This window comes from Xiphophorus couchianus, chromosome 8 (genome assembly GCF_001444195.1).
Source record: "Xiphophorus couchianus chromosome 8, X_couchianus-1.0, whole genome shotgun sequence".
In the NCBI taxonomy this organism is placed as follows: Eukaryota; Metazoa; Chordata; class Actinopteri; order Cyprinodontiformes; family Poeciliidae; genus Xiphophorus; species Xiphophorus couchianus.
In genome coordinates, this window is record NC_040235.1 from 13,191,196 (window position 1) to 13,247,165 (window position 55,970).

At 36.8% G+C, this 55,970-nt stretch overlaps 1 protein-coding gene across 2 annotated transcripts; it reads left to right on the forward strand.

Moving 5' to 3' along the window:
- Positions 1-17,745: 17,745 nt before the first annotated feature.
- phf24 (PHD finger protein 24) lies at positions 17,746-50,874 on the forward strand. 2 transcript variants are annotated; one of them, XM_028025605.1, is made up of 9 exons: positions 17,746-18,209; positions 36,246-36,667; positions 39,679-39,864; positions 44,151-44,229; positions 44,989-45,191; positions 45,609-45,772; positions 47,580-47,612; positions 48,334-48,411; positions 49,593-50,874. In XM_028025605.1, the coding sequence occupies exons 2-9, from the start codon at positions 36,248-36,250 to the stop codon at positions 49,687-49,689; spliced, it is 1,260 nt and encodes a 419-aa protein (XP_027881406.1). In that variant the 5' UTR covers positions 17,746-18,209; positions 36,246-36,247; the 3' UTR covers positions 49,690-50,874. The 2 variants fall into 2 exon arrangements, with proteins under 2 accessions (XP_027881406.1, XP_027881407.1); XM_028025606.1 differs by lacking the exon at positions 47,580-47,612 and having other exon boundaries at positions 17,750-18,209.
- The last annotated feature ends 5,096 nt before the right edge of the window (positions 50,875-55,970 follow it).

Here is a 55,970-nt window from a genome sequence, read left to right on the forward strand (position 1 = left end):
ATTTACCATATTACCTTCAAAGGCAGTGTCTTCAAAGATGCCACACATTTCCCCCTTTGGGAGTACCAAACGTGTGTCATTACAACGTCTAGTAGGTTTTTTGTTTTTTCTTACAAAGGACAAACATGTGTTTGGACAGTCCTAATGGCTCCCATTATAACCAACATAGTAATATACAATATTACATATGTTTCAGTGTAATTTGATATGAATTGGAAGTTCTTGAGATGACTTGTTGACATCAAAAGTCTCAAATAAAACAGTTATTTGAATCAAAACTCCCTGGCTTTGGGCAAAAATAGTATTTAATGTCTGCATTTGCATTACTTACAGTATAATGCATGCAATATTGTATAATGTGACTGTTTATTACACAACCTCCTGATAGTTGTCAGTTTTCTCTGGTAGCTGCAGAGTCAGTGACGTTTACTTTTATCACATGTGGCTTAGAAAAGAAAATTAGACTTCAAATAAGAGTCATTAAAGTAAAAGCTGTCTTATTTTGCAACTAACGGGGCATCAACTCCTGTGAAATAAATGAGCTCACACTCCACAAAAACATGAAAGTGGATTGGAAATGTAACTAATGGGAAAGTAAAACTCTGGGGTTATTAAGTATGTTCCCGTTTCCCCAGCTGCGAGGTAATCTGACAAACTGGCCTCAGCTGTTGTGTCTTCTTCTCTGGGGGGAAATGTTAATTCTCCAAGCCTTCCTAGTCAAGATTCAGAGACTCTGCACGGCACAGATGTCTGTTGCCTTCAGCAAATCTAGCACAGATACTTCTAATTAGTTCATTAAATAGTATTTGCTTGTTTAGAAATAAAAAATGAAGCTACTAAAGCAGTTCCATTTTGCAGACCATGCTCAGGCATTTACTGTGTCCGCTCTGTCTTTTCAAACCTCCAGTCGGTTGTGGCAGAAGGACATTCTCATTAAGCCAGGATCTACTGTAGGTTTCCTTCTTTTAATGGGGAGCTTTGCTTTTCTCTTTTTTGCACAGAGTAAAGGATTGCTACACAGTTAGCAGCAATGCACAGCCAATGGTCTAATGTAGCTACATGCTTGGTACAGAGAAGCGATTAACACAAAGTCAGTGGCAATGCAACCAGTAGGGTTCCCTTCTTCAGAAAACTTTCTAACAACTGGCAAAATAAACAGAGCTAGACTGTAGTGGTTTATATCAGAATGAATGTAATGGATTTTATATGTGTATATATTTCAAACTGTCCATTACTGCTCCATATAACCACTAAAACTCTGAAGTTGAATGATCAGAGTTTGTTATTTGTCCATGAATCAAGGTTAAAAGCTGAAGCCTGACAAAACCTTAATAGTCGTAAAATTATATTTCTTTAATTTTGGCTTATAACATTAGTAAGTATTAGTAACACTAGCTGTTATTGCTGGGTCTTCCCAGTCTTTCTTCACACCGGAAACATTTTGCTAGGTTTTTATCTATTACTTAAGGTAAAAACATACCTGTAGGCAAACATTACCATTAAAGTAAAACAAAGAAAAACAAACACACATAGGAATGCATCATCTAACTTGATCTGGTGCCACGGATGAAAAATAAAAGTTATCTAAGGGAAGTTCCTGTCTTGCTTGCCTATCCATCCCATCTTTGCATATTTATGATGAGAAGCACTAAGAGCTGGCCACACAGCTGCACCAACATCTGTGAAGCATATGCTACTGCAGCCACTGCGCATGGGGAGACTCTCAGGCTGTCATATTGTATGAACAAAAGTGGAATTCCTTATTAATAATTTAGGGAGTTATTTGTGTAGAAGACGTAAGTAAAAATCTGCCCAACTTTAAAGAAGCAGAAGAGTTACTATAATATCTATAAAAAGAAAGCAGATTTTACATTTGAGAAAAGTTTATGAAATAGTAGATTGTTTGTAACAGACCACCTCAAAGTAGTGTGTACTCTGAAGTGTAAGAAATATGATAAATGGTTTTAATTTTTTTAAAAAATAAACTTCTGAAATGTGCGAAAAATATTCAGAAAGAAATAAAATCGCTCTTAGCAACACAGCATCAACATACAATCATCTTAAAGGATGCTTAGTAACAATATGCAACCAGAAGCAAATGTGCAAGAATGTTTTTTTTTTCTATTTTTCCTTATGAAAGTGGACAGAGACAGTGACAGTAACAGTGAAGTGAATGCTACCAGCGGTTGCCTGGGAAAATACAGAATGCCAGTGTTGCCAAAGAGCTTTAGGCAATGTGTTGGTTGATGAGGATAGTAGAACATGGCCTTGTTATATGTTTGTTCTTCAAAATTAAATACATAAATATCTCTCGCAACTCCCCATCTTATGAAGCAGGTGGGTGACTCACATAGCATTTGTTCTTTGACTTTATTGTTTGTTGTTGCATTCATTTGTCAACAAATCCAATATTTTTAGCCATGCAATTATATAGGGTTGATTACTCTTCAGCTGAAAATCGCTGTGACTTTGGGAATTGTGCAGTTTTTCAAAAAGGGGAAGAAATGGAACAAATCTTTAGAATTACCTTTGTTCTCATGCAAAAAGTCAAGATGTGTGCTGAAACAAAATACAGGCGTTTATTTAGAAGTTCTAAAATGTTTTACAAAGTAGCACTGATACATATATGTTTGTATTGTCGCTGGTTAACATAATCCAAATAATAATAATAATAATTTTTAAATGCTATGAAATATTAATTATTATTCTGTGTTCAGATTACATTTTTAGTCAAATAGCTTGTTTACTCAAAATTTACAGTTTAGGACTTGGGCTTTACTCGACGTCTTGACTTTGAATTCAGTTTGGAGTCACGTTGGTACATGACTTGAGACTGTAGTAAAAATATTTAAGATTTAGTTGTGACTTTTCTACCAGCTTTATAAATCTAGACACAGAATTTCTCACAATGTATCTTTGCAAAATAACTCCACCTCAAAATGCCCCTACTTAAATACTTTCAAGTTTCTGTGTGCTATTGCAAAGTTGAGGAAGCATTTGGAGCATATGAATATTAACTTTTGTTGACTGAAGAGGCATAGCTCCGTTTTACGATATAATGTTTGTTGTTTTTTTAAATTTTATATCCGTAAGCAAAACAGGAAAGTGAAGGGAGATGAGCACAGGATAAAGCAGACCTTCCAGCATTGAGAGGATTGGGTACTGAGTGGAAAAAAATACATTAGGCTAATGGATGATGTCAATGGACTGGTTGTCAGCCCCCACAGTCTCCAAACTCCATCTCCAACCTCTGCACACTAATACGCCTACCTTCCAAGGCAAGCCGGACAATTGCTAACCTTCCTTTGAGAATACACTATATGAGATGCTTTTATGGGCGCCGCTTTGAAGAGTATCTTCTCCTGATCTGGAGAAGGTTTATATCATGCCATAGATATTGTCAAATAGCTTTAACCAAGCTCAGCAAACAATTTCAAATAACCGATTTGTCATTTGTCTGCTTAGGCTGTAGTTTCATCTTTAGTAACAGTGGCACAAACAACTTATTTCAAAAGCTTTAATTAAATATCAAGGTTTTGTTTGCCTCATTTTCCAGATTTTGTTTTGCCCACATTTTGCTTCTAGCAGCAGTTGCAGAAAGCAACATTAGTGTCAGTTTTACTCATTGTGAAGTTTGGATGATGAGAGCTTCATTAATGCTTTATGGTTCCAGTTGAATAATAAATGTCAAAGCCAGAAAAATACAGAAAAGTCAGTTTTTACTACACTTTATGATAAAAAAACCCCAATGACATAAGTTTTGAACTTATGTCAAAACTTATGTCATTGTTGAACTTAGATGACATATTTTTAACCACTCAGGCCTGTCTTTACTTATCAAAACATTTTTATACGCTGATTTCCCAGCTCATTGCTCTACCATAGGTATGCATGAGTAACGTGAAACTTCCCTAAGAATACATGAGGTTTCTACTCCTTAATGCTGAGTGCTAACCAACATCAATACCTAATCATCAATATAACAGAATAAATGATGAGGTTGTCTGTCCACAGTGCTGAACATTGCTGAGTGGGCCACACTGTGTTACAATTTTAACTTGACGATGCGGAGCACTGTGCTCATAATCTTTGCAAATTCAGTCAAACTAAACCCAGAATGTGGTTGTTTTTCACAACAAGGCTCTTAATCTGAACATGTTTCTCCAGAAAACAAAAACAACAACAACAAAAAAAACTTGTTCATTTATTTTCTTGCCTTCATTGTTCTCCTTATGGCTAAACACAATGCCAGTATTTGTCTGGTAGCTCATTGAGACATCTAAACTTCAGCCTGAATAACAAAAAAATTATTCAGGCTCAGCAAATAAACTATGCACAATTTGGAGGTGTGTGCAGGTATTCTGTTGTTGAAGTCTTTTTCCTTTTTTGGCAGCCTGGCAAGATCCTTTTAATGCCTAGCAAGTTTAAATGTCTTTCCCATTGAAGCTTCACTATTGCATCTAATATTGATTAGGAGAGCTATATTTAAATAGACAAGATAGTGTTTATTTTCCTTTTTTGATGAAAACAAAACAAACTTCAGTTCTTTTTAATTCCAGCTTTTATCACTCAGTGAGGCGTTAATGTCAGAGATGTTAACCTTTTATACACCACTTAATGCAGTCACTCTTCTTAGGAGTCACATGTTACAGGACCAATGGCACATAACAGATTTTGTGTTTTTGTCAGGCAGTAAAACACAAGTCTAGTTAAAAATAATAATCTACAGACTCGGTCACTTATTTCCGCCTTCTTCCTGTAAGTGCTGATGGGAAGTCATAACATGACATTCACATAGCCGATCCCAATCTCACACAGCCTTGGGGAGCTATAATCACAACAAAGTCCAAGCGTTGGGGAAATGGGGACACTACTGAGCTGTCTGCCACATTCATATTATCACTGCAGTGGTTGGCAGCTGACAGCAACACACACAGCTCTGTGAGAAAAACAGCAGAGAGGAGGATCTCTCACCATAGCCAGTTAGTTTCCATAGAGAGAGGATCGATAAAGTTAGTGAGATTTACTAAAATGAGAGGAATGATCCATCACACGGAAATCTGCTCTGTTTCTTCTTTCAGTCTTGTTTTTTTTTCTGTCTTTGAAACTAGGAAATTGTTTTCTGTGCTATTGATTTCACAAGTGAGAATGCTATGTTTATACTTTTTCACCTCCACCCACTGTAAAAAAGCAAAAGTGCCATATATCTGTTACAAAGCCGCTCAGCTCCATCCCTCATGCTTCTTCATGTTACATCTGAACCATTTTAGTTGCACAGCATGTTGTCGACTCAACTATGCAAATAAAATTATTCCTGTGAGCGAGGCAAAACTGATTTCTGTGGTATCTAATGGCATTCACATGACACTTCTACCTCTTGCAATTTATCCTCCTACTTTGTTTTTGGTTATCTGTTTTAAACAAGCCTTAAAAATGCTTTAAACATACTGAACTTTTTTTGATTTTGTCATGTCACATCCTCAGTTCCACAAATTATTATTGAACAAAAGTAGGGCACAATTTTAAAACAATAAAGAAATGTAGAGAGTGAAAAATGTGCCTTTTTAAAATAGTTCAAAACGAGTGATATTTGACGAAGAACACCAATTTGGAAGCTAATTCTCAATTGAATTTAGGTCGGAACTTTTAATTGTGTCTTTCTAGCAAATGAGTGTTTCAGTCTAAACTATTTCATTGCAGTTCTCACTGTATATTTATGGTCATTTTCCTTTTGGAAAGTGAACTGTTCTTCCAATAGAAACCCTACACACAGTATGATGCTGCTACTATGTTTTAAAAGAGCGGGTTGAATGTAGTGTTTTTCTTCACATAAACCAGAGCATCTTTATCCTCATGTTTGCTGTGTCTTCATTATATCTGCAGTTTTTGCAAAATGACCATGAGTCTCTGATCAATGCTTTTCTTGTCCTATCAGCTTAGACTAGTGGTCCACATCTTGGTAGCTACATGTGGTATACACCTATCATTTTCAGATGGTTGAGAGAATAAACTTAATAAAAAAAGAAACTTTTCAGATCTTTATTTGGCATAAAGTTTAAAAACAATTTCCGTCCACTTCACAGCACTGCTTTGGTTTTATACACCTCTCAAAATGTGACAGCTTTGACGTTGCTTTTCTAAAGTACAGACTGTAAATCTATAGAGTCCCAGATTACGACCTGAAGAAAATGTGTGGCTTTCATTATGTGCAAAGCTGAGCCCTTGAGATCTGAAAGGAAAATTACTAATTATTTTTTGGTTATTCACGCAGATTGGATTTTCTTTTTAATTAAGAAAGTGAAAGAGATTTCTGTTTATGCATTAATTCTGAATAACAGCTAAGTTACGATTTTAAAAATTGGCTGTTTAATGTTAATGTTAAGATTAAAATGATTAAAGTATTTTAAAGTGTATGATTGTTTAAGGACAACAGAGTTTTTTGTGAGGCTTGTATTGAAATGTCTCCTTCATTTTTAAAGGTTATGCTGAGGGCTGTCAATCAAGGCTTAAAATTCCTCTGCCAACACGTCAATGTCTACTGGTGTCTCATCACCTTCCACCATCCATACATTTTTGTGCTCATATGCCCTCAAAATTATGCCCATTAATTTTGTAATGTGGTGAAATTTGTGAAACAAAAAGATGATAGAAATGAATCATTTCACAATCCCTGACAATGCATCATAGTTCATTGTTTTCTCAAGTTCTGCATTTCCCAAGTTCAGAATTAAGAAAATGTTTCTATGATGAGCATCCTCTGTTTGCTTGATTTCTACCCTCATCCAGTCATTTAGGTGTTCTAGTGACCTAATGTTTAAAAGTCTCTACATTATGTGTTGCGTAAAAATGTCCAAATGGACTGAAATCAATATGGCAATCATCTGTCTGACATCCTCTGAGTCATCTGCAATATGGAGCTTCACCCAGCTTCCATTGAAAATAAACTGAGCACATATTTTTAGCCCAGTTGAGAGCAACAAAAAGCTTCTTGGATGCCTCTGAAAATGTACCACGGCTTCCCTGAGGGAATCACAGGCGCTGCTTCAATAGGTCACAGACATTTCTGGTGGCCTGGTCACAGATAAAACACTTTTTTCTTTTTTCTCCGTTTGGTGGAATCCAGCATTTATACATTACAGGCTGACTGCTTGTGTGGATATTCTCAGCAATGTGGATGGCATGCTAATTTGTTTTGGAGGGAAGTGACATTTTTCTAAAAAAATATTTTGAAGAGTGTGTCTAATTGCTTACCTGAAAATATCCCACTACCAGCAAGGGTTTGCATCCCAGCAGCTTCTGCTCAGCTGAAAATGATAACCCCAATAAAAGTTGTAATCTCAGTAGAGCTTAGGCTATATTTTTGAGGCAAAGCACAAGGACAAAAGTTTTTCTTATTGGACCTTATTGTAGAGACAGCAAAAACTCACAAAAATCTCTTGTAGACATGAACTAGAGAAACAACGTGTTTAATGACAACGTACATAGCTGCTTGAATCCTAGTGGATGGATTAAACCTTTCCAAATATTAATGCATAGAATTTAGAGTAAGGATGTTTGACAGAACATAGGTTATTAAATTTATAATGTTTCTTTGTCAAATATGGTTTGATCTTGCAGCACAAAATCATCAAATTCATTTCCATTTCAGAAAGTGTAGAAAACGTATGGAGGTAAAAAGCACACAGAACCCAAACACAGCTAAAACTAACTGAAGATCTACTGAAAATATTTTTTTTCCTTTTTTTTTTTTTTGCAATGCCAAAATCAGGAATCCAAAACTAAACTCAAATTTAAATCAGTTAAGTAAATATGTATTTGGCACTTTCTCTAATGAGGATGTTAGAAAGTAAGGAGATTTGTCACTGAAAAGTGCTTTTAAGACCTACCAAACTGGCATAGTGTGCAGGGAATTAAAAGCACTCTGTTATGAGTCATGAGGGCTTGTATTCCACTCAGTGGGAAATAATCACAGAAACTAATTCAAAATACAACATTTTTGCCCATATTCATATTGATGTTAGATGTCTGCACTGATTCTATTTAATAATACATATCTACTGTGTGTGCCTTTTTGAAATGAGCAACCTCTAGTTAATTTAGGATCAGTTTGACAGAAAATTTTATGACAGTGCAGTTTTAGTGGTGATTAATCCAAAGTAAGGCCATCACACGTGTCACCTCTAAACTAAGCAAAGTGTAGGGTAATAAAAAAGGAACCTAACCTTTTATGGAATAACTCTACGTTTAAGTACTTGAGCACATAAAGTAAAATGTGTCATCAATTTTCTAGGTTGAAATCCGGAGAATTTATCATATCAAGGTCAGAAACAATCTGTCAGCAATAATGGTTTCCATTATCTCACCTGTTTCATATTTCCAGGCAGAGCCAAAGCAAACGGCAAACCAGACACAAATTGATGGTTTTGATGATGTAAATTTTCAGCTTTATTCAATTTATTTGATTTAAAGGCCTCACCACACATACAGATAGCGGAGCTGAAGGAGTTCACAGACAAATTGCATTTGCCCAGAAGCCACTACACTGGTGAATTTGTCTTTTTGTCACAATATGATGAGTGGAAAGTGCAGTCAGTAGCTGCAGAACTACCCTGAGCTATAAATAAAGGCAGACATTCTCCATTTATCAAGGGAAAAATATTATTCCTCACATTTATTACTCTAATCTAATTTATTCTAATCTGATTACTGTAATCTACAAATTATTTTTAAATGAAGAAGAAAACATTAATTTGCCAATTTTGTTCTTTTTATTTTTGTTTTCCTGCAACAATATGCCAAATGTTGGAAAATAAACTTTTTAGACCATTATTCAAGCACTTTTATCTCCCACATACCATCTAAATTCCCTATAAGGCATAATATCAACAAAAACATATAGAGTTAGTGGGCATAAGAAGGACAGGTTGCACAGAACTGGACAAAAGCACATTCATTATAGTACTGTGATGATGGATGAGAAACAGTTCTGGAAATTCTAGCTGAAAAAAAAAAAAAAACACATTTATGCTTTCATGGATTTTCCTGGAAATTTTGTCACAAAGCAAACCTAATGGATGGAAAAAATTCAAACATCTGTCTCATGGGAATTTGGTAACTGTAAACAGCAAAGTCACGCAGTGAATAACATTAAACTCTAAAAGTCCCATAAGAATGTAAGTAAAGCTCTTCTTTGCACTTCAGTAATGTACAACTTTGCTTCAGTGTGTCAAATATAATCCATCTAAAATATATCAGAATGTTTGTGGTTGAATAAACTTTTGCAAGTTATTTTTTAATTTTTTGTGTTGTTATTGAATGATAGCATCATTGTACAACAACACCCAACATGCAGCAGGATTTAACCTCAGGATGCTCTGAAAACACGGAACCCTCCGATTCAGAACTTCCTGCATCTGCTGTTGTAAACAACAGTCTTAATTAAATAAGTGCTTAGATCTCCTACGTCAGGTTTTGTAGAGAGCTCCATTTAGAAACCCTATTGACCATTTCACCAGTGCGTAGCCATTTTGGCGACAGAAAAAGCAACACAACATCCTTCACACTGTTACTGCCATAAGTGGGTGTCCATTTCCTTTCACATTAAGACGTGGTATAAAGGAAAGTGTTTTCATCTGCCTCCTCACTTTGCACAAAAGCATATCCGTCTTTTATCTAACCCGGTGACTTGATCAATTATGCATGCAGGCTAAGCGCGCTTTTCTTACTCGAGCATACACAAGTACCGCGGCCTGTTGCCATAATGTGGAGCCAATATTTTTGGATTTTAATATCAAGGTGTCTTCTAATTGGTACTGAAGTCATCGTGGCAGCTTTGAGTCTAATCAGTAATGACAACATGTTTAAAAGCTTCACTGTGGGTGAAATCTATATTTTAATTATACCTTCTGCTCGACACATGCTCATTGCAGTCACAATGTTGTGAACTGCAAAAATTTTACCACCGATTCAACTTTTTTAGATTTTCTCTCATTATATATACGTATATCTATCTTTTTTTTTTTTGTCATATTTCAGCTCAGATCTTCAAACGAGCATACTACTGCTGCTATAAAGTTCAGATTATTACAACTATATTTTTGGATTGCATTCCATCCATCCATCCATTTTCTGTGCACCCTTGTCCCTAATGGGGTCGGGAGGGTTGCTGGTGCCTATCTCCAGCTACGTTCCAGGCGAGAGGCGGGGTTCACCCTGGACAGGTCGCCAGTCTGTCGCAGGGCAACACAAAGACATACAGGACAAACAACCATTCACACACAAACACACACCTAGGGAGAATTTAGATAGACCAATTAACCTAACAGACATGTTTCTGGACTGTGGGAGGAAGCCGGAGTACCCGGAGAGAACCCACGCATGCACAGGGAGAACATGCAAACTCCATGCAGAAAGACCCCGGCCGGGAATCGAACCCAGGACCTTCTTGCTGCAAGGCAACAGTGCTACCAACTGCGCCACTGTGCAGCCCTGGATTGCATTCAAAAATGTATTTGTTACCTTACTTTCAGCCACAACCTAAGTTTCTAATTTTAACAACCAGGTCAGATCCATCCGGATATCAAATATTATCATGACTTTAGGAAAAAACTGTGTTTCAGAGTCAAGAGATATGACAGCTGATGCTTCTGAGCAGATGACAGCATCAGAACCAAGCAGCCGCCAGCGTGATCTCTGACTTTTAATATCCTTTGGGCTCCTCATGTGCTTCCTAATTAAGACTCCACCATAGTTGTTCGGTTGCTAACAGTGCAAGGCAGATTTATTTTGCCTGTTTGCCATTTCTATGGCTTAACTGTTAAAAAATTATGAATATGTTGATTAACCCAGCTTACAGAAAGAGGGGGAAACGAGTTTCAGTTCAAACTTCTTTAACACTTCTGTGTTAAAAGTCTACAAAGGCACAAGCCACACAGGAAGTTCTTTCTGAAATATCATCCATTATGATATTATTATGTGTTAATAACTTATTAACTTATTAACACATAAGTTAATAAGTTAACTGGATATTTAAATCAAAAATGTTGATAAGTACGTGCAGGATAAACTTTTGGGTATAAGAGGAAAAACATTGATTTTCTGGGCTGAATGGATCATGACCAAGGTTTTATAGATGAAATAACTTTTTACTCTGTCAGTTGAAATTTTGTCGAGTAATTTTGAGTAATTTTAATCATTTGTCTACAACATAGCATCAGTTTACCATTTCAATGCAGTTCTCTTAGATCAGTTTGAGGTTTGGCTGTGACTATAGGCCACAACAACATCTTGATACTGAAATTTTTTTTAGTCATTTAAATTGTTTTGGTGATCTGAAACATTGAAGTGTGACAAAAATTTTTAAAAAAAATCTGAAATAGAAGAATTGTGGAAGGAGGCAAACCGTTTTTACAGCATGGTATATGAAAAGGTAGTGAAAGTACAATATAAAATCTTACCTGATATGTATTTTTTAATTATAAAATATCATAATTAAAGCAGGTATTTGGGAGTTCACTTTTTTGTACTGTTGTAAAATTTGTAACATGAGTTACGGTACTTGCTAACGTGCAGTGATTTGGGAGGCAGCTGTACTGTAATTGTGGAGGATGTGCGTAAGAAAATAATTAGATCATTGAGACATTGTGTTTTGCCTCCAGCTGTCTGGTTTTCATTACTTTCTTCTAAATGGGTGTGTCAGGCCACTGTTTGTTCATCTGCACAGAGGTTCAATTATGTATTTATTTGTGACTGATAATTAACTCAGCACTGGGTGATTTCCATTCATTAGGTATTGGATGTGATTTTATTCAGTACTCGTAGGAATTGCCTCTCACTGGGGTACATGCAAAATAAAGCAAAAAGTAATTTAATTTAGATGGAGATTCTGAATAGTTTGATGCTTTTCATTAGCTTCTGGGATAAAGATGAGAAAATCAATACTTATGCCACATTGCTGGATTTTACTTTTCATCTTTGCTTCTTGTCTTCAAACTCTATGAAATGTGTGACACCATGAGATGGCAGCGGCCCAGTCTGCCCAGTTACAGTCTTCTCCAAACAGTTGGATCCAAAGTGTGATGTTTCCATTACAAAAGGAGCCTTATCAAATATTAAATTATGCTAAAATGCTCTGTTGGGCAGCTGCCATGGAAATATGGACTGCAAACATTATCTCTGTCTGATTTCAGACTGATTATCTACTCATGAAATAAACAGGGAGGTGGTTCTTATGCACACAGCTAATGGCTTTTCCTTTCATTACTGTCTTCCTAGTAGGGCTCTGAAATAAGCCATAGTATGAAGAGTCTTCATAAACAAGGTACAAAAACCCCCAAAACAGATTAAACCTTTCCCCCACGCCTATTCTTCTGGTTTCTGGCAGTAAAAAGAAAAGAGAATTTCCACCTGACTCTGCTGGCTATAGCCGTCCCGTTTCTGTCACTTCATGCCTTATTAATTATTATTAATTAACCCTGTCTGGTCCTTTACAGTCCTCAGTGGTAGAATCGCAGGATCCGGTTGGGGCTGCAAATCTCAAAGCACTCCTGTCTGTGGTGATGAAAACACACAAAAGGAATGTATTCCCCTGTCATCTCTTTCACCATTTTCTACTCTTTTATTCTATATATAGATACATATATGTTAGTGGAAAATGTGTAGAGATGCTTAAAGCAGGTTGTGAACCAATACCCCAAGCTTTCTCACAGGCCACATTCCATCATCTGAAAATAGAAATAGTATGCCCTAAATGCAATACTACAAAGGAGGCATTAATCAGAGGAGCAACCCAGAGATTGCAGATATCCACAAATCTCTTTTCTACTGGAAGGAAGGAAAAAGAAAGCTACTGTAAAAAAAAAAACAACAACAACAAAAAAAAAGAACAAAATCTTAAAAAGTTACATTGCATTTTGGAGACACCCAAAATATGTGAACGAATGTGCTCTGATTAGACAAAACCCGATTTTGACTTTCAGGTCTGACAGCAAATTACAGTACTATCTGCAGAGGAAAACTAATATTGCACATTGCAATGAGCCCATTGAGAAGCATGGGAGTGGCAGCATCATGGTGTGAGGATTAGTGAGGGGAAGTGAAAAATACACCCCTTCTGACTCAGTTAACTTAGCAGAGGCAGCTCTCGTGGCTCCCAATAGTCTAAGTCTCTAAGAGTCTTATTTTTAAGTTACATTTAGTCAGTTTGAATAATGTATTTGTTGGCAAGAATTTTCTAATCAAGTGTTGATAAAAATACTAAGATTGTTTCAGAATAACTACTTTTGTGGGCAATATCTGCAAACCTTGAAGTTTATGTATGTCCAGCTATCAAAATTCAGTAACTTGCACACATAAAGGAAATGCATATCCAAGCAGCACTAAGGTTTGCTTTAGTCCAGGAGCCAACATCCTCATAAATCTGGACCTACTGGCTGTAGGCACTTATTGGAAAACACAATCTCTGCTGCTTGGTGCTGGATGACTTCTCACTCAAATACACAGTGCAATTTTTGCATTTGAAGTGTGTGGTTCACAGCCACCAAAGAAACTGTGATACATATTAAAAGTTGAGCCACAGATGGTCATTTTAATTTTGGGTCGAGACTTTGAATCGTTTTTACGTACCCATTTTAGCGCCATCATTATTTCCCATCAGCTTTTTTCCTTTACCTGCAAAGATTCAAGACAAAAAAAAATACAAAACATAAAGCCCAGAGAAACTTAAGTTCCAAGTGTATTGTCGGTAAACATATCACCATGAAAAATGCATTTTATCCTCCCCCTATGTTTTCTTATTATGCAAACAAGTTCTCTTTTCAGTTCTGCATTTCAAGCATTCAATTTTTCCAAAGGGTTTGCCGCACGGTGGGAACTAAATTAAGTAAATTTACTTGCTGTGCTGGCGAGAGTCACAGGCTGCCCCTACTGCTTCTCCCAGGCCATAAATAGGCAGAAACCTGTGACACATTTAATTAGATTCAAAGCTCAAGCTGTCAGTTGTTGTGTTTTGCCATCCCTTCTCGTAATCCTAATGGATCCTTGTGGTTCGTAATGGCTTGACGTCAAACACGTTGTGTCAGCTCTTAGGAACAATGCTGAATAATTGGCCACTGTCAACACTCATAATGAATCTGCTCCGCTAGAAGAAGATGGCAAATTGTCTGAGAAACAGAAATATTTAACTGACGTCAGGATTTGATGAAGTGACCATGAGCTTGCATACTATATTTTCAATTTAGAAACAGCCGAGGTGTCATTTTCTAAAGCAAAAAAAAAAAAAAAAGTAAACAATGGTCCTCTGTCACAGCAAATCCCCAGATTGCCCCTGATAAGTAGCAGAAGAAAGGACAGAATTCCTGTCAAATAATTGATTTACTGAGAAAGCTGAGGCAACATCATTTACCAGGAGCATCTGGATAAAATCCCTCCAACTGCGCTTAGTAAAAGAGTAAGTCACATGTCACTGAATTAGCACAACTGTGGGACAAAAAGCAGCTGCGCTCGAGTGTCAGACCTACAGCCAGATGAGTCTGTGGTCTTCGTTATTAGTTTTCCAGAGATGGGCTGGTGGATAGTATATTAGAATTTGACAGTAGTGTATCGGATTTTGACACTGAGATTAAAATCCAATTACTATTTCATTTCAATGTGTAATGAAACCACGACAGCAGGATAAGCTCAAAGATATTGGTAGTCTTAAAAAAAAAACACAATAATTACACAGTACACAATCATTTCCTCATCTGAATGAACCGGACCTTCTCTGAGAACTTAATGACATGAGGAGATCATCATTTAAAAATTGCTTGAATATCTCTACAAAGAAATTTGGAGCTTTTTACATATGCTATCAAGTTATGTACTTCTAAATTTTTTACTAACAAATGTGCAGTATATCGAGAAGTTATTCACAGCGCTTCACTTTTCCCACACTTGGTTATGTCTCCACCTTATTCCAAGCTCTTTTAAATTAATCTCTTTCCTCAAATTCTACACTTAAATACTAACTTACGTAAATGTGTTTTATTTATTTTTTATTGTTAATAAATATCCAAAAAACTCAACAAAAAAAAATTCCACATCATAATAAAGGAATATTTGTGTGCAAAGTTTAATGAAATTTGAAATAAGACTTTAACAGCAAAGTGTGGAAAAGTGAAGTGCTGTAAATACTTTCTGGATGCACTGTATGGCCATGTCTCCATAAGTAGTTCATAACATCATATTGTATTGCATTAACTAATTGGTTCCCTGTGCCTCATAAATAGAAAAAATGACTGGCTCTCCTTAAAAAGACACATTTCTTCTCACTTTAGTTGCAAAATGAGATGCGATCAGGTTTCTTCTTGTTGCTGAAGAGAAAATAACCGCTCTGAAAAGACTTTGATTGCAGCGTCCAAAAATCTATCTCCATCTGGAATGCTATCAAGCTCCATCTACACTGTGAATGGACTGTTAATGCTGACAGACCGGCCAACTGAGACTATTACGGCACTTCTGCCAGAGGAACTGAGACCATTATAGTTTGGATTCCTAGCTTTTGCCATTCAGGAAATCAAGGTTCCAAGACTGATGCCACAACTGACATTTGTCTTCATTAAGGGGCCATTTGTTAAAAGCCTTTTCAAAGAGTTTAGAGAATTCAGTTTTTGCTCCGTGAAGTACCCAAGATTTGTGTTAATGATCAAAACTCAAGGAAAAAGTCTTATGGCTAAAAGATAAACTTCTATGATTCTACATGGATCTACTTCTGTTTCGAGACAAACTATTGCAATGCATCATGTTTTATGGTGCAACCCCACCATAAAACATGATACAAGTTGTGTCATGTTGGGGGGGGGATACTTTTCTTCAGCAGGAATGGAGCAGGCAAACACATACACATGTAACATGATAAACTGTCCATGCCACATCTTAAAAACTGATGTTCCTTGACTCTAGCAAATCTGGTGTCGCTTGAGCTATTTTGCAAAGACAAAAACTTTAGTCTCCACATATGATGGGGTAGAGACATACCCCAAAAGACTTACAGTTGTAAATGCAATGAAAGATGATTCGAGAATTGATCAAGTCAGAAGAGATGAATGCATGCCACCGTTTTCAGATCGTTCTCTCTAAACACTTTTGAAAACCTTGCATCCTGTTCCTCCACCTCATATTCTGCATGCACTATTTTGTTTTAGTTTGTCACATACATTCTGAATTTGCCCTAACCTGCAGTCCATCTTTACATTTATTTAGCATGTTCTTATTATGTCTGCTCATTTGCCCCATCTGTAAATGTCTATGAAGGTTTTGCAAGGCTGTCGGATCACATGGCTCATATTTGTTTAGCTCTAGCTGTTCTCTTCAAAAGATTTTTAATATACTTCTAATTTTTTCCATTTTCAAAGACTCTGTCAGGCTGTACTTTTACATGTTCTACAAATCACTTCAAAGACCGTTTCTACAATAACTTTTTCAAGCACTGTGAAGATTTTTTCAAGCCTTAATGTCTTTTCTTAGCGTCTGTCCATTCTTTGTTCCTAATTATGACAGCATATTGTGCAATGCAGGTCTTAGAAAACAAGAAAGTGTAAATTTAGAGATGTCAGAATTTAAAATAAATATCTACAGCAAAGGAACAGAATCAGAATCATGCAGTGCAGGAAAAGTGACCAATTACACTAAAATCCATGGGTCAGTCTGCACTCAAGGCTTTATTAATAATGTATGTCTCTACATTTAAGGCAAGAGGATATGGAACAACAAAGTGCAGCACAGTGTATTCAGATGTGCATACATTAGCCACATATTGTTCTTGAACTGGCGCAGGAAGACAGGCTTTTTAAGTGGCTCTAATGACACTGACCCAGCCTTCATCATTCTGAGCCGTCCACAGTATGTGTGTTTTATATGTGTATGCATTGTAGAAGTTTAAGCAAATAATTTAAACTTATTCTAAGTGTTGCGAAGACTTACTGAAAGCAGAGTAGGAGCTTCTTAAAGAGACAGAGGTATATTTCAAGGCATTAAGTAAGGTAAGGTAATTTTATTCATATAGCACATTTTCAGCAACAAAGCAATTCAAATTGTGAAGTCAACTTTCTTTTGTTATTTTTGATATGCACAGGATTTTTTATAAAAACTGAAGGTGACATAGTTGCTTGATTTAGCTATAAAATGGCACAGTGCGTGGAAAATACATAATGCATTCCCTTTAAGCATGTCAAGTATAAAAATCTGGAAAGGATTAAGGACATTTTAGGATGTAACATGTGCTTTTGCACAGGAGGATTTTTGTTTCTTTGACGTTTTGAGTGAGAATGACAACACATGGGGCTGTTCTGATGTACCAGACACAAAAGAGAATCGCTAAAGAATAAAAACATTCTGTTTCTGAAAGCAGCAATGTTCCAGAAGATTGATCAGTTATGTGCATGATGCCTCTCTGTTCTAAATTATCTCCACAGGGTTCCAAAAACGCTGCAGCCCACTCTCTGATCCATCTATGCATAAAACGTGACTAAAATGAGATCCAAACCTTTAAGCTGCACACTCATTCTTAAACTGACTCTCTGTACTAAGCTTCCCGTGTATGTGTGTGATAATTGGCTGGTCCGGAAGCCCCTGGCCCGACGTCATGCCCCCCAGAGGTTCCGACCAATCAAGAATATCCGGCCCAAAACCTGACGAACCCTCACACAAGTTATTAACCTGACTGATAGCCACTAATTCACATCAGGATCTCTCTGTGGAAACTGGAGGAAGTGTAAATATGAAGGTCATAAATCTGGCATTTAACTGCGAGTCTGAACTAAGCACTCTTCAAGCCTGACCTGAACGGCAGCTGCTGTCCGTCTCCTCTTAGATGGTGAGGGAGTAGCTTAGGAAGGAGGGCGGAGAAGAAAAGAGAAGAGAGGAGAGAAGAGAAGGTGGTGGTGGTGGGGGGGGGGGTGAGGAGAAGATTTCAGCACCGGAGCTGTTCACGGCTGGCTTGGACAAGACTGTTCTTTCTGCTTCCCACCGTGTGCGCTCTCTTTGCGCGACTCGGGATAATAAACCGCGGCGCTCGTTCATCTCCCCCTGCGGGGCGAACGGCGGCGGGCGACGGAGAGACGCACGTACTTCATTCGAGCCAAGTCTTTGCCATGCTGAGCGGCCGGGATTGAGACAGGGAAGGTTAAAGTCTCCAATAAGTCACGGTGAAGAGCGACACATCCCGTTTACTGGTGAGTTACCGTCACTAAACCCAGCCTCGGTGCAGGCGTCGTGTTATTTCTAATTTTGCATGATGTAAATAAACAGCGAAATTGTTGTCCGCGCTCAGTTTATGTCGCCTACTCTTGCATAGGTGGATTTGCAGGGAAACCTCATCAAATATGCGTGCAGGCAAAGAATATTTAGGTCAGCATCATTATGGGTGTGGATGAATGCGATTGCTGTTAAACTACTATTCCCCTCGCAGCTGCTTGTGTTTCTCTGTAGTAGCACAACAATGGACACAAACTTGATTTTAAAAAAGAAGAAGAGTATATAGATGCCATTAAAGGAAGTAAATATTAAAACACCTAAGGTTTTCAACTACTCTGTATAATATGTAGAATCCATTCAGGGGTTCTGCAACTACTGGCATGCTTGGATGATCTTCCCTGCTGCAGACACCAGTTTAGGCTGCTTTGTCTACTTTTCCCATGACTGTTGCACGGGAGAGTGCTGCTCCCCATTAAGCTCTCCATCAGTCTTGACCACTGGCCCCTCAAAAGTCCACAAACAAGCCGAATGTGTTGTTAACCTTGGAGCAAGTCCTACTTCTCAGCCTGTGACAGATCCCTGCAGCCTGAGCTGCCTCGCTGCTCCATGCTTTTTGTAAAAACTCTCTCAGCCCCTTCGACTGGCACAGGCTCTGTGCCTCGCAGTGTCTGAATGCCAACATGGTGTCTCCTGCTTAACGACGCATTGAGATTTAAATTCCTCCTCCATTCATCCCGTTCTCTCCCTCTCTCTCTCTCTTTTTTTGCTCTGTTGAAAAGCTGAGTTTAAAGCCCCCATATGCATTTGCTGAGCTATGAGCATTTCCTTAGAGTGTCACAGTGGAATGGTGGGATAAGTGGCAGTGAGATGCAGGAAGGGAAGAGTTCCTAAGGTTCTCACGCAAATCAGTATGTTTGCTCTTGGAGCAATCAGGAGTCAGTCGTATTTAGGGAAAAGCAGGAAACCCATACTCATCCATTTGGATCTTAATGTTAAATATTTCTTGCAACAATGCAATTTTTGTCATTCACTATTACAATCCACTTTAAAATCAAGTAGAATCCACCTGTTTAATGCAATCACAATATAAATACAAGTGTTCTGTGAAGACCTCGGAGGTTTGTTAGAGCAGTGGTCCCCAACCCCCAGGCCGCGGACCGGTTCCGGTCCGTGGACATTTGGTACCGGGCATGAAATAATTAAATATTTCCGCTTTATGTATTATTTGAGTCTGGAGGTTCTTTTATTTTGAAAATCCTTTAACCGGATTCTCTCGGTTACGTCTTGCGCGCCAACATTGAGCCCACAAGCAGCAAAATGAGTAAGAAACAGATCAGATGTCTTGACAGGAGAATGGATTTATCCCGGTAGGTGATTCCCACATTCCAAGCCCGCTCTGCATGATATGGCGACCGGCTCGTTAATGAGGCAATGAAGCTTCAAACTGCTTCGCCACGTAGAGACCAAGCGCCCTGTGCATAAGCAACACTTCGGATGTCATTGTCTCCCAGGTGGGTCCGTCTCGTTGCGGAGAAACAAGCTCAGGGCTCCCATTAGTCCTTATCGTGAGTAAAAATGTTCACAAAAGTAAAATGTTCGTTTTTGTGGCGCATTTGTATCTTATTTTGAAGGGATATGTAAAAGTTACCATAGCGACCAGAGTCAGAGAGCGTTAGGGCAGTGGTCGAGACGAGATGAGAGGAGTAGAGCTTGTGAGTCTTAAGTCTGGTTCACACGGCACGATTTAAGGCTTGTCGGCCGATTTTCCAAACTTCTGTGACCACACACGACACCAGCTGATAAAAGTACAACAGGTTCGATTGGTACACACAGCAGGAGCAACACACCACACAAGAACCGATTCCACTCACGAACATCCCGATTCCAGAAGAAAATCCAGTAAAACCCCCAACATACCGTACGTGAATTTAGAATAATCAAACACGGATGACGATGTAGAAGCAATAGTGATAGTTTGTGGTCTCATTTTAAGCGATAAAAGACGTAACAAAAAGAAAAGCCGTTTGATAAAAGACGGCGGGAGCAGCCGCTCTATTTGCTGCACTATGATTTGGAGGTGAGTTATGTTTTTTCATAGTTAACATTTTTAACTGAATAAAATAACCGCATATAATTAACATGTATAAAAATTACCTTTACATATAGTAATAAGCATTTCCACATGTCACCTCTGATGTCCACCGGACTCTCAGTTCCGCCAGGTCAACTGTTTGGGATTCCTCTCAGTTCTTACGTCACTGCGCTTTCTGATTGGCTACCTGTGACATTCAACAATCTGCGATAATCGGACCAAGACAATGTTGAATAGGCCCGGTTTTAGATCGGGCATATTCAACACACCACCACGTAACACACCACACACTGCAGGACGTTGTAGGATTGTCGTAAAAGGAAAATCGGGGCAAAAGAAAAAAAAAAAGGCTTTAGCGGGAACACCAACATGCAGAAGCATAAACTGACGGTTTCTCCCCCCTTCCTCCTCCGGGTCGCAGCAAAATTGCCAAGTCTTGACCTGTCCGTGGTAATAAAAAGGTTGGGGACCACTGTGTTAGAGGACATTAGTAAAGAAATGGCATCATGAAGACCAAGGCTGTGTTTAAATTTAATGCAGCGTTAGCTTATGAATCAATACTAGTGGCCAGATGCCCTAACCCAAATCTTTATTATGTTTTCCACAATGGAAAAGAGTTTCAAGAAGTAATCCATGGTTAAAAGAAAGCCACGAGAAATCTTGCTTAAACCAGAACATTTTGACTCGAGTGCAAAATTTTATGTTGCTACTATGTAACTATGCAACACAAATCTGTAATCAACTTCCAAAAACTGCAAAACAGATGAAATTCTGAGTTTCTTTAAACCGAGGCTAACTAACCTATTTAGAGTTTCATTTAATTAGTAGTAAGTGGAACCTAGATCAACATATTTAATGTATATTTGCTTGATGATGTTAATGATGACGTTTGACAAAATGTAATGCTTATTGCTTGTTTCATAATTGATGAGTTTATGATGTTTTTTATGATCTAAAACACTTTGAGCTGCCTTGTGGCTGAACTATACAAACAAACAAACAAACTTGACTTATGTGCAACATAAAACCCAATGCTACTCCTTCTCCTGGATTGGCTGCCGTTTGCAAAACAGCCAATCATTGCCATTTGTTTTCCTTGCTGCTGATTGGCTGTACCCCCAAGAGTGGAAATAAGGAAGACTGTTTATGCTAGCTTCTGTGATAGCGTCAAGACCATTTCCACTGTATGCATTAATGTATGTTATTTGTGTTTGAACTATCAAAATAGGCAGAAATGTGCTTCTCATGTATTTATAGATTTTAGCTATTTGTGCTCCTAAGACCAAATACTGGACATTCACTGTATATCAAGAAATGGTCATTTGTTAGAACATACTAAGACTAAATCTAATGTAAAATGTATGGCCAAACTTGCACAGTGATGTTAACAGATCCTCTCCATCAAACTGATGGAGTTTGAGGTATTTTGATGGTTATATAAATATTACAATCTCTCAATACTTATAGCTCCAACTACAGTGAAAGGTGGTTCGGCAAATATTGACTCAGGGGGGCTGAAGCGACAAAAAAGTGAAAAAGATCAAGAGGTATGATTACCTTAGCTGGGAACTGTATTTGTGTTTGATGATTGTAGCTGGCTCAGATCTGGGTGAACTCGTTAGAGTAATTAGTTCCAGTTCTTTGCTTGCCTGGTTTCTGAGTGAGATCCTCAGCAAGAGGCAGACTCATTCCCACGAAAAAGCATGCACAGTGGTCCGCTCATTTAAAAACTTCCCTGCCTTCTCCAGGACACGGAATGAAAAGGAGGACTGGTTAGGATTCAAATCAGCACATGCCAGTGAGAAACCAGCTTCGGGAACGGAATCATACAGTCAGACAAATGCATACAAACTCCCTCCCCCACAGTATTAGAGAGAGCCAGGTACAGCTTAGCATCCTCTGTACAGTGAAAAATTTATGAAAAGGGAACCAGCATGTAGACTCATGCCAGCCTAATGTAGCTTGAACACAGAGATGCTTTTACTGGAATTTAAATTAAAGACACATAGCTCTATTTATATTTAGCATCCCAAGCTTTAAGAAATTCTCACATGAGCCAAGTAGAGTAGAAAAAAAATAAATAATTTGTTGAGTTCCTAACACGATATTTTCTCAGTGCAGCCAGCTGTAAAGTGTGAACAATAGAACAGTTGTTATTATGAAGGAGTGATAAAGCTAAGAAAATATAGAACTGGAAATAAAAACAGAGATACAAAGTTTATATAAAACTGGCCTACGCATGAGCAAACAAACCAATTGCCTAAATGCCAACAGTTTAATAGGCCTTTATTGTACTTTTGTAAAATTTATCAAAGTGTTTTAGATACAGTACCATCCACTCTTTGACTCAAATAAAAAAAGTAAAAGTAAATCTGTATTTTATTGCAGTAGCTTAATGTCTCTGTAAAAAAGTGAAGCATCAGACATCAAATTTTAAAAAATCCTTTTAAAAAAAAAAGAAAACATGTCTTTTCAAAATAAAAAATAAAAATCTGATCATGATCAATTTCAACAATTCAATAGAAAAAAACTTCATGTTTTTATAAATGTCTTTAGTTAGCACATCTTTGGTCTGAGGCTGAGCTGACCACTGGATAATGGTGTTGCATCTTTTAGATAGATGGGACTCTGCAGTGACCAGTACAGACCCTTTTTTACTTTAGGATCAGAATAGTTATTAAACAGAAACTTATATTGTTGAAGTAATCCCAGTTTGGTACCTAACTCTACAATTTTGGATTTCAGTTTGATTGTTCAACTCTGAGATTCTGTCTGCATTTTTCCTGTTGCGGAAATCCTAGTGCCATATCCTGAAGAATTCTGCAATGACTGTCTTGGATCTTCTGCTTAGTAACACAAAGTTTTCTCTTTACCTTGGTTTTATTCAGTTTTATGAAGGACTTTACATAGAGATCAATTTCTCTTTGTCATTCCTCAAAATTGAAAACACATGAGAACATACCAGTAAACTATGGGATGGTAAGAAACCTAGGAAAGTCTCCAAACTGAACTCCAACAAACTGCAGTAAAACTTTGTTTAGCTCTGTCCTGTTTCCAGCTTCTCTGTCTGTGACGAAAAAAGCATCTCCCCAGCATGATTGTGCCACCGCCATAATTCACTGTGGGGATAATATGTTTCGAGGTGATGTGTAGAGGACAGCAGAGGAGGGAATACTAATGCTGACTTTGGAGTGCCCTTTTTTGTCCTTAACTTAGAAAAAAAGAGCAATATCATTCTGCAAAAAATAGCCTGAGGTAGAATTCAAAATTATTAGAGCCTCAATGTCATTGAACCCTCAGTCAATTTACTGTTGGTGCTGTTAACTGTCACAGCATGAGACAAGTGTGCTTGTCTGAGATAATTTCGATGAAGTCACCAGATTATGAAAGAAAGCATTCAAAAACGCAAAAAGCACTTCCAGAGATTTGAAGAAGAATGCTGTGGAACCAACTTCTTAAATTGTTCCTATTTATATGAATGCCCTCATGAGAGTCATCAGCTTTCAAGCGCCAGCAGACAGTCTCGGACGTCTGCTGATTTTAATAAAGAGCATTTATAGACGGTAAAATTTCAATAATCCTCCAGTGTCTTCTGTAGAAAAACATAAGGTTTCAGTGAAAAGGGTAAAAAAAAAGGAAAAATGTTTTCTCAAAATGCATAAGAACATGCTGAACAGGTTGTGAAAAATAAGTCAACTGTAGATTTCCCTCAACATTTTCAGAATACTCAGCTGAATTGCACGATAGCAGTAGAAAAAACATTTCTTCAGCCATGTATGTCAGGTTGTGCCCCAAGCAGCGGCCCAGTTTTCCCTCTCTTTATCCAGATCTTTTTTTATCCGGGGGCATTTAAATCATTCACGTTGGTCTTGGAGGGAAAGCAAAGATGGCAGAGGCAGCTGTTTCTGCAGGAGCCTGGTGATCGCCGTGCCTCGAGGATCTTTATCCCTTCCTTCTCTGCTCGCATCGCCCATCGGATGTAATGCAGAAGCTAAATCAGAGAGACTGCTGAAACTGCTAGAATACTTTCTGAAACAGGTACTACATAAAGTGAAACGGGGGGGGGGAAGACAATCTGTGCAAAACTGTTGTGATAGGTAAGCAAGTTTTGGCAGATGGAGAAACAAATTGGCTGTAAATAAGAGGCTGTAAAAGCAATGCTACTAAAACTGTAATTTTAGGTGGAGTCATAGCAAGCTAGAAATCTTTCAAATAAAAGTTTATTTCTTATTCCTAATTTAGTCTTCTTGTGTTTCAAGCATTGGACACATACAGTATACATGAGAAAAAAACTCTGCATACTGATCCAGAAATACTCGATATAATGGTTTTATTAAATTAAATCTTTAGTGAATATCATCACTGGGAACATTATTATTGTTACTGATCACATTATTTAAAACAACAGAAGCAATTCAATTAGAGCGTTAGAAAGAACCAAAGGTTCTGCTGCAAGTTATGGATGAGCTTTTCTTTTTTCACTTCTTTGATCGACTACGGCACATCTGAACCTGTCAGCCATCACCAATTTCTCACACTGCTCTGGTTTGATATTGCTCTTTTCTTATAGTCTGTTTCATATTTTCAACTCCACTGAGGGTTTTAAACCCATCTCTTTCTTCACCAGAAATCTTCCAGAGGAGCGGGTCAAATCAGGACTCGATGCTTGTCATTTCATTACTTCAGTAAAATGGCTTTGAGGCTGGACACTGATCAGTTCTGCAGTGTGACACAGAATGCTGGCCACCATTAAAAATTGGTTAATTAGGAAACAGTTTCCACAAGGGAACAGAATGTTACTAAGATTTTTTGAGTTTTGTTTTTTTTCTTCATTCTGCTGTGTAAATAATAACACATGGCTTTGCACATGGTCTGGTTTCAGTCTCATCCCACTTCGAAACTAAGCTAGAGAAAAGGGCTTGATAGTTTTGTTTTAGCTGATAGCATATAAATGAAAATGTTATCTTTTCTAATAATTTAGGATGTGGTAAAAGTATTCTCACATATTTCCAGATTTTGACAATCACAAACTGATCTATTTGAAAATTGTTTACACCAATACCCCTAAATAAAATCCAGTGCAACCAGCTAGCCTAAAAAGTTGCATCATTTTTACATGGAAGATTAACCAAGAAACACCAAGAAGACCAAAGAACACAGTCACTAACAAGAAAGGATGAATCGTAAAATTTGACAACAGGCCTATGGCAACTGTAAGAACTTCAGAAATCCATGGCTGAGGTGGAAAAGTATTTTGACAAAACAGATACTAGTTGAACACTTCTCAAATCTAACAGAATGACAGAAAAAGGTAAGAAAAAAGGCAAAGGTGTTATTGGCGTTTCCTATAAGGACTAGTAATCATGTAGAAGAAAAGTCTCTGGTAAGAGGGGACTAAAGTGGAATTTTTTGGTCAATAAGCAAACTGCTGTTTGTGGATGGAAACTAATAATGCACTTAGCCATGAAGACATAATTTACACCTTGAAAGGTGCTGGAAGCATCTGCTCTAAGGATAATCATGAGACTGGAAATCTGAAACGGGGAAGTTGAAAGAGACAGGATGGATGAAGCTAGGAAAATCAGAGGTTCACCTTGCAGGAAGACAAATATGCAACTAGAACTACAGTGGTGGGGTCTAAATGCAAACACAACACACACAAAACATAAATAAACATAAAACACGTATCTCTCTTCTCCATATCGATACAATATTTTGTGTTACTACATCACATAAAATCCTAAAAAGATGCCAACTTTGTAAGTCAATACTGTTTTGAGAGCAGAAAATGTATTACACACTGACAGAGATGGAGCCTGAAAACATGACTCATGTGTTTCATGACATTGTTACATTAAGAGTGATGCTGGAAGTCTTTTACCACTTACTCATTCTGCACTTCTATACCTCTATATTTCCAGAAGCTTCGAAAGACAGAAGCCTAGAAATTTTGCTCGATCCATTTTTTTTATTTCCAGAGGCAAAAAAGCGTGGAATGATACTGAGATATTACATCTTCATAAGCACAAAATGCTTTGAGAGAGGGGGCTTTCAGAGTTATAAGAAATGTATGCAGGCAGCGCAGCATTGATGAGCATGTTCATGTAACCTCTTGTTCTTATTGTCTGACTTGAAATGTCACGCACATGAGCGATATTCCCTGGAGACGTGGATGTCCTGAGAAATGTTCTCCCAAACAGAAATTACAGGAACATGTCTGTTACTCAAGCTCAAGTTGTCTGAGAGCTTGTCCGTAACTGAGAATGCTCAGCCTCCTAATCAGTCTGGAGCAGACGTTCAGACTCCCCTAAGACACTGTAAACCAAGTTATACCCTTTACCCTATGAGCAAAATCTAAATATTTCTGCCAGCGAAACTGTGCTTCAGCCTTATCTCTGTGAAACCATTTTTTTTGTCTGAACTTGATGTAATTTATGTAAAAAGGATGGTATCATCTTTACAAAATGAAGAACCAATATATCTTGAAAAGATGAAAAGGAGTACTTTTTTTATTATTAAAGTTTAACTCATATTTCCATCCAAATTTAATATACACAAAGACTGAATAAGTCAAAGACACCCTTTACATTTTCATTTAAAAAAAACAAAAAAACAGTGAATTATTTAGAGTACATCCACACAGATCAACTAAACTATAACTTCACTAGGTGAAATGCATGAAATTGATTATTTCTATGTTATGGCGCCTATTTTATGTGTGTGTGTGTGTGTGTCTGGCTTGCCAGATTAATGCTCTCCTTATGTGTTTCCATTTTTCAAATATTGATTGAACGATGCTGCTTGAGATGTTAAAAACATGGGCTGTTGTTACAAACCTAATAACTGCGAAATAATTTCCTTGCTGGGATGAATAAAGTAATTCTATTCTATTCTATTCTATTCTATTCTAATCTAATCCTTCCTTGAACATCTCGTAACTTTAACCCTGGCTTCCCTGGTTTGTTGTTTGTTGGTTTACAATGATGTCTGTTCAGTAGTTTTCTCTCAAACACCTTTAAGGCTGTCTTCATAGAACATCTCTATAAATACTGAGATTCTAATTACAGGGAGAGAAAAGAGGTATATTTTTTTCAGAACTAAATGAATTAAATCAATGCTTTCCTCTAAACAAGTCATGTTGACTTTACATTGATGCCCAACTCAAATTTTTATCTCAAGTATATTTTTAGAGTATTTTTACAGAAAAAGAAGCCAGATCTATATTTATTTGTTCTTCAAAAGCTTTTCAGTTTAGTAACCCAATGTCAAGCTGTCAGTGATGAGAAAAAAACAAAAAAACATCACATGTCTCTCTGGAGAGTGTGACGTTTCATGCAGGTACTGAGCAGCACAAACGTTGACAGTAAGGCGCAAACGAAAAAAAAACAAACTATTTTGATCAGTTTGACAGGCTGGTGGTCAGAAGCTTTGGTATCTGAAGTTGCAAATGGCAGGTTGTGCAGCGCCATCTGATGCATTTAGGTATCACAGTCAGGTACTGACCCACTTATGTCAGCTACAGCTTGTACACTGCGTTGAAAGGAAGCCCGAAAACAAAGGGACAATATTTAAAATTCATAAGTCAAACTAAAAAATGACAAGGTCCTGTGGAGAGTTTATTTTCTTTTCCCATGGCATCTTATAACTGCTCAGTAAAGGCAATACAGAAGCAGATTTTTAAAGGGTCCTGTCTTCTTTCATCTGTCTGCTTTTAATTTTAAAATACCAATATTTTTGTTGTTAAAAATAATAATATGAACATTAAAATTACATTTTTGACAATATTTAGGGACAGCCTAATGTTCCTTGAGAACCCTTCTTGCACTTAGAACTGGTTAGTTTAAAACCACAGTACTGTGTCACGTTGGGGTTTTATGTCACAGATAATGTAGGGAATACTTTTAAAATGGGAGGGGAATAACACGATTTGTAACATTTTGCCATAAAAAATATGAATATTGTGGGATGTATATTTACAACCCCTTTACTCTGAAAATACTAAATGAAAATCAGTCCATCCAGTAAATTGAGTTCAAAATAAAGGTGTCAGAGGTTTGTTGGGGAATATTAGAATAGAATCGAAAATATGAATATTTATTCATGTTCTGTCTATTGAGAGCATGTGCAATCACACAAAGGTAAAACAAATGATGAAAATACAAATACGTTACTGTACAGTACAGTAAGGGCAGGTTTACAACATAAGAAAAAAAACAAAAATGCAGCTGAGTAGGTTAATTCAGAGAAGAAAATTTATATAAAATGTCCTTCTTAGACAATATCCTGAATTCTAAACTTCTCATGGAGCAGTGTTCAATCCATCATCTAAAATAACTGGATCGACTATGTAATAAGTGTTGCCCTACAATGACATGCCCATCTGAACCAGTAAACTTTAGGAATTTCACAATTTTATATGATTATATTTCAGAAATCAAAATGGTAATTAATTTCACATATGTTGTATATGGAGTGGTATTTGTCCAAGTATTATTTTCCTTGGTTCAAAGGGTACCAGGTGTCGTGGATTTAACCTCTTTTGTTAAATCCGCAGATGATGTGCCACACTTAATGTATTCTGTTCTATCTTTTACTCAAAATAGAATAATGAAATAACTTTATGGTAACAGAGTGTTGATTTTTGTTAGTTGAGTCAGAATTGTCCATTTGAGTTTGTGGGCTGAGGCAGGAGATGATCCATTTGGCCCTCATGCAAAACACCATGTATCTTAGAAAAATAACACCTCACACGTTTCCCTAAACACACCATTCTTAGAATGAATGGTGGCAGTGGAAGCATCATGCTTTTTTGTCAGTAGGTTCTTGGTTTCTAGTAACCAACAGGAAACTGAATAAAGGGCGAACAGAAAATCTGTTGAGTGTTGCTAAAGAGCTGACACAATGGAATTCAAAACACAAACAGAGCTACAATGGAACTGCTCATTCATCACAGCATATTCAGGTATTAGAACAGCCTAGCTAAAGGCAAGTCACAAAATTGATTGGAATCTTTGACAGACTTTGATGTTCAAAGATATTCTCCATCCATTTTATTTGAAGTCAAATGGTTTTTTTGTTTGTTTGTTTTTTTGCAAAAATAGTCAAAAGTTATAATTATCTGCTATTCTGTGTTAGTCAATTGCATAGAATTTAAATAGCATGTTGGTTTTTGTGATTGTATTGTGATAAATGTGTAAAAGTTCATGATGTGTGTATATTTTTTCAAGGCACTGTATGAACCCGATCAAACAGATTCTGTTTTCTATTGGCTCTGATGTTGGGTGCCTTAGGGGGTGTAATAGCACTGGATTTATTATTATTGTTCCTTATTCCTCCCTCATTGCATGTGAGCCCTATTGACTTTGCTGGCTATTAAGGAACAATTTGTTTTCTGTTTATTATCTCATTTAAAATGGAGCAGCCCATTAGCTGCACTGAACAATAACAGAGGATCCAGCTGAGGATCCAGCTGTGGTAGCAGCGTTAGTGTGATATATCAGCCTTGGCTTGCTCGTTTTAGGCCTCACCCTCTAGCATCTCTCAGCTTTTAAGCTTGTTGTTTTGGTACTGGGCGGTAACAGCAGCAATTCAAAGCCTTCCTTTTTTATCCCTGGTGTCTAATGACTGTCTCTGTTCGATGCCTATGTGAGCACTTCACTGAACTAAAGTGCGAGGGCCAGGTCAGTGAATAATTAAGTTCCTGTAATAGTCACCTGTGCCATTATGTGCTGCGAATGCCGCAACATCTCTTTTTCAAGTTCAGCTATGAACCTTTGCAGTGAAATCTTTAAGTATTCATGTGTTAATTTGTGTCTTTACCTATTGGTTGTCCTATTGAGGATTATTTGTGATAGAGAACTGTGTGGAAACGTGATGGTAGACATTGCTTAGAAAGGAAAATAAAATTGTAAAGAGGCTTGAAATAATCGTTTATACTGAAACCTCTTCATGAGTCATCATTGTTTACTCTCATCACACATAAGACCCACTCATAGCTGAGGGCTTTTGGTTCAAACCACTTGGGAATGGTCCCAAGCAACTTTCCCAGGAATAAATTTTAAGTGTTAAAATATTATATTTTTACAATCTCTTATATGCAGTGTTACACCTTTGAGTTTATTTATACACATTCTTACAAAAGTACTGATATTCCTTGAACTTTTTCATTACATCACAGTAGAACCACAAAACAGAGCATTTCATGTCTTTTTGTTCTTGTGGTGTATGTCTCTATCAGCTTTGCTCATCTAATCACTGCATATTTCTTTATTAGAAAATAACTCAACACTTGCCACAAATTCTCATTCCTGGCACTGGCTGGTCTATTACAACATCGATATGAACCATTCAGCACAGGTTGAATGCTTAGGGTCATTCTCCTGCTGGAACAGGAGGAAATCATGAATTCGTGTTAGTTTTCTGCTATAAGTAGGGTTTCACATATATACATAAAAGTTGAATTTTGAACTCATCTGACCAGAGAGCCTTCTTCTACTGTGACATTGGTTCTTGGCTTCATCTTGGAGTCATGCTCTCAGAGAAATATAAGTTGATAGGCCTCAGCTGAAATTAATGACATGTGAAATTCAAAATATGGAACATGCCATTGTAGTAAATCAGAATGGTGTTGATTTTAACTGTGAATGGGGAGCATCTTTGGCTCTAACATCACCATAGCAACTATTTGACACTATCTACACACTAGTAAAAAGCTTTTTCTGTTTAGGTATCACACGCATTGGGACTTTCTCAATAGTTCCCTTTATTCTGATCAGACTAAGATTTAGTTTTTTAACAAGAAACTCTGATGCATGGACTCGTGGTATATTTAAAACAACCAGACTTTAAGATTAAAAACTATAAGATCCATTCACAGAAAATGAACTATTAATGTTTCTTCAACAGGATAACATCCCCAAAATATGAGGCTAAATCAACAGATTTTACCAATTTCAGTAATAAAAAACGGTTTATTAGAGTTTATTTTTATATCGTCTTTTGCACTTACTTGCAAGAACCAGAGTTAAACATTATTTAACTCTGGTTTACATAGTTGGACCATTTTCTGCATGGAGAAAATGGTCCAAATCCAGGACTCAAACACCAAACTACCATGTTGAAGACTATGGATGCTGCACATTGTGCACATTATCAACCAACTTAACCATCCAGCACCAAATTTAACTTTGTTGAAGACTGTGAGTCAAATCGTTTTTGAGCTCCATATAGTCTATGAAGGCTACTCAGGGCCTGATGCCATATGGCCTAAGAGCCTTTTAGACTTCTTGACTTGGAAGGAAGAGAGGGAATGACTCGCATTTTACTCCAGATAAATGTGATTAGGTTTCAAACAAGCACTCATGTAGAGCATGGATGGATAGAATTGCATTTCAGAGCAAAGACGCATATCCCATGAGTAACATAATCAGGCTGAATACACAATGCTGCTTTTCTCCACAATGCAATTGCATCTCACTTAGGCGGAAATGAGAACGTGGTCAGGTTCTCCACTTCTTACTTCAGCAGGAAAGGCAAATTACGTCAGAGTTGACTGGAGGAACGATATAAATATAAGCAACCCTGGTTGACTGTATGATAAAGGCTGCAAGATGACATGGGTCTGGGTCAGTTTCAACTTCTAGCAGGATAAACCCCAAAACATACAGCCAAAGCTAGGATATAAAGATATGGATCAAAATGTATTCATCTGTTTGAATTACCCATTCACAGTCCTAATGTAAACCTCTTGAGATTCTTTTGCAAGACTTGAAAATTGTTATTCACACATGCTTCATCCATCTGGCTGAGCTTGAGCTATTTGGAGGAAGAATGGGCAAAGATTTATTTTACTCAATGTGCAAATGTGGTGGACAGAAATCTTTAAAAAAAAATGGCAGCTGTAGTATCACCAGAGCTGGTTCTACAAAGTATTTACTTAAAATGGCATAAAATACAGATGAACTCCACATTTTTAAGCTTTTTAAAGAAAATTGAAACTTATATATATATATAGATATATATATACAGTATATATATATTGTTTTTTACTATTCATGATCATTTACTGCTTTGTATTGGTCTCACAAATCGAATTGAAAATTATAAGTACCATAGGTGCTTTTGCAAGGTGAGTAAGTAAATGCTACTCCAATAACCTCTAAAATTTTATATGAGACTAAGGTAATTTCCTATAAGTGTCAGTAAAGTAGAGCTTAATAATAATATTTTCTTTTTTCATAGAGGTTGAATTTTAAATTCATCATATCAAATACTCTCAATATCTTGAATGTGTAAAGTCATTCAAGAACAAACCTCCACAGATTTTTCATTAAAAAAAACAAAACACCTCACATAATTTTGACTTTTAATTGGACAGTATGTAATGAGATAAAATAAATGAGCTTTCATTGAAATATCACACAAGTATACCCCAGACAATATATTAAATTAGTTTGAGGTTATTGGATAAAGATCCATCTTTAATTAAACTTTATATAATCCTGGGCATTGAGACCTCAGCTTGTTACCAAAAAACAAAGCAGTGTGCATTTTGACATCACTCTGTCCCAACCGGCATGAACTTATTTAGCAATTTGAGCAGCAGTTGCTCACTTGTTGGCTCAGACTGCACAGGCGACTAGTGACTCTTGCAATTTCTCCAACATTCTTCCCCTGGACACTTTTTGATACTATTACTATTTTGGTTTAGAGGTTTAGAAATGCTCTGATCCTGTCAAGACGGCCTTAAAACTTAGTCCTTCTCAATTTTAAGTGCTCAAATCCTTACATTTTTCCTACTTTAAGTACACTAACTTTAAGGAGAAAATGTTATGTAAGATTGTGGTCACAATCTTACATAACACAAAAATTAATGTTTCTCCTTGTGTGTCCATGTGTGTGTGTTTTTTTTTTTAATAGAGAAAAAGAAATAAAATGCTATGAAATGAATAGATATAGTTTAAGTTATGTAGATGGGTGAAAGTATAGGAATTTTTAATGAATTCAAACAACTAAAAATTTAAGACAATGGTTTTGGCACATTTCATTGTAAAACCTTGAAAAAGATGTTTGACTGCAAGTGGCATTACTCTAAACTTTTTACCCCAAATTAAACATAAAAGGGATATGCTTCACATAAAAACCTATCTGATGACCTCTTTGATAAATCTATTATAACATTGCTTGTTTACTTTGTTTTAATTGCATTTGAAGAAACACAGCTTTAAGTAAATAATGCTCCAGCATCACCTTCCCACACACTGTAGCATGCAAAAATTGATCACCAGCTAAGAGAGCTTGCTACAGATTTTTCTTTTTTTTTTTACTTATAAATTCCGTGGCATGATTGTTGCAACTCTTAGATGCCATAAAATGCACAAAAATGTCACTGCTAAGGGAACACTGCATCAGTCACTTGATAATTTTTTTTATTGTCATATTCAGACTCACTGTACTGATGAACATCCTCCTAAGTCAACTCAGTGAAGCTCTAACTGATACACTTTGACCTACTCACTGAAGCTGTGAATGTTTTGAGTATTATGGGTTCCTGTTTATTGTTTGTAAAAATAAGATGATCACATCCAAAGACCGGTAGCTCATCCTGTATGTGGGTTCCTCTCCTTGTCCTCCAACTTCCATCTTAATTCCTTTCTCTAAGTAGCTGTTAGTTGTGAGTTGGTTCATGTCTGGTTGATTGTTCGGTGTGTTGCACTGATTGACTTATATAGGATGAAGCATGTGTCTTGCTCAATGACCGCCGGAGCCCTGCTGCACCTCTACCAGGATAAGTAATATACACCCAATGGATGCTGTCTTTTGCAAGCAACACTTGTCTTTAGATTTTTGAATGCAGTTGGTTCCACTGTTTCCTATTTATTTACAGGTATCGGATTAAAAAACAGCTGTATCTGTCCTTTTACTAAACAAATATGTACTTCATGTTTTGCTCTGTCACATGAAATCCTTATACAGTAGAACAATATTTTTGGTTTTAATGTGACAAAATGTGAAAAAAGTGCAAATATTTACCAAGGTATTGGTTAATACCTTGGTAAAGGTATTTGATGGCATGTTTTCAGTAGCCACTGAAAACATTCTTATGTCTATAGAGCTTCCAACAATAACTGGATCATTGGTTTTGCAAAGGCACATGACTCATATTTTCTCCTTCCAGTTATTCCTTAGAATAACAAAAAGAATTTGACTCATCAGCATTGAAATGAGTTAAGAGAAAACAAAACTTGGCAGTAAAAAAAAACAGTACTATTGATTGTTAGATGCCAGGAGAGTGGGTGAATTTGCGTGAACTCATCGTAGCTCTGATAGTCAGCTGGTGGTTGGATGAAACTGACAGGCTTTTATGTTCTCGAGTTGGGATTGTAAGCTTAAGTCTCAGCTCTTCTGTTCGTAGAGATATGAAAGTGTTGAGGATGCGAAAACCAGAGAGGCAACAGAAATTCTAACGAGGTGAAAATTCTCAGTTAATCATTCCCGATAAGCATTTGTTCATGTCTGCTCAGGCGTAATCCGGGATATGATGAGCTGCAGAGAGCCAAACACTCATTAACACAAGGTTTGGATGCTGTCATTGATATGCACAGTAGCTATTGCTCATGTTGAGATGAGGCGGAACATTTCTACTTTAATTTATTAATTTCCATTAAAATATTGTGTATTAAAAATTTTAATTTCTATTACATTTAGTTAACCTAAAAATAAAAGCAGGTAGATTATCTATTATGTAACATGCATGGAAAGATGAACACAATAGCCACAAATGACTCCTGTACTGCGTACAGTAGAGCTGAAGACGTTTTATATTAGTTTATCAGTATTCTATGCAAATATCATGCTGCTTTTATCCATTATATTGAAAAGTTGCTTCTTTGCACCATCAGCTGCTCCGGAGTTGCCCCAACACAGAGGCAGCCTTCTTTTAATCATTAGATAAACTTTTTTTCTGTGTTCCTGGTTCTCGTGCTGCTGCCGTAGCAGAGAGCTGCAGAGAAAAGCATTCTCTTTTCCACAGGCTTATAAAAACATGCAACATATGCTGACTAGTTGAAAACCCAATTATCTAGAGTGCATCTTCAAATCCCATTTGAGCAATAACATTCAGCATATTTGTGCTATGAAATTTCATAACACATTGTTTTACTATATTCAGTGTCGCTGCTTGGTATGTATATCTACTGTTTACCACTTTTTCTTTGGATGAAAAACACATTCTGGATGTCTTAGATGTTCTGTCCCTTGCAAAAAATTTTATAGCCCCTTGACTTTCTACTGTCAAAGTTCAGAATTTGTAGCAAGACAGACAAATACATTTCACCAGATACAAGTCATTTCTTTTCAAAGCTGAACTTTGCCAAAGTTATTGCAGCTATAAATTCTACCACTGAAAAAACTACAATCCCAATGTTGTGTGCAGTTTTTAGTTGTAATAATTGGGTGAAAAAGTTGAAGAATTTGGACTGTACTGTTCCTTATACTGGGTATTAAACTGAATAAGAAGCTAGCACAGCCATTACTCCCTTGTCAGCAAGTTGCAGAGTCACTAAGGCAGTTCAACTTAAACTCTGCTGCTTTCGTTTTGACCCGAGTGCAAAAGGCAACGTGCACTGCAGTTCTGAAAATAAATATGGTTGGTTAAGACAGGGTTCTATCATAAAAGTTTTAAAAGTTTTACAAATATAGATGTTAACTATATTAAAGTGTACTCAACTGTGTAACTTGTTACATGACTGAGTTGGAGGTGTAATGGTTGTGGATTAGCTCTACTTCTTATCCACCTTCCTAAAGTGGAAGGATATTCCTATTCTTGTACTAAGTCAAATTTCACAATGAAAATCAAAGATGTGAAAAGTTATACAATTATATATTTATAAAAAAATATATGCTTCTTTCCATTTCTTTGTAGACATGGGAGTGCTTATGTCAAAGAAGCAGCAGGTGGAGAAGGTGCAGAAATGCAGTGCGGTCGTCTCGGCCTTCCAGGCGGGCATTAAGGATCATGCAGTCAAGCAGACAGATGCGGAAGTGGGGGAAGGTGAAGAAGATGCCAAAACTTCAGCCGGTCCCAATGACAAAAACACAGAGGAGGTGAAACCAGAGGAAACAGACAATAAAGCAGGTCCGTCAACCTCCCAACAGTCCTCAGCTCCAGTTAGAGATGAATGTAAAGTTAACCAGGAAGCGTGGTCGAGGTTAAGGGACGGGAAAGGTGTGGAGCCTGAAGACCTCGACAAGAGGCATCAACTCACGCCTCCTGCATTTGTACGACCAAAAAGGGAACCTGATGATGACCAGCCTGTTGAGGTGGACCTGGAAAACAAAGAGCAGGTATTGATTATATTACCGATTCTCTCTGGTAAAGGTTTCCCCAAATGTTATTGACTTACAAACAGTAGATTACTCTCTTGGTATCTTTATGAATAATATTTATGCCCTAAGATTCTTATAATATATGCTTTTCATTTATTTTACATAAGTTCTTTCAGGGCTGAGCTTTCTCTGTTCCAAACCTAGTATTTTAGTATTCTTTTTTCCCAGAATACTGGCAGATGAGCTGAAAAGTCACTGTGTTCTTCTTAGCTTTTGTTCTGCAGTGTTCTTATAAACACACAAAAAATTAGTTAGGTTTACTCCCCTAATATGAAAGGTACTAAGGTTAGAACTAAGTTTAGAACCATGCACATAAGGCAGTGCATGGTTCCACTTCACAACCATGCACTGCCTTATGTTAGTTGCATAAAATCCCAATCCCATAAAACCCCGATATAATACATTGGAATTTGTGGGATAAGGTGTAGGAATACTTTTGCAGGGCACTTTATCAGTTGCTATCTTGTCAGTATCAGAATACAGTACATGCAATACATCTCAACAAAATATGAGACCAAAACCACAGTGAGGAATGTGGAGTTATTGGACGTGGCAAAATATCACAAAATCTTTTTGTGTCTAAAGTCTACAATGTCTTTTTCCCTCTTCATATATAATTAGTCTTACTAGGGTACAGAGGTGATAAAATATGAGCTTGAAGTTGTTCCTATAGCCAGTTTTTGTGTCCCAGTATCTGTGATGTGTTGTCTATGTGTATGATTGCTCTTCATGTTGAGCATGCTGTGGGCGGCCTGCTTTGGCTGGCTCTGAGAGGTGACTATTTTCAGGGTGACGCTGACTAACAGGAGAGGGAGTTCACACGGGCAACAACACCTGCAGTTCTTTTTTCTATTTTAAATGGAGTAAACACTTGGTAGAATCTGACAAGTTGCACAAAATGTAAAAGTAGGAGTCCGTCTCCAGTAGTGCGAGTTTAAATGAACTTGTGTTTTGATTTTGATCATTTTCACCAGCACATAAATGTGAAGTAAACTATAGTGATAATTTTAAGTTGTTTGGTTTGCTAAACTTCTATGTGACGCCAATAAAAGCTAAAGAAATATTTTCGTCTCATTTGCTAGTGAACTGAATTTTATTTGGTTAATAAAGATAAATCATTCTCATAGTGTTTATGGCTACAAAAGGTGTCGGTCCATATGGAAAACCAAATGGAAAAGTTATTCTTGACTTGCTTCACCAGTGATATAACATATTTAGATATATATAATTAGAAAAGGTTTGAACAAGGTTTGACATAAAAGAAAAACAAACACATCCCCATACGTTTCAAACAGTGACAAAAAACTGGAAAAAAAGAAAACTGAGGAGAATAAAATATCCTGTTTTTTTGCAACTAGAACTCAATGTTGGATTTTCCCTAAAGAAAGCAAAACATTTCTGTATCTTACCATAAATGTTTGTGGTTACAGAACTGTTGCATGTTCTGTAATGAGACGATGCTTCGTGTTTTTTCCTGCAATAGTCTAAAGTTGCACATAGTTTTCTTTTCTATTTGGCCACACTATAAACACTTTAATTGGTTCATCGAACCTTCAAATTAGCCTTCTTTACTTTGAAGGCTGGAATGTTTGTTGGAGAACATTAATGAACAAACAGCACAATGGAGACCAAGGAATACAACAAAGCATAAGGTTGTGGAGAAGTTAAATAAAAAGCGGTATTGCAAATCAATATTACAACCTCTGGATATTGCACAGTTTAATTCACTATTTGACTATGGAACTAAACAAGTGCAAACCCACATGACCAAATAAAGTGTCAACTGACTCAACACTGACTGCTGATGAACCCCACAGGATACATCCCTACAATGTGAATGATAGGCTCCCATTTTCACAAACCTTTACATGTTTCTCAGCTTTTATAGAACCAGTCCTCTCTCACCACAACTTCCTAATTCATGATACAGTATATTGTGACTGACTGTATGAAATGCTTTTTTCAGTCTATAAAAATTTCAACTTCAGCTTTCTTTTGGTAACAAAAAAGTACAGACAATTTATACTCAGTCACCATAACTAGTTTCTTTCCTCCTGATTTTTCTTGCAAGCATTTTTAATCTGTTCCGAATCAATGAATTCCTTTTATAAAAGAATATATATATATATATATATATATATATATATATATATATAATAAAATGTAAAATGTGTGGTTTTAACAGAATGAATTGTGAAAAAGTTCAAGATTTTCCTGGAGCACTTTAATCATTTAATTCTCATGTGATGCAATTTGAGAATAAAGAATATTCTCGATTGGCATGACTTGCAGTTCTCTCCTATGTTCTAAATTTTTTGCATGTTTTGCTATTATATATAAGATACTTTTTGTGGACATTAATTTTTTTTTAAATTATTTTAAAAAATCCAAACTGTCTTATTTTTGTCATATTTCAGAAGATGTGGCCAGCATACCATAAGTGTAATGATCTCCCTAGGTAATTTTTGAGTACATATAATGGATGTATTTCTTTTTCTTTTTTCACTAAATAGTTCCTTTATCTATTTATCTACTGAAGCACATAGATAAAATATTAAAATGTGAGGGCATCTTTATGAAAAATCTCTCTTTTCATGTGTAGAGACTGGCACTCAGACTTCCCTCCAGGGCAGTCTGTCTAATAGAAAGAGTGGTTTCTGCCATATTCAAAATATATTCCATCTCTGCCCTCTTTGTGACACCCAGCTTTTAACTTCCCCTTTGAGCGAGGCCATTTGGGAGAGCTCTAAACACTCCCGCCTGCCAGCTTATTCAGAAATTATCATTCATGAAGCAGCGAGACAAAGAGACATAAAAGGCTCCTGCTACCTGAAACGCATTCTGGTGTTGTTTAACGTAATAGAAATTAAAGTCAATGAGCTTTTAATGCCACTGTTTTCACTCAAATGACTGTTCCGCTGAATCATTCAGCAAATTCCCCAAGTTAAGCTTTCTGCTTTCTCCACTAGCCGCCAAGCGACGAGATGTGTGATGTCTGTGAGGTGTGGACGGCGGACGACCTCTACCCCTGCAGGATCTGCACGCGGGTGTTCCATGACGGCTGCCTGAGGGAGCTGGGCTATCTTCGTGCCGAGGCCTTGCAGGAGATGAGAGACACGGCCCACACTGTGACTGGCTGGAGCTGCTACTATTGTGTGAGTCAGCAAAGTCGTAATAATGGACATCCAGCATGAACTCACTGTATCGTGCAGTGTAATAGTAAGTAGGCAAGTTTGTATTGATCCTCAAAGGTCCAGCTGTAAAATGTATTCAAATATAAACTTTATATGAATCTCAGACATGCAGAAAATGTGGCTACATGTGCATTTTCACATAAATGTAATCCCACATAAGAAATAGAAACCCTGGAATATTTTGATGGTATAATGAGGGAAAAATGTAAATAAAGCTATAGGATAATTATGGATTTACAGGCAAAACAACAAATCATAGACCTCATTATTCATATTGACCTGTCATATCATTTTAAAATAGTCACCCAGGAGTAGTTACAAATACTTTACAAATGCATATTTAAAACAATAAGCAATTTGGAGTTTAATGACTTGCCCTACAACATTGTGATATATGGTGAAGGAAAAACCTACTGTTCTCGCCGATACGCAGCATTTCCATGTGATAGCTGTGGGATAATAATGAGAAATTCTTCACTGTCCAAATCTATGAGTCCTATCTTCAGCGACCTTTGATAACATCAAAGTGATAGGTCAACGTGACTCATTATAAAAGCCTGGAACATGTTGTTATTGCGGAACAATTTCTGGTTCAGCTGAGTTCCAACACATCAGATTCTCATCATGAATTCAGAGCAAATTCAAAAAATGCACAACTCCCCAGCAAACAGATGATGTAATGTTGTTGTGAAGCACAAACAGATGCCCGGCCTTTGTTAGAAGACTCTTCAAAGTGAAGTAGGGGCTTCTCTTTCTTCTGCCGTCCCTGAGAAACAAATTCCCTTTGCCAAAGCTTTGCTGTAAGGAAATGTTTTCCACTCTGTTGGAAAGGCAGTACTTCTGTCTGCGGCTGATTTCCTCGCTGTGCTTAGAATGAGAACGGGGGGAAACGTTTTGATTTTGAATTCTGTCTCTTAGATTTGAAATGCTTAAAATTATGATGATTGGCTGCCAAAAAACATGGCAGAAATGCATGGAAAAATTGAAATCCTTTGAAGCCACTCATAAACCTGGCAGATGGACCTATAGTTAGTCTAACACGTGTTGTTTACCTGAAAGGACACCTTGAGATATGATTTAAAGTCTTAATTTCTGTTCCTTGGAACGATCTGGTTCATGTGAGTTTTGTTGAACAAAAACTACCTTCTTATTCTGCATAAAAAAGGAAACTACTGATTTGTATATTGATTTAAAAAAAAAAGTGACGGGCAGAGCTTAAAGGAGGCCATTTTTGTTATAAATACCTACTGTATGTACTACTGAACACATCACTGACATTATCCAGGCAGCATCAAAGATCTATTTATACAATCTGTTAGCCAAAGATTAGACAATATTATTTATATCCTCCATTCCCATAGGAGTCGTTTATGTGCCAGAGAACATATTATTCTTTTTTACACAAAACAATGTGAAATGGATTAGTGCAGATGCAGCAACTTCATAAAAGCACTTGATTTAACTGAGCTCTTTGACTGCTGGAGTCGTTAGATGTTGCTAAGTAAAACACATGATGGACGCTTTTTTTTTTTTGCATCTGAAAATGCTGCTTATTGACAACAGCTTTTGTTGTGTTTGATGATTTGTAATGATAGATGGTTACAGACTAAACATAACACACAACTAACAGATCTTACGCCTTATCAGAGAATAATCACCATATTCGTAATGAGATTTAATGCACCTGGGTAGACCTGCTACTCTTCTGAAAGATGTTTTTATTATAAGACAAGATATCAATCCGAGATTCTCAAATCACAATACTCTTGATTTTACTCTGTCAACGTTGGATGAACTTATTTGGTGCTAATGAAGGTAACTTTTGTGGCTGATGCTGATTTTTTAAGCTTGATAAACAAGATAATTGGCTTCAAATGTGTCAATAATGAAACACAGTTGAAATATGTGCTGCAGTTTTAACTCAGAATTAATTTTCTTGACTTTCTTTCCTTCTCAAAATACATTCAAATTTAGTTTCTAAACAACTTCTGTGATGAATGTGGCAGCAAGTAATCGTTGGAGGATGAGAGCAAAAGAACGTGGTGCAAAACATGGGTGTTTTAGAATGACATATGCTTTTTTAATGTTTCTGTCAATATTCAATGATTTTGTTTTTGCTTAGTAGCCACATTTTTTATGCAAATCTATATGCTTCGACTTCCTGTCACTTTTCTGCAGGAACACCTGAATTTCCCCACAGAGAAATAATAAAGTTTATATCTCTTCTTCTATTACATTCTAATGGTTGAGCATATTGATTGCTTCACTCTGTTTCATCTACTTGAATGAAAAGGGATCTTGTTTGATGATATTTCTACATATTAAAAAGTATTACCGAGAACTAGTTCTACATCCTTCTAAACAGTAAAATTGTTTGGGGCTAGTTCTTAAAGGATGGGAATCTATTTGTACTTCAATAAATATTAGTGGATATTATAGTTTCCATCGGGAGGTAATACTTTGTTCAGTAGGTCTAAATCTTGATATGGGAATAAGGAACTTTTGTAAACACTTTTAATATTGAATACTACAACATGTACATGGAAAAGAGTGTGTAGGTGGTGGTCTGTTATGTTTAAAAGTGCTACCTGAGTAAAAAAAAATATAAATTAGTTCTTGAGGTTGAGGAACTTTATCAAACATTGCTAAAGCTCAATAGTACTGTACTTCATTGGAAGTAGTATTTTTGGCAGAAGAACATTTATAAGTAATGCTAAACCTTGAAAATAACTACATCTACTTATTACTGCTTGGAAATAGTTATTTTTGGACAAAATGTTGTAGTTCTAAATAAATAAGTAAAACATTTGGATGAAATTGAGTTAAATGTCTCAAAATATTGAAAAAAGTGAAACATGGACTTACATTTGAGGACACAACATTTTGGTGAACACTTTGAAGACCTATTGAAAATGCCTACAATTCCTTAAAATTAGGTTTTAGAGAAAATACATCATAAAATGTACAATATGACCGCAGTTAATTTTTTTTTCAGAAATATAAAGTGCTATATTTCATGAGAGTATGTTGTTGAACTTGTGTGTTCAAAGGATGAGGAACATTGCTCGGGTGTTCTAATATTGAAAATACATGCTTGGATGAGAATTGTTCTTCCGTGTTGAATCACAATAATTGCGCCTGTACGCAACAGATGCAATTACTGTGATTCAGTATTTCATTTTAAAATGTCATCAACCTTGGAATGGCCTCCAAAGCCAGACACATTGTTGTTGTGTTACCTGGTATGAATAAATAGCTAAGGACATCAAACAGGGAAGATTTTAGTAAGTTTCCTCCTGAGAATTATATTCCCATATTTACTGAAAACACAATTTTTCAGCACTCAGATGGACTGGTGAAAGCTTAAAGCATCATTATAAATATGGATGTTGGCTATCGTTTAACAGCAGGGTGTTTGGCAGTTACTGTGCTCTACGTAATGGCTGAAAATATAAAAATGCAGGGCATTGTCAGGCAATCTGTTGCTCAGCTACTGCTGGTTGACATAATGAGATCACGACTTCCTCTTTTGGGCTCAACTTAATGTGTGAGCAGTGGGAAAGTCAGGCATTTTTCTCACCTACTGTTTATCCCCAACAATCTTCCTCAAATAGCTTTGTGACGATTGTCTTTCTTTATCAGATTGAAATTTTTACTAATACCAGCATGGCTATCATATATGCTTTTCATTTCTCCAGACCTTTATTATTATTAACACAGTGTGTTAACTAATGTTCACTGACCAACCTCTGCAGCCTTCACAAAATAGATTTATTTATACAGATTTGAAACTACGCAGGCAGGTTATATTTACAAGTTGGATAACCATTGAAGCCAATTGGATACACATAAGTTAATGGATGGGGATCCAGGCAAAAGGAGTTGAATACAAAGGGACACCACACTTTTAAGATTTACTTGGAAATATTGAAGATCACACATTTGTTTGTGATCATCAATTTATGCATAAATCTACCACATCCACTGCTAATATAAAAGCGTTGAGGTTATAAGACTTATGTTAAAAAAGCGGTATGGATACTTCTGCAAGGAAATCTACATATTCTCCTACATGTGAACATGTAGGTGATTTTTCATCTTTTAGATTACACAGCATGTTGCAAGTTTTGCTTCAATGTGTAAGTTTGTGGAAACCTAATTAATGAATGTTAAATTTAAGACTCTAGAATCTAAGATGATACTTTCTGTACATTTTGTAATTATTTTTATTGCCCTGTACCCTGCAGGACAATGTGAATCTTCTTCTAACAGAGGAAGAGATGTACAGTTTAATGGAGACATTCAAGCAGTGTAAGATCATCCCAGGTGAGTCAGTAAATACACTGTATGTTTTTTTTTTTGTTTGTTTTTTTTTTTGCTTCCAGTAGAAAGTTTTATTTCAAGTTTTGTGTTGGTCACTGGTAGTGTTGGTAGCCTATCAATGAACTCATTCAGACTTTTGGTCACTGAAAACATTAATCAGATTAGAAGTCAAGTGGCCTATCATAACTCTGTCATTAGCTTTAAACACTCCAAGAATCTGGCAGTGTTGTAATCTGCACATTACAAAAAGTGGTTCTAAAAAATGTTGAGTTTTGTTGCAGAACTTTGTAATTTTATATTGGAAACAATACTTTGTGTCCTTTTCATTCCACTTCTATTTATTTTTCTTATTTGTGTTGCTCCATCAAATAAATCCCAGTAAGATATATTTAAGTTTCCAAAATGTGGAAAAGGATATGCATATTGTGCAAGGAGTCATATCTGTCAGGTTTTGGTGATGTGTATAAGTTGACAAGACTGATCTACCATATTAAATTATGACGATAACATCATAATTAACAAAAATAAGTATGGAAACGTCAGCCTGTGTCAAGTTAATCTAAAGGATATGTCTTCCCTTAATCTTTTTTTAAATTTTTCTCAGATCTCAGTTTTTTTCTTGTTATCCTAAAGCTCGGCAGGATGACGGGTATAGGTGGTCCCGTCTTCGCTGACCATGAGTCATCCTAAACTAATTATATCTGGAAGACCAGTGGGTGACTAATTTACTGTGATGTGATGAATTGCTCCTTGCCGTTGTAGAGTCATGCCTCGTGTCAGATGAGCTGCTGCAGTACCGCCACTTTGTATCCAAGCAGCAGTTTGATAAGGACCTGAGTGATGAGCAAGAGGAGGAGGTCTTAGCCCAGTTTGCTTCTCTGGATCCTGAGAAGAAGGGTCACATCGAATGGTCAGACTTTCTCTACTTTGAGTCGCTGGCTGTTCTAAGGAAGTTCAGGACTGAGGTATAGTATTTGGATAGTGAAAAAACATATACGTTTTGTCATTAAAAATTGGAATAGAATAGAATATAAAATAAAATAAATATCCTCTACTATCCCATAATGGCACAATTTCTATTAAACCGCAATGTAAAACTGTGTGTATAATATCACACCAATAATAATAAAGAAATTTAGAATATCAGTGTAGTAGCTAAGTTGGGGTAAGCTGAGCCAAAGTGTAAATCAGCCACCGCTGATTTGCAAATGATTTTGGCAAAAACTCTAAATAATGCCTTTTGCAGTAAACTGCATAAAAATATGTATATATGGTATGCGTGGTCTGAATATTTTTTTATTAATAGAAGCAAGTACATAGAGTCCTGGTTCAGTTTGCCAGCACTGTTGTGAATTTATTTTCTTTTCTTATTTCTTCTTTAGAACTCACTGGTGCGTCTATTGACCGCTAAGGAGAGAAACAAGGCAAGGACGGTTTTTCAAGGACTGGTCATGGATAAAGACGGCGTGATCACCAGAGCAGAATGCCGCCAGGCCCAGCAGTCCTGGTTCCACAAGCTCAAAGATCCTCAATCCTGCAATGTGAGGTGAGGGCTCAACACCTCGCCACTAAAGGCAGCAGTCTGGGGAGTTAGGATCTGATCTGCATGCAGACAGCAGCTGGTGAAGCCAGAGAAAAAAAAAAAAAGGGGGTGAACTGCTTCAAGTACTGGAACAGAGATGGAGAGAAAGAAGCAGTCGTTAAATCTGGTTCATTCCTGTGTCATAAATCATCATAGTCTGTTGTCACTAAAGTGCTCACAGCACACAGACACAAATTCTCTGCTCAGCAAAAATCAGAGGGCTGCCTAAAATGCTAAATGAAATGCAGCTTATCGATTTGAGAATTATTTTGTCTATCTACTCAAATAAAATTGCCATACAGAAGGCTTAGCCAGCAGTGCGATTCAGTAAGGTGTGGCACTAAGTTGTGTCACTTCATCTTTAACACTTCATGTCATTATTTCATTTCATTCTTCAATTTTTTTTCACTATGGTAACAGATAGTTTTTGTTTTTTTTTTGCTTGTTTGTTTTTTTCACAGTTTATGATTTTTAAAATTATTTCATTGGTTTATGGGTCTTTATAAACAGCCTGGATTACTTGATGTTGTCATTTACTTTTGACAAGCAGGTTTTTAAATTTTTTTTTTTCTAGTAAAATTGGCGTAACAAAAAACTCAAACTTAAAAATAAGTTGGTCACTAGCAATAATCACCATGTGGATATTATTATTTTCACTCATATTTGACTTTGCAGTATTTCACATTTACAACATTAATTAAAAACAGATCTCTTACTAGCAAGTAAGTCAATAAGCAATATAGTCAAAATCATTAGACATCTTAGATCATAAATTTTGAGTGATTTGTCATGAATTTAATCAAGTCAGTTTAATTAAGTTAAAATAAAAAATAAATAATCAGTTTAATTCTATTTAGTTCAAATCATATAAAACCCATTAAACAACTGTTTGAATCAGATAAATATTTACAAGTTAGAAATGAAACTGTCAGTGAATTTCGTCGTTTCTCTTGTGAAACCAGTAGAAATATGTGTTTCTGTGTGTGTATGTGTTTGTGCATGCACCTGCTGTGTTTTGTCAATGAAACAGACATAGAAAGTAATCTAATTTCTAATCAGTACATCTTCTGAAGGGCAAACGCATGCAACAATCCCACAACACATCCCACTTCTGTGGAGCTTTGTGGTCAAACTGGATCAAAGGAGAAATAAAATTTGAAATTAATTTCACAGCACAACACAGTCAGAGGCAACAACAAAACAACAATGAAGAAAATTTTGCTCTGCCGCTATCACATTGTTCAATTCTGAATGCTTAACTTAATTAAGGCAAATGCAGTATTTTACATCTTGTTCACGGTTCTTTTGTGACCTCCTGGTTAGTGATCAATGCAAGATTGAAACACTTGGACTAGGAGGCTAGTCCATCCTGGACAACTTCACCACTGTTCATTGTTTTCTCCATTTGTAGATGATGGCTCTCACTGTTTGTCAGAGATCTAAGTGTAACAAAAAAAGTAGATTCTGACATCTCTAAGTGGGTAAATGCCTTTTCACAGCACTGTATAACAGTTATCATTTTCAAATCCAAAGTAATCATTGGCCTGATCAATATATACAGTGCATTACTCCATGAATGCCAGGTAATTGATATAACCTTCTTAGAGTGCACTGCAGATATCTCAAAACACTAAAATCTCAAATATCTTTCATCTTCACCAGCATCTATCTGTGTGTGCATGTGCTTTGTGTACTGTTTAACCTCTTGTGCTGGTGCTGTCACATCTCCTGTGCTGTACCATTCCATATACCTCTCACCTATTCCCCACAGACTCATGGGATTCTGCTCTCCTATGACTTGTGGGTGAGTGTGACTCAGCACTGCATGGTCTGTCACTTTTTTCTCACTCTAACAGCCCTCATCTCCCTGTAGTCCTTCAAGTATTCTCAGACAAACTCTTGATTTAGATTTAGAGAGGAGAGAGAGTGGGAGATTCCTCTTAGCTCTGAACTGAGACGCTTTCTGAACATAAATCATTCAAAGAGGCGTACTTAGGGGTCAATGAAGTTTGATGAGCGGAGTGCAGGCTCTTTATGCCCTTGGGTCATGCTACACAAGGCATGGCTCAACAATTAGATGGCCTGTAATTACAAGGATTAGAAAAAAAGTATTTTGTTCTCTTCAGCTGAGCTTTTCTTGAAAAGCTGTGCTTAACAGACAACAGGAAAATTTTAATCTAACACTAACACAGTCTTAGTCTTGCTCAATGCATGTTAAATATATATATTTTTTGTTTGATTACATTCACAAATATAGAAAGTGGTGTCTTAACGAGACATCAGGATATTAGTTAAACTATGACTTAAAATTGAATATTACCCAGCCTTACTCAGAGATGGCATTTCACAGTATAATCCAGGACGACACAAATAACTGCTAATCCTCTATTCCTTAGTTAAATTAGAATATTTTGAAAACATTGCCAGTTTTGAAAATATTTATGTTTTAACATTTATGCCAGTTATTTTTTTATGAGGCCGCCATCTCCTAAAGTCATACTTTTCTTCACTGTTTTATTATTTAGCATAAGTCATGTTGGACCCATCTGTGAGAGCAGTCCAGCCAGCTCTGGAAGTGAAAGGAGCAAGACCGATGAAAACAGGTTTGTATTTTTAGTGAAAACTAAATATTTGACAGAAAACAATATGCTCTGAAACATCTCCTACACTCTGTCTTAATTGGCTGATGCAACCTTGACTGTAGGATGTTCCGGGGCAGCATCATTACTTGTAGCAAAACAATGCAGCCCAGAAGTGTTCGCAAGGACAGTGACAGCCCACTTCAAGCTAAACTGCCCTCATAAATGGCATCAAACTTACTTTTGACTTGTCAATAGGGCATGAAGGTACTGGCTCTTTGGAATAACAAGATGTTTGGGACTTTTTTATGCTCTACATGATTCAGCAATAATTACAGCTACTGCTGTGGCTTACTCCGGGGATTCCTAATTGCACATTGGGAGTTGTATTAGGCAGAGCACTAATTAACAAAGTGTGTTTCATTTTTTATAACCTAATTTTCAAAGCATCAAGCGGCATATTATCATAAGACGGAGACCTGATGGTCTTCTTAACTATATTACTTGGATTGATGGTAGTTTAATGCTTTGTAAGATAATCCCTCTTTATACACTGACATGTTTTATATCTTATTTATGAAAATTATTTTTTAAAAATGATTAATACTAATAGTATGTTTTTTAAACATAAAATTATGGTCAATTCCCTAGACATTTTTGCTGTGTGGTTTTAAACTTCCCAAGACGGTCATTGCTCATACTGCACTGCAGTTGAGTTCGGAAGCTGGAATTTCAGAGTCTCAACCTGGAATAATCAACAGAACCTACTCTAGTTTACAATTTAGACATAAAGATAATGTGGTTAACAAATCCCGGACCTCAAAATCCTATATGGCTGCTGTGTGCAGATACACCTCCACCACATGATGTTCCCACCTTCATATCGCCAAATCCTTCTACAATAAAGCTAATCTGGTGATTTCTGGGGGTTGTGCATTTTGATTTTCTCCTTTGAACATGCATTGTTTATTGAAAACCATTGAGTTTTATTCTGGTGTTAACTTAGCAATCTATGTCCTCCTGTATTTTACTTTCCTTACTACTAACATGTATTAACAAGAGTTTAGTTCTCTCTATTCAATGTTTTATGTTAAAGACAAACAAAAAGAAAGTTTTCTGATGTAATAATAAACAAATCCATAATATAATTTTATAGCATGAGTTGTAGCTGTCTAAGTAACTATTTGTTTTCTTATATGCAATAGGCCATTGACCTGGGCAGACTTTTTAAGGGAGAGTGCCATCTACATTTTGGCAGCTCGGCCTAATAGCTCTGCCATGCACATCCGGATGCCTTTATAGTCCAGGTTCCTCCAGTGCGGCCTGCAGAGAGAGGAAGAGTGATGTAGTCCATGGATGAACAGGGGGAAGAGATAAACATGCCGACATGATGTCATGACAAGTGAAACTGAGGAAACCGATTGAAGCACCAAGAGGTAGTAGCGAATGAAGCAATCAACAGAAACTCTCCTCTCCAGAGTCACTTCAGCATAACACAGGCAACATGAATGTGTTTGATACACAGACACCCCAAGTGGAAGCAGCTGTCATAGCTCCAAACTCTAAACAGTTTCCAAAACGTGTAAGAGATACGATGAGAAGGACAGCCACCCTCTTCATGATTAGCCGGTTTGTGAAATTTCTGAAACTTTGGGTGTCTCTATTAACACATAAGAAGCCAGGATGCTAAAAGTGACATAATGCCATATAAGGTAAATAACACGCATTACTGAGTGAGTTCATTAGTGTGACAAGCTGTTACTCTGTTCAAGTATTTGTTACTTCAAGCTTCTCCATGTGCTAATGATAAACACATGACATTGCATTGGGTTTTCAGTTCAGCGCCCCTGGTGAATCAATGCTATCTACATACAATAAAAGCCAACTGCTACACATACCAATATAAATTATTATTCATTAAAGCTGTATTTATTCCTGTATCTTTAGACATATCCCCTGTTTATCCCAGTTTCATCCAAGAATCTGTGTTCTTCTGAAATACTAACTGTGAAAAGGATGTGAACATTAATGAAAGCTAACCTTCTAAGTGACATGTATGTATATGTATATATACTGCCATATAGTCCTACTGCTTTTGTTGTGCTCTCCGAGCTGCACTATGACAAAGAAAAAATTGCTTATTTCGTTCTAATCACAATATTTGCACCGTGAGACTGATATAAAATTTAATTATTGTCTGACATAAACACTGTAATGAATTACTGAAAGAAAGTGAGATGTGACAGAGAAATGGGGTTTCTTTCCCAGTAGGCGTAGCTATTGAGAAAAAAAGGTTGCCAGGAAAAGATGGACTGAAAGAGTGTAAATGAGATTTCCCTTTAAACCACTGGGGTATTGGACATTGTGTAGTGTATATGAAAGATGTATGCCTTGTTCTTTTAATGAATAAAGTGTAGAAATAAAATTTAACTTTTGGTTGAAGAGATATGTCACAGTGTTGTAATAAACACTTGGATTTACACTTTAGCTTGTGTCCTGTGTTGTTTTCATAATGTATCAATGCGTTGTGGAGAGTGAAGTGTTGTCTGGTGCCAAGTTAGAGAGACCAACTAACCTAATAGTCAGTGATGCTGGAGGATGCCAGGGTATCTGGTGAAATCTCCAACAAAATCTCCAACAAAAAAAAGTCCCACCTCTGGGTGGGACTTGAAGTCAGGACCTTATGTGTATAAGGTAAGAGTGCTAGCACTTCAAGAGACTATTATCACAAAATCACTAGTAAACTTATTTGTACTTCTGGAAAATCTGATAAAATAACAGTAACTGAAGTCTACTTTAAGTTATACTTCTCTTTGGTTGTAACGGCTTTAGTGGCCTTTATTTAACCGTTGTCAGACAATAATGCAGAAAGGGAAGGTCTTTTCACTGGTGTTTCCTTGGAGGCAACTATGACTGATCAAAACAAGAATGCCATCAAACACCGTTCCCTTTTGTAGCAACTACTCTGCTCTTCTAATTCAATCAGAATGACAGATGCCTTGTGCTCATCAACAATTTGCCCTCACCTAACTGTAGGATCACGAACGTTATGCAAGCATGTCAGTCTGTGGCGGGGGTAAATGAGGTTTTCATGATTTATTATTAACTTCCATTAATTTAATTATGGAATTCCATCTCATCACTCTTCACAGCAAACTGGACTGCAAGCGATGCAAATTGCCACCATAAAAACTGAAACAGCTAGAATATTTATGTTTCAAAGATCTCTGAATGTACCGTAGTCTCAATTTTGGACTAATGTTGCAACTATTCATTGTTTCAGTAATATTGATGTATGACATAGTATTTTGAAATTAGTAAACAAAATGTACATTTTCTTAGTTCACAGAATTGGATCGTAAGCTTGAATTTACATTTGCTCACAAAACTCAGCTTCTCCAAACTGAAAACATTTTACTTTTTCTGCCAATAAAACAAAACTTATGCCGAGTTTCAGATTCAAGTGAAGAAACAATGCAAGGCAGAGTTCCACAGAACATCCAGATGACCAGGCTTTTTTTTCCCCAGGTGAGCAAATGTTTGTTTGTTTTTTTTACATGAGAATAAATACCGCTGTCTTGTAACCCCTATCAAAGAATCCACAAAGGAAAAATATTGGTCAATATTTCCCAATTGGTTCAGCAGTCTGTCACCTCTGCCAGCTTTGTTTGCAGCTTTAACCTTGTCATCCATGGCAGAGCTCTACCCTTAGGCAGAATCAAACTGGTAGGCTGTCGGTCCACAATATAATCGGCGCTATAATCTCATAGGCCACATATGACCTAGCTTTCTCTTCTTCATTATATGAGATCACATTCGAGCTCAAAACTTTTTTGGTGGCACCAGCTGCCACCAACCCTGGTGCTATGACTGTCCTCAGAGCCGACCACGGACAGACAGAGAGAGTTTTTTTTACAAACTGTTGAATTTCAGGAACGGTAGATTTTCAAACCTGAAAAGAATGCATCTTTGACTGAGACTAACCCTAACCCTATCTAACAGGGGATATAACAGGACAAACTAGCAAGAAGTGTAAGCAGGAGAAGAGTTTAAATACTGTGAGGGTGAATGCTGGAACAAAAGACCTGGGCAGATGTGCTAACAGGTTGCAGGTGTGAGGGGAGGAGAGAGAGAGAGAGAGAAAAAAATGGCACAGAGTGCAAGAGAGATTACCCAAGGGACTAGGAAATGAATCTAACACTAAATAATAACTACACCTAAGAAATATTATTAAACCAGAGTAACAAGGAATAAGTAAAAACAAGAAATAAACATGACTAGAAACACTAAGAAGGACTGAAAACAGAATCAAGACTGATCAAATGAAGAAACAAAAGGAACACAGAATAATCAAACCTCAAAAACATAAACTGGCTTTTGTCTGAATTCACCTTAAACTGATTCAGTCTTAAAACTGTAGATTGAGATTTGAGTGTTAAAAACTCTCAGCCTTAAAATGGCTGAAGGTCATGGGGAAAGAGGTGTCTGCCATGAGGCTACCTTCTTCTTGCTTAGTGGACTTCCCACATCAAGCACATGAAATAGTTGTTTACATCAAATGTTATTGTGCGTTGGTCTAGAAGCCAATCTTCAAGGACCGCTATCCCGAATGTTTTACTTATTCCCCTCATTCAATACAAGTGAATGAAATGATGGTTCATCAGCAGGCCTCTTCAGAACTTTGTCTTACTAATGAAGTAGTTGGACCTTTTGAATCAGATGTGTTGGAGCAGAGACGTCGGAAACTGGAAGAACACCGGCCACGAGGGCTGGAGATGGACAATCACATTATAAGTTATCTGGTAAGTGGAAAAGGACAACCAGTAAAACGGATAATAAAAACTTTAATTTGCAGCCAGATAGTTTTTAAACCTTTGCTACTTTTCCATTGTGTGCATACAATGATTGGAGTTCAATCTTGCAGTTACATTACTCCAACTATTAACTTGGAAATCAGGCTGTTGAGATAGTGAACTAATCATGCAAAAGTGTAGGAGAAAAATGGTTTTGATGGAATATTATGTAATTGTTTCATAACAGATTCAATTGTTAATCTCTTGACCGTGCTAATTGCTGCACAAAATGCTTGGTCAAATGTGAATGAGTTTGATCATTTAACCCAAATAAACTGAAAATATATTCCTGATGAAAACATTTCCCTGAAAAGACAGAAATGCCACCAATATGTGATTTAGCATTTGATTTTATGAGTTTAAACCTTAAAGTTTAAGGTTGGATGGCAACACTGGATGGAAATAAATCTCGTGACACTGCAGAAGCTTATTGAAACAATGCCACAGCGAATGCGGGCTGTAATCAAAACTAAAGGCGGTCCAACAAAATATTAGAGAGTGTGACCATTTTTTGGTGGCGACTTTTTTTTGGCCAGGCAGTGTGTGTATATATATGAAGCTTTATGTTCCTCACAAGTTTGTGTTTTAAACACAAACCTTTGACAATCTAAATTGCTCTCACTAGTGATACACATCAGTCTGAGTAATTCTTCAAAGTTTGCTAAGAATCTGAGCTTCTTTGTTTGAATAACACCAAATAAAACTTTAATTTTTGCCCATATAAAACTCCATAGACCAGGGGTGTCCAAACTTTTTGCAAAGAGGGCCAGATTTGATAAAGTGAAGATGCCCGGGGGCCAATAGTTTGTTCGGACATTTTTTAACTACAAAAGTGTCATGCAAATACACACTGTTATAAAACAATTTTCATTGTCACAATTATCTTTATTTTTCAAATGACAAAATAACCAAATATAAGCCACTCAGGCAATTCTAAAAGCAGAAATTCTGCCTTTCTTTCATATCTGGAGAGTCAGATAACATTGAACAAACTGTATAAAATACAGTTTGTATTTTATACAAACTGTATTTTGTATAAATACAGTTTATACAGTACTGTATTTTTGTATAAACTCATGTAAATTTACATTTACATGAGTTTAAAAATATCTTTGCCTCAAGAACATTTTAAACAGGAGTTATAAGTAATACAAAATTGTCTGTTATTATTAAATTTTAAAACAAGTGAATTTTGCTCGTCATTTACAATATCTTTCAGAAAGTAATAGTTTGTATCACATCTACAGGTTCATAACCAAATCTTACTCAAGAGTTTAATAAAAATAAGTGCCATAAATCCAGGTGCATAAATGTTATTTTGGCTTTTCACTGCTGATAGTGACAGACGTTGCCGTTCAAAACACTCAGTTTCATGTCCTCAACTCTCAGTGCCACACAGTTACGTGCCAGGCAAACATTCGCAAATTCTTGCTTCTTCTCAGGGCAAAATGTTCTCCACCATTTTCATAACACAGTTTTGATAAATGTATCTTCAGTAAAAGGTTTGCCATGTTTAGCTATTAACATTAACATCGTAGCTTGCTTTGGTGGCATTTTCTTTTGACTCAGGCCCAAAGAAATCGCTGTTGTGATGCCAGTGCAGCTTGGAGCTGCTTCACTTTTTCAGCACGGTCACTTCCTGTTAGCTTGTTGTATGTGTTAGCATGTTTAGTCTGGTAGTGTCTCTTTACGTCAAAATCCTTAAACAAGGCAACCATCTCATTACAAATTAGACAAGCACAATTGCCTTGATTTTCAGTGAAGAAGTATTGTAATTCCCATCTCTCTTGAAAGCGGCGGCCCTCACTGTAAACTTTCCTCGTTTTCTTTGCAATGGCCATGGCAGAAATGAGTGGAGAGCGGTTCGCTGCACGGAGGCAGAGACTGATAGTATTAAAGTGGTGCTGCCACCATTTGGTGAAAGGAGGAATTACAGTTTCAAGTTTTATGATTTATTTATTCTGTTTCACAGTGCAGGCGGGCCATAAATAATACATTATAAAACCGAAGCTGCGGGCCGTATGAAATCTGGCCGCGGGCCGTGATTGGCCCCCGGGCCGGACTTTGGACATGCCTGCCATAGACCAAAGGAGAATCACCAGGCCTCCATAGTGCAGTGATCATATCTGGCCACAGGATGGAGCCAAATCCACATTCTCTGATTCAGCAAAGTGTAAATTGGACTCAAACTGCTTCAATTCACCAAAATATATTTTGTCAACTCCTATCAGCTTTAAACAGTTTCATCCACATGCTCACTGCCACACATTTACAATTCAGTTTCAAAAATAAAAATGAAACACAGAAGACAACTGTAGTAAAAAACATGATTCAGTGATAAAGTTGGAACAAAACCATCAGGGTCATTGAATGCAGGAGTTTTCAGTAACATCAACTCTTCTTATCATTGTCCTTATAGAAACAGAAAAATGTTTCCTCCCTGCATTTTCCAGCCTTTATGAAAGAAATCTGGATAAAAAGCTCTAATCTGCCAAAGAAATGACTCATTACATCAGTAATGTTCACATTTAAAATGACTTCTCAGTCAGAGACTGGATTGGATTCTTTAAAGAACAATTACAGACTGGAAATTGTTGGGCCAATCTGATTTGGAGTGATAGGCTGGGATGAGAGAAAACATTTAGACTGCTGGTTTATTATTTTGTAAAGAATAAAGCAAAATAAACACTTGTCAAAGTTCAGCAACATAAAAAACATAAAACCATTTGA

Coding starts and splice junctions, on each gene's coding strand:
- phf24 (XM_028025605.1), top strand. CDS start 36,248: ATGGGAGTGCTTATGTCAAAGAAGCAGCAGGTGGAGAAGGTGCAGAAA. Junction 45,192..45,608: donor TAAGGAAGTTCAGGACTGAG/GTATAGTATTTG, acceptor TTTCTTCTTTAG/AACTCACTGGTGCGTCTATT. Junction 47,613..48,333: donor TGCTCTCCTATGACTTGTGG/GTGAGTGTGACT, acceptor TTTATTATTTAG/CATAAGTCATGTTGGACCCA.